Genomic DNA, 65,588 nt, shown 5'->3' with positions numbered 1-65,588 from the left:
CGGTTATAACGAACTCAAAGGGACTAATAGTTTATAACTACTACTACGTTATAACCGTAATTCGTTATAAGCATATATACAACATAACTACAGCAAATAGTCGGGACTAAAAAGTAAGTTCGTTATATCCGTCAGTTCGTTATAAGCGTGTTCGTTATAACCGTAGTTTACTGTACCACCTTTTAACAGTAGAAAGGTCACGTGCGGGGTAGTAGCTCCGAGCAGTTGTTCAATTACCATGTTAATATTCTACTGATATTCTAAGGTGATAAAAGTCTAAGGCCTGCTTCACATGAATAATAATTCCACGTTCAACTGACGATCTATACAAAGAGGTATTTGATAAGGAATCTCATGTCACACATGGTATCATTAAGGCCACTTTGCTATTGATGGGGAGACACTGAGGACTGGCGATGTTCCACTGGACTTCGAGGAGAACGCGGTTTACATGTTACGGATAACCTCCACAGACAGTGGCAGCCCTACCCTGAATGTACAGGTGAGTGGAGCTAATGCCAGTGTTCTTCACAGAGACGCAGCTGTTACGTGTCGATTCCCAAATTGAAACAATATGTTAACCCAGAAATCTGTACGTTAAAAAACCTAGCGTGAAACCAACGAAAATCCAACAAGTGCAATACAATCAACAAATGTATTACAAAATTCACTATGTTTACAAATCAATACAAATTACTGCACAGCAATTACAATGGCAGTAAATAATAGTGTGGTTGAACAATATCCAATGACAGTATATAATATGAGGGCAGTGGTCAGTATCAAATACACAAATACAGTGGTGATAGCAAAAGTCAGTGATAATAATATATATGCACCCAGCGGCGACAGCGCTCAAGTTTTCGAGATGGGCTGGGCTGGGCAGGGAATCACGGATGATGTGCGATGCTCACATGAAAGCTGGTTCCCATGTGGTGAAATACGTGAGAGATGCGTAAACACGTTCTTGTCTCTTTATAAAATCTAAGCAGATATTGGAAAGTTCCACATTTTTCTATAACATATTACCACTGTCCGCGGTATACCGGACCGTTAGTTTACACACTACACCAGCATCTAAAAATAGTAACTTCCTGACGACTGATCACAATGCAATGAGCGTCTACCGAATCTCAACAGAAACAATGTGACACAGTTACAATCTGTAGTGGCAGATAAATCATGATGAGGAAACGAACATGAAAGAAAGTGAATGTTGTTTAACGCCGAAGTTCTCGACATTACATCGACATCACAGCGACTTGTCAATCCGGACCTGGCAAACTGTTGCTTGCCAGCCTGCTCAACGAATCATGTCACAGGGAACGATGCCATGTAATCAGCCAAATAGATCCAGATGAGAGGTTCAAGTTATTTAAGGCACGTAAACACACACACACACAAACACACACACGCACGCACGCACGCACGCACGCACGCACACACACACACACACTCGAACGGCTACCTTATTGCAAATATCGCCGAGACTGGGTAAAGGAAGGGACAGGATAAGGACCTTTAGGGGCCCACTTAAAATGTCAAATTTTAAAGTTGAACGCTTTGAAGTATTGGTTTGAACATTATCAGGCATGGTGGACAGCTTGCCTCTTTTCTATCTAACACCTACAAGTCTTGGACTTCTGAAATAGTCAAATGCACAAATATTATTATTCTTAACATGAATAAAATGGGAAGAAAAAATTTGACTTGCCTTTGCGTGTGTTTGTTACGCACATATTTTCGCAAACACCTGGTATCATCCATACATGCGCTTATGATGTAGTTATAATCGTACACTGGACTCGGCCTTTAGTAGTGATTTCTTATGATGATGGACATGGTCCGGTCGCTTGTACTTCCAGATGGTTGGCATGTTTTTTATGTTTTTCTCCTTGGAACATCCACTTAGGTCAAAGACATGCTCGTTTTCAAATATTAGATAAACGCTTCATGTCAAAATCAAGCCTTGTGACACATTTTTTCCTGTTTAAAACTTTCATAACAAATTCTAAACGTTCAGCTCAATTCCTAAATTATGCAGATCCTCTGTTGTCCTCACAACTAGCATAACTCTGCTTTTAACACACTCTTAAAACACTTATAACACACTGATATCGCTGTGTTTGTTCATGTAAATTGCAGGTCGACTTTAATATTACAATAATAGACGTGAACGAAGCACCAACAGACATCATCACTCGGCCAATCTCGGCCGTTCCCGAGGACTCGAAAGTAGGATTGGTCGTCACTGATATCCACGTTGAGGATCAGGAAACTGACCAATCATATTCATGTTCCGTCACGAACGCAGACACCTCCTTCAACATACAGACTAGCAACAATGGCACCATGACCCTGGTCCTGAATGATGAACTGGACCATGAGGCCACGCCCACTATTGCCATTGCCATATCCTGTATGGATGGACCATTTGAAGTAACCAAGGCACGTGTATACTTTAGTGATTGGACGGACTTTTTGTTTTATCTGTACAAGCAGTGATGCTGCTATATGAAGGAGCCTACACTATCAAAATTTAATCCTAACAGGAGACCGCTGGTTGTAATATTAGATACATGATATGTTAAAAGTTACACAATCGGTTACGGTTACAAATTGTATATGCAAATACCCCGAAACGCCCAACTATCACCAATGATATTTAAACAATCACTGTTATCTAAATATCATATTCCCTTTGTAAATTTCTGAATTGAAACAATCATTGAATATATAATGACAATCCAAAATTGCATATTTTCTAAACCAAAATTCGTTTGATCCTTTTTGTTGGACTGCATTTGTTGCACGGTAAAAGCGATGCTTACACATTTTTGAAGCTAAGCATGCCAATGTATTATAAGGTCTGTCTGGCCATGACCGACAAACTCTAAACCGTAGTTGTTGTGTTTGTAGGATTTGACTATAGTTGTGTCTGACGTGAACGAGCCCCCGACAGAGATCCAGCTGGATGCTCCCATGTTGTTGCCTGCCCTGGGTCAGCCGGGGTACATCATTGGTCAACTGTCCGCTGTGGACGCCGATGTCCACCAGTCCCATACCTTCACCGTGAGGGGGGCCAACTCCGACATCGTGCAGGTCAGAGTTGTATTATATAGACAGCTTGTATTTCATTCAGTATGTGTCACAAAATGATTTAGAGGTGTTTGACATAATAACTGCAGCATTACATATGGTGCAGGAGAACAGGAACGTTGTCAAGACAATGTTTCTTTTATAATGATGGAACTGTTTTCCAGAATTTCAAAAATTATATTCTTTTCTTTTACATCCTTTTCTTTCCTTTCTAAAAAAGCTTTATTGTACAAGTTAATAGTAGATCCAATAAAGTTTAAACATTGATTCTGGGCAATAGTTGTTGAGCCTCGTGAAGATTCAGGTCTACAGCAACCCATGCTTGTCGTAAGAGGCGATTAAAGGGTTCTCCTGACCGGGATCTCTAACATGTCATCGTATCCCAAGTGTCTAGATCGATGCACATGATGTCAATCACTGGATTGTCTGGTTCAGACTCCACTATTTACAGACCGCCGTCATATAGCTGGAATATTGCTGGCTATGGCGTTAATAAACTAGTGGTTGAAACGTGTCCAGTGAATGTCAAGAACGTTACCAATAACCCTGCATGTTCATACAGGTGAAGGAGAAGAATAGGCTCACTTTGATCAAGGCTATACCGATGGAGAAACTTATAGACCAGGCGACTCCAGAGTTGGTGCTGACCATCGAAGTAGTGGACAATGGGCAACCAAGCTTGGCGCTGGAACAACTGCTAAAGTTCCTTATCACAGACATTGACTTAGATGCCCTCAAACTGCCGGCCATCACCATCGACAACAAGAGGGTCCCAGAAGAAGCGGAGGAGGGGAAAGTGATAGGAGCTATGTATAATCTCAATAGGACAGTTGGGGACAATGTTGTGTTTGAGATTCTTGAAGACGCCAATCAGTTGTTTCAGGTGAAAAATAACTCGTATCTGGTTCTGCAAGGTACTCTGGTTGGAATTACTGCCCCTTCGGTCAAGGTCACTGTTCAGGCGCGAAATACTAAAACCCAGCAGACGACATCTCGCACTATCACTATTTTCATCATTAAGTCCATCAAATGTAAAAGGAATGAACAAAACTGTCACATGGACGCAAAATGTGTTATTCTTAACGCGACGTATGAATATTGTAAGTGTAGTTTTGGTTTTGTTGGGGATGGATACAAGTGCAAGGATTTCGACGACTGTTCCAATTCTACAATCCCGTGTAAAAATGGCGCCACGTGTATTGACGCATTGGGTAGTTATTCGTGCAAATGCGCCCCTGGATATGCAGGTAAATATTGTGAAATTAATCAAAACGAGAAGACCCCATGCTATGACAATAAGTGTATGAACGATGCCGTGTGTGTGGTTGATAAATCTGACACAAAGACGTACAGGTGTATATGTGATGCTGGCTGGGCCGGGCAATTTTGTGACAAGTCTATAGACGACTGTGAAAAATCTTCCTGTTACGGTGGTGGAAAGTGCGTCGACAAACACCTAACCTACATTTGTGAATGCGGTCCGGATAGGTTTGGGGTCCGATGTGATTATCTCAAATCCTCATGTGCTGATTTACCCTGTAAAGCAGCAGATACAACCTGTGTCCCAAACTTTGAAAGAGAGGGACATGAGTGCGTGGATGACACAGCCGTCGTTACACTGCAGATCAGCTACATCACATCAAGGTTGGACGAACTGAAAGCAAGACTCGTGGACCTTATACAAACATATGGCAGATTTCCTAGCCAGGCTATACACGCTAAAAGCGCTGGTCGAAGGAAAAAACGATCTGACGACACAACTTCAAATGTCCATGCGTATATTACTGAAGTAACGGAACCCAGCCCTGGGATGTATAATGCAGACCTCATGGTGCAGGACTCCCGAAATGTTGTATACGACAGGACCATTGTCTTGATCTCTCTCAAGGATACATGTGATGCCATTCGTAAGTATGGGTTGGATACAACTATTTCGTCAAAAATATATAATGAACTTAGAAGACACAAGTGAGGGAGTGGGTATTGCTTTACGACGCTTTTAACAATACTCCAGCAATATCACAGCGGGGTACACCAGAAATGGGCTTCAGATATTGTATCCATGCGGGGAATCGAACCCGGGCCTTCGGCGTGACGAGCGAACACTTTAACCTCTTGGCTACCCCGAGAAGACACAATAATTTGTATAATGTATTGAATAACTTTGAATATGCCGTTTGGACGTTTGGCATCGGTTTGTTTACCCAACTTACCCTGCTATGAGTGACATGCTATTTTCCACCTGCAATATGTAAGCTGTATGACAACATTCTGTAAATACATTGTATTAGGCAAACGGGTGGTTGGCATCATGAACAACGACTTGGGTACGATGACAGACAATCAGCCAGATCCAACTCTGTCCTGGGGATTCCCACGTGGTGTCTTTCACAGGGGCAGGCCTATTGTGTAATAGGCGATATCCGATATTTCGCTTCACTCAACTGTCTCACGGTATAGTTAAAGGCTTGTAATACTTTTTTTATTTTTTGTGATGATGAGATTGTCCCATCAGTCCATGTCCTCTCCCTGCAGGCTCTGAAGGTCAGACCGAGGCTATGTTCTGTCCAGCTGTAGATGAGGCTGTGAGAAATGCGTTCAAGGAGAAGGGCAGACAACAGGCTGAGGATGAAGGGATGCCTATAGGGGTGGTAGCGGGGGCTGGAGGTAGGTCTACACTGGGCGGTACAGTGTGGATGTGTGGTGTGGCGTCATGTGAACATGTGTGGTAAAGGAAATAACTCACATATTTGTGTGTGTAAAAACCTAAAACCAGATACACAAGCATGAGAAAAAGTGATGATGTCTACTAGCCACAAAAAGAAACATCGAGGTAACTGATAAAATATCAAAGGGCATGGTAACATGTATCGATAAAGTCCATGACATCGTTATGTCGGAATCGGTCTTATGGCGGGGCATCGTGGTCGAATCCCTTGCAGGCGCTTCGGGACTCTGTTTGGGAGGACTCTGCGATTTCCTGAGACTGTCTAAGCAGTGGTCACGGTGGTCTGGTGCCTGTAACTGAGATGGGTGAAACGGATCCACCAGTCCTGTGTGGATCCTGAACCTGGATGGTTTGGGACGTCATTGGCGTTTTGGACTCGTCTCATCAGCTGTGAAATGGTGTTTGTGTGGTGATGGAAGGAGAGACCACCTTGTGTTGCGACATTCCACCACGCATCTTTCCAATCACCTGATGACGTTCAGCAGTTGTAAATCGTGGCATGACGTGTTTTACCTGAGACGTTTCATTTGCTGAATGACAGAATGTCCAAATGATGGCCTTTCTATCCGACATATATTTTACATTGTTTGCCCAGTTTCGTTTGGTGGCTAGTATATACCCACTTCATCTATTTGAGTCCGTTCTGAAGACAAGCTGGAGTGATGGCGACCTCTTGTTTCACCGTTGTCCATTGTATAACATATATAACAATGACTGACATTGTGGAAACAATTTTAATCCGTCTTTTCAGGTGGGGCTGTCGTGTTAATCATTGTCATCGTTGGTGTCATCTGCTTTCGGAAGCATAGAGGCAACAGAGTTACCAACTCTGAAACTCCTCTTCAGGTACCAGGTTCTTATTTGCTTATATATAAAACAATATTTACATTATATCATGATATGAGGTATACACATACCATATTTAATATACGTGCAAATACACATACAAAAGAACGTAACGAATTGAGTTATTAATAATAAACGTGAACCATGTTTCTCTTTGTCAAAACAAGTATACGATATATTCTTATCAACGCTAATGTAGGGCAGGACTCCTCGCGAACTCCTAGTGTTATTACTGAATTTTAGTGATCCATACATGCAGTTTTAACACCATTTTTGCTTTTTATGCCCAAAGGAATCTGTTTCGGCTTATAATCGAAACTGGTTCTTCTCTGGTGTTGGCGTCCTATAATTCAGACCCGTGAAGATCCGGGGTAGAATAGGTCTTCAGCAACCCATGCTTGCCATAAGAGGCGACTTTGCTTGTCGTGAGAGGCGACTAACGGGATCGGTTAGCCAGGATTGCTGACTTGGTTGATGCATGTCATCGTATCCCAATTGCGTAGATCGATGCTCATGGTGTCAATCACTGGATTGTCTGGTCCAGAGTCGAGTATTTACAGACCGCCGTCATGTAGCTGAAATATTGCTGAGTGCGGCGTTAAACAACAAACAAACAAACAAACCCTATAATTCATGTAGGGAAATACCAACTCTGATCCTTCTTTCAGCCAAACGAGAACAAAGAAGACCCAAGGTCAGGAAATACAAACAATTCACCTTCGCCTCCTCCTCCACCACCACCACCCCCACCTCCTAAACCGCCGGGCCTGATGAAGCCAGGAGCTACATGATAACATTGTATACATACGTTACGCAGAGGTGATGTTCAATCTATGGTCAGCCTGTTCGGGACTCAACTCTTCTAGTGTGAGCAGGTATCCTCAAGGGTAACTGTAAACGTGTTCATAGCTCATGGCTAAACCGTCCATGGTTTTCTTCTAGTTTGATTGATGTTATACTGCGTTGAACTTAGACCCTCATATCTTTACTAAAGTTTTCAATAATCTATCAATTTTAAATTTCAAATTCAAAAATTGTCTAGCAAATTTGTCTTCACTAAATCTAATCTTGTGTATCCGATTATTTCCCTTAAAGATCCGAATGCACACATTAAGACCTAACTGTCCAGGTCTATTTTGTCAAGTTGTTTGTTGTGTAGGTACTTAGATGATTGGCCATCTGTAATTTCAGGTTAACAGGTGTTGATAACTGTACTTTCTATAACTCAGAATCTGAACCTTGGCTGCAAAGACACATGTTTATATATATATTGCATAAAACAAATGTCCATGGCTTAATTCCTTTACTATAATTGTAAGGGTTTTATAAAGATTGACAAGCACGCTGCACTGAAAATACCATTTTCAAATTCAACAAACTATTAATGTTGTGTGATTCAATGTATAACCTTGTGTGGTACCTGTCTCTACCACAATACAGCATCATATCTGTCCTACACGTTTGTACAACGTTGTTGGAATGAATGTAAAAATGGAAAATTAAACACAAGGACCATATCATCATAATTTTCAGTTGTCAACAAATTTATATGATCAATTAATTTTGACTGTGTATATTCAACGTACCTGGCTTTGAACAACGATATTGTACATGCTATTTATTTATAAGTAGAGATAATTTATGGATAACGACTTCTTTCTTTACTGTTGTTATCCATAAATTATCTCTGCTTTGTCATCGGTCATCTTCTAAGTAATGCCTATCAAGCAATTAATATGTATCTTCTTAGGACAGCTTCGAAAATTCATAAGTTCATAAATGATTCATGACGATATGTGTGATGAAAAATATTCAGTGCCATGCACAGAACAAATAACACTGTGTGTTATGCTTGCTTTGGGTATTCACAATGGATGCATATTTTGATATAATACATGTGTTTTTCATATTTAGTGTCGACATGTTTATTTTTTAAAGCAACGTAGCATGGATTAAAATACGCAGTTTTTCTTAATGTTTGACATGATTTTATGTTTATTGCATAGATAATTGGTTTGACTTCGATTAAACCTTTTGATTATAAAATGAACTTCCATACCATTTAGAATATCCGCACAGTTTTATCTGCTGTTCCTTGTACAGTCAAACATAATACCCATGGCCGAAAAACCATTTTAAAACCAATACCACTAGTCGCCGTCACGTTAACTGTTAACATAGGACGCCCAAATGTATGCAGTTGGACGCCTTGGACGCGAAACTACTGATCAAACACATATTGCTTAACGCCATAATAGGACACATACTGCAAAAACCCTGAGACTGCATAAAGTATAACCCTCATTTACTCAGTGGATCATTGGTGTGTAATGTATTTGTAATATTAATAGTAAATAGAATGAATATCAATAGTACATGTAAATGTTTGTCTGTATCCGTACAAAAGTTGTGATGCTTGTTATGTAAAGCACTTGCGCATGTTCGAGATAGTTAAGCTCAGTTCCACGGATAACGGGAGTTACGACAAGAGTGAATATGTTTTTACGCCGCAATATTCCAGCAACGGCGGGAGACACCAGAAATGGGCTTCACACACATGTACCCATGTGGGAATCGACCCCGGGTCTTCGGCGTGACGAGCGAACTCTTTTACCACTGGGCTACCCTACGGTCCCAGTTCCGACAAGGCATCATATATACTCCTATATGTTTGTTCATTGAGATATTGTTTTCATTTTTCCATTTATTTAATACAACAACGAGATCTCAAATACAAAGTAGCATGCGTAGGTGTGGAACGTCTTATTATTCCTGAAGTGTTCATTCTTTTAAGGGGCGGTCGGGTAGCCTAGTGGTTAAAGCGTTCGCTCGTCACGCCGAAGACCCGGGTTCGATTCCCGACATGGGTACAATGTGTAAAGCCCATTTCTGGTGTCCCCCGCCGTGATATTGCTGGAATATTGCTAAAAGCGGCGTAGAACCATACTCACTCACTCATTCTTTTAAAATGATGTCCATTTAGTAGGTGACAAAGGCATGTCATGATTCCAATAATGTGACTTCTTGTTCAATGTTTCACGTGTCTCCATTATATGTGAGAAGCACTTTACTTCTTAACGTCGTGTAAATGATCTGACAATCTGAATCTTGGTTATCTTTGTCATTGAAATATTTCTTTCCTTACATTGTTAATTATCCACTACAATTATTCTTCCTTGGTTGTACGTAAATGTCAGTACCATCACTAAATATTTGTTCTGTTGTATTTTACTTGACACTCCCCGAGAACAACGGCTAACAGTGCAGTTAGTTACTGTGAAAATAGCTGACAGTGCAGTTAGTTACTGTGAAAATGGCTAACAGTGCAGTTAGTTACTGTGAAATAGCTGAAAGTGCAGTTAGTTACTGTGAAAATGGCTAACAGTGCAGTTAGTTACTGTGAAAATAGCTAACAGTGCAGTTAGTAACTTTGAAAATAGCTGACAGTGCAGTTAGTTACTGTTAAAATGGCTAACAGTGCAGTTAGTTACTGTGAAAATAGCTGACAGTGCAGTTAGTTACTGTGAAAGTGGCTAACAGTGCTCTTAGTTACTGTGAAAATAGCTGACAGTGCAGTTTGTTACTGTGAAAATAGCTGACAGTGCAGTTTGTTACTGTGAAAATGGCTAACAGTGCAGTTTGTTACTGTGAAAATAGCTGACAGTGCAGTTTGTTACTGTGAAAATGGCTGACAGTGCAGTTGGTTACTGTGAAAATGGCTAACAGTGCAGTTAGTTACTGTGAAAATAGCTGACAGTGCAGTTTGTTTCTGTGAAAATGGCTGACAGTGCAGTTGGTTACTGTGAAAATGGCTAACAGTGCAGTTGGTTACTGCGAAAATGGCTGACAGTGCAGTTAGTTACTGTGAAAATAGCTGACAGTGCAGTTAGTTACTGTGAAAATGGTTAACAGTGCTCTTAGTTACTGTGAAAATAGCTGACAGTGCAGTTTGTTACTGTGAAAATAGCTGACAGTGCAGTTTGTTACTGTGAAAATGGCTGACAGTGCAGTTAGTTACTGTGAAAATAGCTGACAGTGCAGTTAGTAACTGTGAAAATGGCTAACAGTGCTCTTAGTTACTGTGAAAATAGCTGACAGTGCAGTTAGTTACTGTGAAAATGGCTGACAGTGCAGTTTGTTACTGTGAAAATGGCTAACAGTGCAGTTAGTTACTGTGAAAATGGCTAACAGTGCTCTTAGTTACTGTGAAAATAGCTGACAGTGCAATTACTGTGAAAATGGCTGACAGTGCAGTTAGTTACTGTGAAAATAGCTGACAGTGCACTCTGTTACTGTGAAATCATCTTATCGCGAACACCTGCTATCATCACTATTTGATAGTGATTCATTAACAAATGCTCATGATATAGTCGGAATCGTACAATCGACTCTGCTTTTAGCAGATATATCTATTGAATATGGAAAGGGTTTTGTCGCATTCATTTATTGTGACAATAGCTGACAATGCAGTTAGTTACTGTGAATAACTGTTTAACGGACCCTGTGGAGACCTTTGCTTGTTGTAACAGGGGACTGGGTTGGATAGACACGGCAGGTCAGGCTAGGTTGATGGCGTGTCATCGCAACCCCACGCCCTGGGACGTTGCTCATTATATACAACTGGCTTGTCGATTCTTTACAGGACGCATTGATATCGCGGAAATATCCATATAGAACATCAAACAAACAACACAAAAATTGTCCAGCAGCCGATATCTTCGCACAGTGCAGGATGCTACCAATTTGCCATTTTTCACAGATGATCTGTTGCGCGGGTGGAAAACCCTCTACCTGATTAATAGGATTAATCGTATGGATGTGTAAAATCAGTCAATGCATTTTGCAAACACCAAACTATTTCAGCAAGTTTACAATTCTTTTTCCGTCAGATTGGCTGAAAGTTATTAATATGTTCAAAAATATCACAAAAGACTAATACATTATTATGATAGGATTAGGAGCATATATATATATATATATATATATATATATGAAATTGAGCATAAACATGTTTTGAATTCGTTATCGGGATATCATAAATGGAGAAATAATTATTAAACGAATGAAGTAAGTGAAAATTTGAACATTGTGAACATTGACTGTAACATATATGGATAAGAAAATGGAAGATGATACACAAAGTAGCACGCGCAGTTAAGCTACTCGAAACACCAGGATTCAACATGAGTTACTTATTTCCTCTATGGCTATTTGTATTAAGGCCTTCTTATCAACTTTGCCAGCGTTGTTGCAGGGAAAGGCCTGCAGAAAAATGAAATATTTTGGGGCGGTCGAAACGTCACTGGAAGCAGATTGTCGGAAGAGGCCATCACAGAGGGTACGGACGTCCTGGACGTGAACGTCTGGACGACTTGGGATAACACACGCACATATCTCGTTTACGTAGACGTCATCGGGCACGGGCACGACCGTGACGTCATGTATGAGTGGTGACTTCAGCATCTGTGTCTCCAGCCAGGACGGGTAAACCTTATTTATCCCTTTCATGATTAAATCTGACTTTCGACCTTGAACAAAAACATACCCATCAGCATTCTTGAACCCAATGTCATCCATCATGAACCACCCGTCATGCGTGAAAGCCTTTCGATTGGTTTCTGGGTCGTTGTAGTATTCGGTGAAGCATCCATTAGATTTTACAATCAACTGACCACGTGTTCCGCTTTCAACTGGCAGAAGATCGTCGTCGACAACAAGCAGTTGACAGCCTGGATAAACTTTCCCAACGTTGAAGTCCATCAGTTGTTCTGGTGCGGTGTAGCGTTGGTGACAACAGATACCAGCTTCCGAAGAGCCATAGCCAACACCGAGTTCCCGGCATAGCTTTCCTATGGCAGGTGCTATGTTGGTTTTGACGCATTGTCCTGCTATCAATATGATGTCCATGATCCAGTTGGTGTTTGAATACAGGTCATTTCTCGCTAAGAGTGACAAGACAAATGGTGGAGTAGCGAACATGGTATTGATCTTCTCACGACATATAAGATTCCAAATAAATCCTATGTTGTCATTCGGCATTTGGAACCTGTCATCTAGTAGGAACTGTGTTACTGGCCCTTCCAGACAGAAGAAAGGAAATCCTCCAGACCACCCTAAAGGTCTGTCTCGGTATATGGTCTTTTCCAAATTAAGATTATGCATGTCAACATACGTCTGACTGAATCTGAAGAGTCGTTCGTGTGTTGTTGGCACCAGCTTTGAATACCCAGTTGAGCCCGATGTATGTAAGATTGTGGCCAGGTCTGTCGGCTCGAGTGGAATGTCGATTGGGTGCGGGTCATCTTGTTTTCTAAGAGAGTCAAGAAATTCGTTATCTGCATGTATGAATATTACTGTCCTGAGATCAGGTAAAACTTCTGATTGGATTCCATTGCTTGAACACAAGTGAACCTTCTCCCGAACAACTTGCCAGACACCGGACACCGGATTAACCACGAGGACCTTGCTGCCGCTCTTCTGTAGATTGTGAAGGATGTCACTCCCGTCAGACAGCACTGTGGTCCCTGGGATGGTGATGGCTCCTGCAGTCATCACGCCAAAATCACAGACAACCCTCTCCGGACAGTTGGGTAGCGTGGAGCAGACAACATCACCTTTCTTGACGCCCAGTTTCTGCAGGCGACTGGCAAACTTACCCGCGAGTGTCGTCACGTCATTGAATGTCATCACTGTTCTCTGCCTCAGGGGATGTTCAAAGACAAATGCAGGCATATTTGGATATTTCTGTGTCCAGAATTTCAGACGTGCGGGTACGGTTAACACATTCATGTTTGGAACCTGGGAATGAACAATATGAACATTTAACAAGTATACACCCTTTTCCCCCTAGACTCCTGCATGGTTCATATATTTCACACGTTGTTATTTAGTGGCATATAAAGACCGCCTCCATGGTCTAGTGGTAGAGCGTCCGCCCGGAGAGCGGAAGGTCCGGGGTTCGATCCCCGGCCGCGTCATACCAAAAGACGTTAAAAGATGGTACTTGCTGTTACCCTGTCTGGCGCTCGGCATAAAGGGGCTAAACAAGGACTAGTCGGCTCGGAGTCAGTATACTGTGTCTGAGTGGGGTATTCATGTTAAACTGAGGCATGGTATCTCAGTGAGCTAGCACTATAAATCGGCATTAGTCCGGACTAGTACAAGCAGCCACACACACACACACGTGCATGCACGTCGCTATATAAGTGCAATAATATTGGAAGCGACGTTAAACCCTATTTCACCTCAACTCACCTGTAGCGGCATATACAAAATGCGTTATTCTTCGACATCGATGGAGTTGTGAAAACGCAATACCTACCTCTGAAGTAGCGTTGACTTGTCCCGATAACGAGAACATGTACTATATTCACTAGCACGAATTCGGTTAACTAGTATAACGCTGACGGCGTACAGATAAACTATGTTTTGTCACACACATACCTGCACACCGGTGGTCCTCTAACCTGTAGAAAGAAGCCATTTGTCATGAGGTCACAAAATGGTCTATTAAAAAACCAGATTAATTTTCTGACTCATATACATTTTTCGCGATGTTTCACTCACTCCAGTTCGGACCTAAAGATATAATTGCAGCAATAACCTACACATTTAATCACAGACCACCCGCATCCTTCGTATATGTTGTATCGCTTTCATGGCCGGTAGATTAGCCAATACTCTTTATTTGTTCGGCTCCCTGTATACGTGTATACTTTTTTTAAATTAAAATATCTTAGTTTCATATGAATTCAATTATGGACTTAAATACGCAAAGATAATACTATTTTAGATAAACTTTTCGTGTTTGAAATACCTACAATTTATAAAATGATCAAAGGACGTTCAACTCATTCGAAGCCATGAGAAGCGTCATTTTGTGTAAGTCATTTAAGTGGCGGTAGACATGTTGTAGATATATTTATAGTAATAAATTTGTGTCAGTAGCAGATAACGATTGAACTACAATGGAAACATGCAAGTGCTGTCGTCAGATTTGAACATCAGTCGACGATAAGTACAGCCTTTCAGCGTGGTATTTGTACAATAGGGGTGTGTTGGGTTTAAGGCCGCTTTTAACAGTATTCCAGTTATATCACGGCGTGTCAGCTTAATGTGGGAGGAAAGCCCGAAGTGATGCAGGGCACTTATTTTACAGTAATTAGAGCGCCCTTGTTGTGTACGTGGCAGGCTTGGTCGTTCGAGAAAATTCTAGATCGGACAGGTTCCAGAAAGCTGGCGGAACCTTTACAAGAGCAATTCGGGGTTTTTTCAGCCTGATTTGTTTCTTCTCAACTTCCCAAGTGAGGTTTGGATAGTTACCTATTTGAAAGCACCATATCCCCACTAATTTCCATTACTATTCTGGATTCAAGAACCGAGACAGGCCTTTATGAAGAAATTCAATAGTGGCAATATTCTGAACATTCTTGATTGCACTAACATTAATTCTAGGGTCGATTACTTATACTGTCGCCACTGATTTAACACAGTGCATTGACCTTCTTAATTATAAACCTGAAACTGTGTGTTGAAATTATATATAATGTTTTTAATATTCATTCATTCCGTGTGGTCGTCATCCAGTTTCGACGGGGACATGTATGATCGTGCTATGTTTAACATTGCTTTGTCTAGCGATATTTTGCTGATATTTTTATGGCACGCTACTATATGTGTTGGGGTACACGTATGAGAATTAGCATGTGAGTGTCATAGTAGTAAACTTTATGAATACTTTTACTGAAAATATCCCCACAAGCAAAACAAAAGGTTAAGAGTGTTTTCATTCTAACACCCTTGCAGGTGGTAATTCGATGACATTTTGGGGAATGCATTCATATATTTGTTCGATCAGACATATATTTGAAAGCAGATATCCTCTTACAAATGTATCGGCAATGTATTTCTGAACACATCACTTTTGAAAGCTTTACTGAGGCCTCGAACGTTGTAAACCTGATCAAATAACTTTCCAGCAAGACGGAAGACGCTCTTTGAAATCTTGATACCAAAGGCTGGTCCTGCTGGAATATTGCTCCACATAAAGGGAAAGTTGACTATCGGGGAAAGTTGAAGGCATCCCTCTTGGCATACAGTCTTGATATTTTTTGTCACTTTGAATCGTAGATATAATATGAAACTCAAGGCGGATTCAGTGGTGTCTGTTATTTCTCCTTCAGGTGGGTACATCAGTGGAAGAGAATGGCTATTTAACCATTATTGAACGATATCAGATAATCGATATACCTGTAGCTGAAGTTCAACTTCTGGCCCAGATTTCCGTGTATTGATTTGGCCAAATCCGAGCAGAAATTCTTACTCGTTTGCAAAAAGAAACAGATCGGCAAGGACGGGAGCACAATTGGTACCCACGGGGATGCCAACTTGCTCAAAGGTACAATTCCCAAATATCAAATAGATGTTATCCACGAGGAAGTCTTGTATTTCACACATTGTTTTCTCGGTTAACATTTCTTGATTTGAGACAAATTGTTCTCAGCCTCTGGAGATAGATATGCAACAATATCTGTGGTCAACATGTTTGGGAACAAATGCCCAATGGATCAAGGAATGATTTTTTTTCCATTAGTTTGTCCCAGGGATTATGGTGTACAAATTAAAAATTCAGATGGTTTGACATAACTGGACTTGGCTCTATTCTGAGTTTGCAAAAAATGACGCAAAGTCTTTGCGTTTTTTACAGAATCCAAATGTTATGAATTCAATTTGTCTCAAATAATATCTGTAAATATATAGAAAGTCCTTCTTTGATGGTATTAAGGAGTATGGTTCATTTTTGAAACAGGTATTTGGTGGTGCATTTGCTGGACCCAGCAATCTCTATCTCTTTGTACGGAGTTTTAAGGAGCTTTGGAATCCAGTTCCAAAGAGGAATGGACATGTCTTCAGGTTTTAGAGTCAACCAAAAGTTGATGGCACTGATGCGTTTTTTGTAGATTAGTTTCTCAGTAAACATACTGGCCTTATATGTCATAACTTGAAAGGTCACGTCTCTATCCTGAACCAGTGAGTTAACCTATCTTTCCCCAGAACATCCAATAATAAGCACGTACAAAGGATGCAGAGGTATAAAAATTACAGATGACCCTTAGGACCATTAGCACGTGTCTTTGTGACGTTTTGTAACCGGCGCATGTGCGACCCGAGGTATCTTCCTCAAAACAACATCCACCTTGTTCGTGGAAGTTAGGATATAGTGTCACGTATGTTAGATAAGCCGGAATTACCAAAGAGTTCCTAAATTTTTAACAATAACAATATTTTTTCTAATACCAACAAGACTGGCAAATGTAAACACTTTTGAAATAATTTGTTTCGAAACTGCTGAATGAAACCGTTTTGTTTGTTGTTTAACGCCATGATATTCTAGCTCTATGGCGATGGCCTGTAAATAATCAAGTCTTGGCCATTTAATCCAGTGATGATGTTAAAAGCAACCATATATCCCCCCCCCCCTTTTTCTAACCCAGATCTTCTCAAGGGTTTACTGTAAATGTTTCTTTATGACTCTGAACAGAGATTGTGTTTACCATAACAAGAAAGTCATATCAAACTGACAGACTGCATGTATTTGATATTAAAAATGCATTCTTGTGCCGATTGTAAGTGCATGTCCTTGGGGTGAAGGTTCTTATGCGAGCCATATAAGTATTTCAATACAATACTCTAGATCAATTAGCCAAGTTGTTATACCTACTTGACATGTCCAGAGGTGTTCATTATGTAAAAGTGATGGCCAAATGATTTGCACCCCTTGGGCATGCCCCCAACCTATTTGTGTGGGTCCAAATTCCAGAATCGTGCTGACACTGTTTCTTGATGTATCAGCACCATACCTGTTCTCGTGGGTTTAATCAAAGTGGTGACTATATCTAAGACCAAATTGGGCCCCTCATCAATTTCACATGCCCTGATATAACTGAATTACGTACAGTCTGAAGCAGTGTTAGTCCAAACCTACTCACTCTAATAGTGACTGAGTGAATGCTATTTTCAGTCCAAATAATCAACATTCAGACATATTGCAGCTGCCTGTTATCATGTCTGGGTAAGGAAAACAAATTGTTAACAGCATGAGCAACAATCCATCCTGTTTGGGCATTATGACACTCAGCTTGATCACACATTGTCAGCTCTTATGACAAAAAATGAAACACAGAGAATATACTTGATACAAATGCATGACATACACTTCAAGATGCTTTCAAAATACCTGTTTGTCTACCTCACTTCATATAGTCAAAACAAATTCATGTAATAAAGGTTTAAACAAAATGACATTGCATAGTTAGTTGAAGGAAAATAAACAGTGAATGTAACTTACACTGGGACAGATAGGGTCATCAATGGAACAAAGAGAGTAATGGGTCCAGGCTAACATCATTAGATCCTGCATAACCATGACAACAAGTTGAGTCCTGTGTATAGTTTCTTTAATCAGAAGTGCATTCATAAAAATCATAATGCATTTTCAACAGCTTATCACAGAGTTCTAGTAATCATCAGGCCATTAGATTCTGGTGACATGAATGACAAATCAAATCACTAACACTGAACAAAGGTAAAATAAAATCCTCAAAATAGTTATCACAGATTGATTGCAGCAAGCTTATTTTTTGCAAGATAAAATTAATATCAAATAAACAAGTCTTCCTCAGTTCATTGATGGATGGAGAGATGCCTGGATATTTTCCACAAGCTTGGACGTTTGGTTTTCTGCAATGAGATAAAATATTAGTTAAGACAATGATAAAAGTGCAAATAATGATATCCGATGGAATGTGCTGTATCCATGTTGATTTCAACATAAATAAGAACTTTCTACCATACTGATGTCATCAGGACACTCATGTACAGTGGTGTAATGATTGGTCAAACTATCCATGCATTGCAGTTGTTCAAGGCCTGTTTACAATAGATCAGTGACAAGGTAAACTAGGAACGTGTGCAGGAACTTGCAAAAACAAAAGAAGCCCCTTCACTACCTCTGGTGGGACTTTGGCTTGAAGCTGCTGTAGGCCAAGTACAGGCTGAACCAGACCTACCTCTGGCGGGACTTTAGCTTGAAGCTGCTGTAGGCTGAGTAGAGGCTGAACCAGACCTACCTCTGGTGGGACTTTAGCTTGAAGCTGCTGGGGGCCAAGTACAGGCTGAACCAGACCTACCTCTGGTGGGACTTTAGCTTGAAGCTGCTGTAGGCTGAGTAGAGGCTGAACCAGACCTACCTCTGGTGGGACTTTAGCTTAAAGCTGCTGTAGGCCGAGTAGAGGCTGAACCAGACCTACCTCTGGTGGGACTTTAGCTTGAAGCTGCTGTAGGCCGAGTAGAGGCTGAACCAGACCTACCTCTGGTGGGGACTTTAGCTTAAAGCTGCTGTAGGCCGAGCAGAGGCTGAACCAGACCTACCTCTGGTGGGACTTTAGCTTGAAGCTGCTGTAGGCCAAGTACAGGCTGAACCAGACCTACCTCTGGTGGGGACTTTAGCTTGAAGCTGCTGTAGGCCGAGTAGAGGCTGAACCAGACCTACCTCTGGTGGGACTTTAGCTTGAAGCTGCTGTAGGCTGAGTAGAGGCATGACAGACGGTCGACCATGTGCACACTGGAACGGAAGGTCACACTGCGACAGCGACTCCAGGAGTTCTCTACACTGGGACAAAGTCAAGCTGTCTCCAAACTTGATAGCCCCTAGAACAGTATTTGAGAACAAATTTACAACTTCTGTAATAACATTGATTGAAAATATTTAAATAGATATCTCTGCCATGAGGAAAAAGAACAGAGTTATGCAAAACATATTTTCCAAACCTAGATGACTTGGAGAATACTAGGCACAGGAAGTTTTCAGAAGCCAGACATTTATCTCACAATCAAAAGTTCAATCATTATGTACGACCAACAGTGTTCTTACCATGACAGGCCTGAGAGCACAGCACCTTGTGAATGGCTTGTGGCAGTCGACTCCGAGCTCCTCTCATCATCTTCAGCACCTTCCAAGGAGAAGCATGAGTGAGTTAATGTTGTTCAAGCTGTTGTCAGCAACATTCAAGTCAAATCATAGCAGCCTGTAAATACTTGAGTCTGGACAAGCCAAAGCCTGTGACTGATAGCATGAGCAATGATCAAAACCGTAACACAGTATCAGCCAGACAGCCACCTGATCCTCCTCTTAGTGTATCCCCTTGGTGAAACCCATGCACATGGATATGGTGCTGATAAACCCAGGAGTTTAGTTTGTGCAAATGTGAACCCACCATCGGCATATCCTGGCACAACTAAGGGAAGCAACATACCCCAAAAATATATATAGTTCTCTGAACACATCACTGGAAATTGTCAAAAGTACAATCCTACAACGGAACAATTAATTACAATCAGCAAAATTACGGAACAATAACAAAACATGTTCATACCTCCAGATGGTCTTTGATAAGGCTCTGGAATAGGAAAAGGAGACAGTGTACAAATATTTATCAGATACATTTTGTAGGTCTTTACATACATTTTGTGGATTGTCCCAAAACTAAATTTCTAAATTACATTTATGACTTTCTGTGAATTCAAACTACTAAAAATGACATGAAACGGAAACTATAAAAGTAAAGATGGTGCCAACTTGATGGTACTATGGCTATCAGAGAGTTGTCTCCCTTTTCCTATGTGCACAAACAAAACCTGTTGCTAAAATAGCTCTATGTTATTCGACACAAGAATAGGCTTCACACATTATAACTATTTACAGAGTTGAACCTTGGTCTCCAGCATGACAAGAACATGCTTTAACCACAAGGCTAATACAAATCAGTATTTGATATGTAAAGACTATATCTAAAACATAAAGGGACCTAACATACTTTAGAACACAGTGTACAAGGATAATATATATGGGTGAAACTTCATGTATTTAATCGAAAAAGAAATCTTCAAATTTGGAGCAAACTAACCTCTACAATGTCCATGACAACCGATTCTCTCCCTCTGCGAACTTCATTTGCCTCTCTCTCAACCAGACATGCAGGGATGGAGTGGATGTTGAGCGAATCCCGGGACGAGCCGTTGATGGTAAAAGTTACACCTGGAAAATACAGTTAGATAAAACGTTCATTGATGCAACAAATGACATTACAATTTCACCACTCTGATTCTGGTCAGGTGTTAATAGTCTTACTTGTGTACAGTTCAACCCCACACTCAAGAATAGCCCAGGTATATGATTTTTGTTTGTATGTTGTTTAACGCAGCACTCAGCAATATTCCAGCTGTATGATGGCTGTCTGTAAATAATTGAGTCTGGACCACACGACCCAGTGATTGACATCACGAGGATGGATCCATGCAATTGGGACACGATGACATGCATCAACCAAGTCAGCGAGGCTGCCAGGTATATGATGGCTGCCTGTTAATAATTGAGTCTGGACCACACGACCCAGTGATTGACATCACGAGGATGGATCCATGCAATTGGGACACGATGACATGCATCAACCAAGTCAGCGAGGCTGCCAGGGATATGATGGCTGCCTGTTAATAATTGAGTCAGACAACCAGTGATCGATATTATGATCATCTTTGTTGTTATCCCATGCCATTGGAATGATGACACACAATCTACTAAGTCACAGAGCCCAACCACCCAATCCAATCAATGCCTCATACAACAGTGAGTGAGTTGGGTTTAACGCCGCTTTTAACATTATACAGTTATATCACGGCGTGTCAGCTTAATGAGGGAGGAAAGCCCGAAGTGATGCAGGTCTCACACGTTTACCACTTTGGTGAAACCCACGAGCACAGGTATGGTGCTGACAAACCTAGACACGTACATCATTGGGCGAACCGGGATTCGAACCCACAATCAAAGGTTTCTGGCGTGTCCAACTCTGAACAGCGAATCACGGCGCCTTAGACAACTGGGCCACCCGTGCCCCACCTCATACAACAAGAACAGGTTGCTGAAAATGTCTTCTACCCTAGAATCCCAACAGGTAAAACAAATGTGAAATTCAATTAGGGAATAGTTAAGATCAGTCTGTTTTGTTCCGTCGTACTGCATGTTCTATTTCAAATATTCGGCATAGTTTCCCTGAGTTACTTCTAGATACTTCTTGGTAGCAAATAACAGATCCGTGCAAGAATGTACCTATCCTCTTGAATTCATCCCTGAAAGATTTGATCAGACGAACATTCTCCTCTGTGAAGGTCAAGGTCCTAGGAGGCGACACCTGGCTGGGTTTGATTGAGCAGTCAGTCACGTCAGCACTGTTCACATAGATATCTGCAAAATGTCTCATGTATTACTATGAGGTGCACCAACACTGTTACAAAATAGCTTCATTTCTTTAATAAGATATTCACTGGAACCTTGGTGGTCCAGACTATTACCATTAGGAATGGCAAAAACTATACAAAAATACAAAAATATTCCATACCTTTTTTTTTGTTTATCTGTATGATTTCGTTGGAAACCGTCCAGATTAACAAGGTTTCAATGTACATTATTTAGTAACACACAATTCTATAGACAAGCTGTCTTCAATAAAATCATACATGGTCCATTTGGATGATTAGTTTTTATCTGATAACCACATTTGTTGGTTGATATCTGATGATAACAAAGTGTATTGGTAAAACATTCCTCCCACTGGCAGATGTTCAAAGGGAGGTAACTCCTGCCTCACCTTCTGTCAGCTGTTCAAGACGTACTCTCTCATGAGCTGCATGTTGGTCGAACAACACGATCAGATCTGGAGCTGAAATCAATTGCAAAAAATAACCTTAGACACTGATACACACATCTGGATGACAATTAATCAGAAGCTAATGTGAATTACTTTCTATATATTCCAATTACAGCACACACTTAAAGCATATTAGGCCCGCCTCCGTGGTCTAGCATTCGCCCGTGGTACTTGTTGTTACCCTGTCTGGCACTCAGCATTAATGGGCTAAAACAAGGACTGGTTGGATTGGATTGAATGGGGTATTCATGTTTAACTGCAGCATGGTATCTCAATGGGCTTGCACTATAAATCGGCATCAATCCGAACTAGTACAAGCAGCCACACACACAGGTGGATGCTCGTCGCCATATAAGTGCAATCTTGAACACGACATTAAACCCCATTTCACCTCACCTCAAGCATACTAACCATCTATGGTGTGTTATGCGTGAAGTGAGAGTGAGTATTGTTTTACGCGGCTTTAAACAATATTTAAGTAATATCATGGCGGGGGACACCAGAGATGGGCTTCACACAATGTTACGCTGTTGGGAATCGAACCCTGGTCTTCGGCAGGACGAGCGAACACTTCAACCACTACGCTACCCCACCACCCCATATCAACAGGAAACACATGACACAAGACAAACCTTTTGAAGTATTCTGTTCTTCAGTCTTGAGGACACAGGCAATGAACTTGTTGTCGACTTGACCCAGGACCTGAAACACATCAGAGTAAACTAACGTCATGAAAATGTCTGGGTTTTTTTAAAAATAAACTAGAATGTGTTTTTACTCCTAAAAACAGATGTCTCCCCTCTCCTTTTTTATTGGTTACATGAGTTCAAATTGTTACTCAAGGCTGTTTCACACAGGGAGCTTTAGTGGAGGGAAAGCTGTAGATCCCTTGCCTTGGGAAGGCGGTAATTGACAAGCACGGCTTGGGAGGGCTGTAGATTCCAGCCATGTAGTTGCAACACTCATGCTGGCGTTTATTTATATTGAACGACAAGTTCACTTTCTCAACTTTAAAGCATGTTAACTATCTTATAGCCAGTATATATAAGAATATGTGTATATTTCATATAAATCTAAAATGTTTTTGTATGAGTGTTAATGGAAGGAAACTGACCATATACCACAGATGAGTTTTGACAGTAGAGTTAGTTTCAGGTGTTGTGTTATATTTGTTCTTACCATAATGTCAAACAGGTTATCCGGGGCATTCTACTTTATCTATGAAACAATAATTTTGTGACCTCCACCAAGGAATCTCCTACATCCAATATCTGCTAAATCCTGTTTTTACTGTGGGGGACACTTCATACACAATTATATCTTTCATGGATAACAACTATAGCATGTGTACAGAGCTCCAGATAACTTTTTGAGTAATTGAGTTTTTTACTCTTAGGTTTCTATTTTAATTGGGTTATTACATTTTTCAATGGGGAAACAATATTTTTTCACTCATCTATTCATCACTCTATTGGATATTTCCCAAAATAAGTGAACATTTTAAGATTTAAAAAAATGAAATAATGTTTTAGATGAATATAACTGTTCTAAATATATAGGCTTGACTTGGAAAGTAAATTCGCTCGTATTTGTGTTTGGGAAACTAGCTCCTTTGTATGCATGCTGAAAAAGCTTCATTGGGTATTTACACAAGCTATTTTTATACATTTGAGTTTTTCATTTAATGCATGCGTTTCTGTACGCAAGTTCATTGAAAGGAATTGGGTCGTGAACATTTGGGTGTGGGGTGGTGGTGTGGGTGTGTGTGTGTGTGTGGTGTGTGTGTGTGTGTGTGTGTGTGTGTGTGTGTGTGTGTGTGTGTGTATTTTACGCAAATACGCTGCTTGTCTGTAGCTCTGGAGCAGTACTGTACCTGGAAGCTCTTCAGCATGGTCTTGGTGAACTTGGTAGGGTAGAGAGACTTGAAGGACCTAGTTCCTGCTCTACTCATATGAGCCACCTCAGCTGTTAAACACGACTGTAACACAAACGGTGACTGTTACGTTTGTTTATTGTGTAGCATGTTTAACAATGTGCCTAGCGATATTCCAGCTGTATGATTGCAATCGATATTATGAGCAACGACCCAACCCGTCGGCTACGATGACACAATCAACAATGTCACCGAGTCTTACCACCTGATCCATTATATTGCCTCTTATGACCAGGGCCCTATTCCACAACGCGATCTTAGCGCTATGATGATCGTAACTCCCATACTTTAACATTGGCTTACGACACTCGTAGCACTACGACTGCTTTGTGGAAAGGGGCCCAGGTGGCTAGAGACCTATTCTAACCCGGAATCCTAACAAGGCACACACAATGAATCACTGAATATAGGCCTAATTATTCTCTGTACTTATAATCTCCTGACAGTCATGCTGACAGCGTTAGAAATAGGCACCAGTCCCGTAGTCCTTGCCAAACTGCCCAATAGGTAAAGTATCACAATGACTTGCATAGATTTACCATCTTTTAGGGTTTTGCTATATGTTATCATTATAAGGACTAGTGGTAGAAAAATGTTAGTTTCTACCGCTGGTTGACATGTGGTGCAAGGTCATGTACAAGCCATTTTGGACACTTAAACCCACCAACACCTGCAGTAATTAAGGTGGCATGAAAACGACTATCATACCATGATACGATATAATACTGTTAATCAATAACACTTGTGTAAATGAAACATTGCCACAGCACTTGACTTTCAGTGAGCGTGGTAAAGGGAGCTAAAAGTCTGTACATTTACTAAACAATGCCAAAAACCCATAAACTTGCGTACTTCTTCTTCAGACATGTCAGATGATGGCAAGTGGTGTTACAAACACTTCATACTATAAACGTGACAATAAGTGAGTCAGTGTGTGTCTCAATAACTAAACTTTTGTGTAATTTACCCATCCTAACATACACATAGTTATGCAGGGATGTGGGCAGGATGGGCATGGCTAATATTCTGAAGAACAAGTCACACTTTATGGCCCCTGTACACAATTGAAGAGTACAAGGTTGTCTCACCTGCTGTGGAACTTCCATCACAGGGTTATTCCAGGAAGAAAACAGATCTTCCAGTGAATGCTGCTCATCTGAAAGAAAAACAATTTACATGAACAAACACTTGATACATAATAAGGCATGACAGGAGTTCATGTCAGGTGAACTTTCACTGACCAATCAAATTGAAGGGTGAGTGGGTTCTTGACCCAATCAGATGTCAGCTGTCTAAACTGATTTGGCTTCATTTCCATACCACCTCTATTTCTGAATTTCTGTCTAAAGAAAAGACATTCAGCATCAGGACAAATGAGATATTCATATGACCCTGTTGGTTCGCGAGATATTTAGTGTTCTTTACAACACCAGCTTGCCCTAACAGCAAGTAGAAGACTCTTACTCAAGCCTTGTGACCATACCTTGTCTGGCAGTAACAGAGGGACGTCAAGTCTTCTAACATGACTAACACCAAAACTACACTGCTGATATGACAGCTCAGGTTTAATCTTGTTGAGTGAGTGAGTGAGTGAGTTGTATTAACGCCGCTTTTAACAGTATTCCAGTTATATCACGGCGTGTCAGCTTAATGTGGGAGGAAAGCCCGAAGTGATGCAGGTCTCAGACGTTAACCACTTCGGTGAAACCCAAGAGCACGGGTATGGTGCTGACAAACCTAGAAACATAATTTGGGCGAACTGGGATTCGAACCCACAATCAAAGGTTTCTGGCGTGGCCAAGGGACGCAACTCTGCACAGCGAATCGCGGCGCCTTAGACGACTGGGCCACCCGTGCCCCCTAATCTTGTTGAGGAATATGTTACTGTCTTACCTTGTTGAGCCTTGTCCTTTCCAGTTGATGGGGGTTTTCGCCACTTGACCTGATCATCACTGGTTTCTGCCACCAGATGGCAGTCCAACAAGTTCTGCAGTTTCTGTTTGCCAGATGGAGACAGGGGTACGGGGTCATCTCTCACAATCAAGGTTCCTGTTCCTGGAAATGAAAAAAATTGTATATATGTAATAACAGAGGATTCAAGTCTTAAATGGCATTTAGAAGTGATACACATAAGGAAGTGAATATGTGGATGTCAACTTCCTTATTATGAGGAACACAACGTTTCGGAGTATTAACTTTTATACTAATAATACAGCAGTTTACAGAGATTTCCAGAAGTTTTCATAATACAGACATCCATAAATTCTCTTGCTTATTAGAGGACTGACTGATGGAGTGTGTCATTAAGTCTGATGGCTTTCTTGGCATTAATGGGTGTACAAACCAGGGGTCCGGAAAATTTAAAATCCCAATCGGACATTTGCATTTAGGCCACGCCCCCATCAAATAGCGTATTTTAGTACGACTTTTCACACACATTACAAGTTTACGTATTCATAATATGATGAATTATGAATTGTTTCAATTTAAATTGTTTAATTCACCGGACAATTAATAACAAATAATATCATTTTATATTTACATGGAAAACATACGTTTGTTTCTGTTATAATAACGATCTATTAACGTAGTGAACGGTCTAATTAATTTTCATGAGTTATATTCATGAGTCTGCTCAAGTGTACGCGTTGTAACATTTGGATCGAGACTATTATCCCATATTTGGTTATCACGTGACCTCACGGGAAAAGTTTTTTTTTAAACTAAAGATTTTTTTAAAAACAAGACAGATAATTTAATCACAAATACTAAAATATCGTTGATAGCAATAGTTATTTGAATACTTTTTTCATCTGTACTTAATTATTGACCATAAAAAAATTGGATATCGATCGTCCGAGAAAGCAAAATGGCGGTCAATCAAGATTCAATATACGACTAGCTACTGAAAAAAATAAAATCTGCAAATCCTCATTGTATGACAACCAAGTGAAAGCCGTTAGCCACGACTTACAAAATGATCGTCCAGACTTTGAGGGTTTGGCAGATCCGCTCGACTGATCTGCATCGGTCGACTGGCTGTCGTCACGCTTTCGCTTCTTGTCTGAGGTTACGTATCGTAGCAGTGTGAGGATAATGAGGTACATCGATAATGCAAGGTATTAATGTACAGTTGTAAACACCTTTCACTCAAATTAACAAGATTTTCTCAGTAATTAATCCTCAATTAATCAGTGTCAACTCAGTTTATTGCCTATTACAGTGATTGACCGATTGGACTATCATGCAGGTACGATGTATTTACAGCAATCAAAACAAACAAAGCTTGTCAGTGTAGTTAATCTTCATTGTGTTGCAACTGCAGACAGAAACTGCTCAGTCCTAACTGTTGATCATGTCCGGTCAAAATTTAAGAATGTCCGGACAATACTTTTTAAAATGTCCGGTAAGCAATATTTTAAAACGGACATTTGAGATTCCCAATCGGACATGTCCGGCGCATATGACGGTTTCCGGACCCCTGGTACAAACCCATGCACAGAGCTACAGAAGCTCACCTTAAACCTATTCAGTAAGTGAGTAAGGTTTTACGCCGCTTTTAGCAATATTCCATCACTATCATGGCAGGGGACACCAGAAATGGGCTTCACACATTGTACCATGTGGGGAATATAACCTGGGTCTTTGGCATGATGAACAAATGCTTTAACCACAAGGCTACCCGACCGCCCCTAAACCTATTCAGTGACATAAAACTGGAGTGGTAAGAATGTGCTATTTGTGTTACAACCATAGTACCTAACACTTGGAAATGATGCTGTGAGTATTCACTGATAGTTTTCAATTTATCTGAACATATTGTGAGACTATTTGATGTTTTGGCCATTAGAACATGTTACAAACTGGCAAAGTCAGTATGATTATTACCCTTGTGACTATCTGCTTTTCTTTGCTTCAATACACCAGTAATACTTCTGTATCATTTACATAATTAACATAGATATTTGAATAAATCCAAAGTAGAGTATTAACTAAAGCAACAGCACTTAGGAAGGGTATGTTCATACAAAGCAGAAATAATTCCAGCATTTATATGAATGTTATCATGCACCTTGGGAAACTTATAATCAGTACTGCTTAACTGCAGCCTCCAAGCATACCAAAAATCATAATTTGAATGCCAACATATGACAGTTCTCATAAGTGAAGTAAGACACATGTTCTTACATTTCAGCATTAAAAACTATGCAGAATACTCATCACATAATATTCTGTCAGGTGAGTTTATCCGTTAGATGATGTGTCTTTCCATCAGTAGGTTTCACTCCACTGCAATAATTGCATGATGTGGTGTCATCAGGCATAGTGATCAAGCCATCAAATGACTAATCACAAGCTGTTGTACGAATGCCAAGCAGCATAGATCTGTAGATACAGTTTGTGTCTACAATATCATTGTGCATGGTCTATGCTAGATAAATCTGTTCACTGTGACAAATTAATTCCTACACCTGGTGATAGTTGTCACATCTGCTGAGCCAGCTGTAGCCAGTCTTGTCCACTAGTAAATGACACCACAATAAACATGATAAGTCCATGGCTGTTAACATTATCGTCTTCATCTATTCACACCCTGAATTCTCCATGTTTGCTCTAACTATTCGCTCAAGCATGTAGGATTACAAAATCAGGGTGAATTCAGAAAACATTGTTCAGATTCGCTGAAGCATTTATTGAGGAGTATGAGACATAGACTGGCAAGCCTCCAGAGTATCAAATATCAAATGGTTGGCTGCAAACAATAAACAGTGTGTGTGCTGTAACTGATATGAAAATTGCTATGGAGCTGCCAAGATTCCGCCACGTGTCTGCCCACCCAATATATTAACACACCGTCATCAGCCTGACATGGTATCAATGGTATAATATTGCTGACCTTAAAATTGGAGATCATGTGCATCAACAACTCTATTTACAAATATTATATGCTCATATCATGCACATACAATCTTTAGTGCACATATCAATATCAAATGAAATATTCATTCGAGAGTACAGATTACAGCTTATAAATAGCTCAGTAAGCATGGTTAGGGGACCAGTCATTACCCATAATAGAAGAAGTCCTGACATCTTTATCCATACACGTCGTATGTGTACTTCATAACTGTTAAGTTTGATACACTACTGTATGTAGTTTTGTGGTTCTGACTCTCCATATCATGTATATTATGTATAAATGTTTGGCAATGTTTCTAATTCCTTCCCTACAGCATATTCCCATAAAAATGAAACAGCACATTTTTTATAATTTTTATTTCTGTTAGAATATAATCAGATCAAGTTTTTACAGCAAAATGATCATCTTATTTTGCTGATGACCCTTCCCAGAAATGTTTATGTTTTCTCAGACCCAGTTACATGCACTATTCAATTTCTCCACCCTCTGCTGTCTTTACCCCATCCTCGTACAAGTCAGATAATGACTGGTCCCTAAAAGGGGAATACCCTTACCGCTGCCTGCCATCTTTGCATCTCCCGCTCGATAAAGGGAAGATATAATCATCTGAATGGGCATAAAGCACTCCACACGGAAGCTAAATGTATCTAAAAGTAGGGTACATTACAAACGGAAAGGTGTGGGGCGTCCATCACACTCACTCTGTGTTTGTGTGAGTCTAACTAGACCCCAGACAGATAGTCCCTTGCAAGATGCCAAGTCATCGAAGTCTCATGTCTATGGTTCAAATGGCTCTTTTCCAAGCACGGAAAATATAACACTTGCTCCACAATTACCAAAGGATCGTAAGTGGCACGTTCAATTTATTTGCTCAGTGAGTGATTTGCATGTTGTGGAATATGCAACCAAATACCTATCTCATAGTGGTTACAGTTGTGTGGAGCTTGATAGCTATGCTCTAGCAGGGAAAACAGAGCTCGAACTTATTGATGAATTTACATCAAAGTCCTTATGGAATATTGTCATTGCATCTAGGAGCATGATTGAAGACAATCTGGGACTCCAGATAGATTTAGCTGTTGATCTTGCGAGACATCTTGGCAGGAGAAATGTCATTGTTATTCACACTGAGGATAACATGGATGATGCTATCCCAGCTATACTTCTCCCATTCAAGAAAGTAAAGAGGCATAAAAGGGACTGGCTGGCTCATCTTGCCTCCATCTTAAGAATTCCTCCCGAAGCATTCCTGCAGGCAGAGGAGAGTCTCGGAGGTGAGAACCACTTTGATGTTGAGCATGACAGAAAGAGAATACTGAGAATTGAGGACAATCGTTCCTATTCAGATGATCACCTGCGTGCTAAGCGTCTACAACTCCTCCAGAAAACACCTTTTAATGGAGACAGAGCTGGAGCTCAACTTCAGAGTGAAATGAGAAAACGTATCAAGTATCCCATGAAAAAGGAGATAACCATGGCAACAGGAGGTCTTACCCCTTCACACAGTTAAAAGTAAAGCACCCATAAAACATGGTTATACACACCTTGACCTGACCATGGCAGCAGCTAGTGGAGAAGAAATATACCAAGGTCAACCTAAGGTTGTAATGATTTGACGATGCTCTGCTGCACAGCACACTTTGCTAGTTACATCATGTACATGATACAATAGTTTTTCAGTCTATTTTTGTATTAGCATGATTAGTGATATCAAGGACATCCATGAGACTTTGATGACAATTGTTATTTAATTCTTTCATATTTTTATTAACACCCACCTAGAATCAGTACAGAGATAGTAACCTAGTTGGAGCAACCCAAATATGTATTTGGGCATTATTCGAGCATCTTTTATTCTGAGTGTATGGGTTTGTCTGAGTAGACTGGTATGCATTGTAAAAACTGCTCCTACCCATGCTTACCATGCCAACTTGACCAGAAGAAGTGTTATTAGACTCGGGCTGTAACTCGTGGCTACTGGCTAAAGTCACACTGGTATCCTACCTGACAAAGTATTGTGATTCACTTACAGTGTGATGCATAAAGCAAATCCCAGCATACTGACAAACAGCACTATCATCATGATTCAACAAATACAGGACATTCCATCTGGATTTTGGGACAAGTCCTTGTTGATGTGTCTACTGTGTATGTATGTTACTGTACATGGTGTAGTTACAAATATGCTAAGGAAAAATCAAAAGAATAGACATGTTGTAGTGTATATGAACTCTTGTGTAAACTAGTCTTCCAACATGTCTTCTACCTCCTTCAATGCTTGTCATCATTGTGATATTCCAGTTGTCCAAAAATGTACCGAGAGTTTATTACTGAAGTCATAAAACATGTTCATGATGTACAATGACCGTAAAAATTAAGGCAATACTCTTAACGAAAATATGTTTACGAAATTCAACTCTCATAAACGAAAAGTTAAATATACTATCTGAAAACAGCAGTTTTTTTGTTTTCTGACAACTTAAAACTGAACTGTTCACCATAAACATAATACAGGACAGGGTGAACATAATACCACACAGTGTGAACCTAAGATTACACTTTTGTGTTTTACTTGCTTTACAGTTGCGACAACTGTTAAAAATGGGGAGGAAATAACATTCTGAAATTGTCTCTCTTTTATATGGAACCGGTAAACTGATCATGCTGATAGGGTATTGCACCAGTGTTTGAAATATACAAAATTACCAGGCTGCCATCAGGACCCACTGGTTTTAGAAGCTGCAGGCCCTGACTAAACTCTTCAGGCCCTCATTAAAACAATTGCAGCTAACTGTGACAAATAAATTGACAAGTAATTTTACTGCAGGCCTTGTTGACTCATAAAATATATTCTAAACAAGGACCCACTATAAATAATTTTGACATTAATAAACAAACAAACAAGATTTTTGTGTAGAAACACAAAGAAGCTCAACAGGTATTTTCCTGTAAAAAATCTGCAAAGCATTTAAAAGGAAAGGTGTGGCCTAATCAGCTGCAGAACTGAACAGACTGGCTTCCAAAACGCTGCATAAATGGCTAAATATACTCTTTTTTAAAATCTGAAATGGGTTTTTTAATAATGTTTTTTGCTTATTTTGTTCCCACCTACTTGTCTACCCACCTACTTGCCTACCAACCAGGATCTTTCACAAAACAGTCTTTAAACCAGAACCACAAAATGTCTGACCAAAGTACATCAATGTATCAAGTCTGTGTCAAACTAATGATGGGCTGTGACCATGGTAACAATGGCAGTATCAGTCACACATATCCCAAAGGATACTTTTTTTTATTGTTCCTTCTTTTGGGCTTCAACTGCATGATTCATAAAAGATGTGATAAAGCTGTTACATAGATACTCCCCATCACCATCCCCCACATCACTACTTACTGCTGATTATGTGTGGTTGATATGGAATCAACAGTATCTTGTGTGCATGGTTACCGACATATATCTTTGGCCAAATTAGTGAGTGGGTTCGGTCTGATGCTGCTTTGATGGGTATTTAGGCAATGTCATGGCAGGTCATAGATGATAAAACTTTAATGACAAACCAAGGATGATAATCAGAGGGAATCTTTCTTGGAGTGGGATTTTTACGACCGCTACAGCATACTGGCAAGGCTAAGGAACACAACTCCTGTCAGCATTGTTGTGCTATCATAGTTTCAGGGTTCATTCTAGAATAGGGGCGGTCGGGTAGCCTAGTGGTTAAAGTGTTCGCTCGTCACGCCGAAGACGCCGTGATATTGCTGGAATATTGCTAAAAGCGGCGTAAAACCATACTCACTCACTCACTCATTCTAGAAATGTTTTGACAGGGGCCCTTTATGTGAAAATTTCAAATATTCCAAAGGTACGCCCATTCAGCACAATGTTAAAATGCCCCACTGTATTTGAAAATATGGATCTTTTTTTTAAATTTAGGGGCTAAAAGCACAAGGCCCCACCCTAGAATTAGAACTAGCCCTGTATTTTGCCCTCTAGTCGTAGAGAATTAGTCATTGTCATCATCATCTCTCTCTGTGTCTCTGTCTCTGTCTCGCTCTGTGTCTCTCTCTCTCTCTATTATACCTAACTAGCAAGTCTAAGGAACGCAACTCCTGCCAGCATTGTTGTGCTATCATAGTTTGCACTCTAGTCGTTGAGAATTAGTCATTGTCATCATCATCTCTCTCTGTGTCTCTCTCTGTCTCTGTCTGTGTGTGTGTCTGTGTGTGTGTCTCTCTCTCTGTGTCTCTCTCTCTGTGTCTCTCTCTCTCTCTATAATACATAACTAGCAAGTCTAAGGAACGCAACTCCTGCCAGCATTGTTGTGCTATCATAGTTTGCACTCTAGTCGTTGAGAATTAGTCGTTGAGAATTAGTCATTGTCATCATCATCTCTCTCTGTGTCTCTCTCTCTGTGTCTCTCTCTCTCTCTATTATACCTAACTAGCAAGTCTAAGGAACGCAGCTCCTGCCAGCATTGTTGTGCTATCATAGTTTGCACCCAAATCAAATTTGATATAATAAAATAAGACGGTAAATTAACCATGTTTATAGCTGAAATCCTTTGAAATTATATTATTTGAGATGAAGCAAATCTTTATGTATGCATGATAACATTGCTGACAGTGACAGTCTGGAAAAGGGAGGTTTCCACATTAACAGGGTGAGGACTAAACCTGCTGAAGAGGTTTCACTGTATTAGAAATGATTTAATTTTTTGTTCATATATTAGGAAGAAAACAATGCATGAAATGCATACTGACATCATGTTGTGTTTATGGCACCTATGCATTATTCATAATCTATCATGTCCATGATATCTGAGTATTACTTGTTTTTTATGCTTTACTTGTAATTGTATTCATTTGGTGAGAGAGGTGTTTTTGAACCCACCCAGTCATGTTATTGAAGTTGCTTTATCCATGTTAATGCAAATTAATACTATTGCATTGGTAGTACACAGTAGTATACAAATCAGATTATATATGAAAATTGTACAGCTTGAACTGTTTATCTATATACCGTATTCCATGTAATAAGCCGCCCGCTCTGATAAGCGCCACTGCGATAGTTGCTAATATATTGGTTAGTGAACAATCCCAATTAGCACCCCTTCCGATTGATCAATGTACACAAGACTTATTTATTCGTGCATAATACACACTCGTGGGTTATATGCACCCTTAATTATGGGCCATTTAATTCTGGATTTCCGATTCTTCAACTGTTTTTTTCACCAAAATAATATTCTAATAAGAGCCCCCAATTTCTAAATTTGAGAGCACCCTGCTGATTTTCATCCCTTGTTCACCCAATACAAACATTGATGGATTTCACTTGCAATATTACTCATATGAGTAGAATTATCATGTGTAATAACATTCCGATATTTGCATATGTGCATTTTAGCGATTCTTTATGCTGATTGCTCAATTGGAGCCATCACAGTGATTCATTGAGAAAATTTGATATGACATCATACATTATTCATGACATCACAAATGGATCTGAACAATAGGCTTCCTTCAGTAAAGTTTCTCTGTAGGGTTGACATTTTGTACGTGTTCCTGCATTTTCTCTTTTAAAATGTCACTGAGTAATATAAAGAACGACTTACTCGAAACTCGGAACGACAGATTTTTTGTCCCTTGTGAATGAATGCCCCCGCCTTACTAACATCATTCATTCACTCGGGACAGATAATACGTAAGTCCATGTAGTTTGTTGGTTGTCATGGTTATTCTCTAATTATCAGCCAAGTCAAAACCAATGGTAAATAGTGGTCAGTCATGGGCGGATACAGCTTTTTTGAAAAGGGGGGTTGCACAATTAAGATCTATTTATTGTCTTTGGTGGTAATTTATACAGAAATAAAGGTTTTTTTCGAAATAAAAACGGGGGGTGCGCACCCCCGCAACCCCCCTCTGTATCCGCCCATGTCAGTATCTGAATGAAGCAATAAACATGACAACATCAACATCATCATCATCATCATGATGCACCCAGCCGCTATTCAATAAGGGGGTGTCACGACACGCCTTGTTCAGATATCAATACATATCACGAGAAATGATCATGATACAACATGTATACTTAATTTGTGCTGTTTATCAATGTTTATGCAAGAAATACTCAAGATTTCAGGTTTCATGTGGCCCAGCAAACAAGAGGTTGCTGTTAACCAGTTTGTGTCTAACTCACAGTTATGCAATCCGATGTCACGTCTTGTTTCATGACAGGCGGTAAGAAACACCAACAGGAGTAGTTATGAAGACGAGTTATTGGGGAAATGATCAATATTTCTTTTTGGAAATCAATACAGAACCAAACCATGAATTGATACATCAGTAGGCATATCATGTATCGTACTGTGCGGTGTAAATTAGTGAATTGTGACACCCCTTTTAGTCAATCAGCATAATAATTTATCAATTATTAATTATTTTTTATGGCATTTCAGTTTACCACCTGTTACCACAACCAGCACAATCTGGTCAATTATTTGTGATTTCTGTCTGATGAAGTCAGTTCTGGGAGTTGGTAATTTATGGTATTGTTTTTGCATTTCATCAATGTTTCCTGTAAATCTTCATGAGCATGATATTAATGCAAGAAACATGAGTGTCCTTTGCTCACAGAACAAAGTGACATGTTTTGAAGTCCTTATATACTACTCAAAAGAAGTTAAAGAACACTCCTTTCTTTCATAGCCTGGCATGTCAAATATATATGCTAGAATTATGAAAGGATAGGGTCTTCTTTAACTTCTTTTGAGTAGTATATAAGTATATACAGGAAAAGCCTGCACATAGGCACGCATGCATGCAACCACGCATCACAATTGCACATTAATTTAATGACTTATGTTACTTCATGGTAACTAAAACAGTTTTTCACATGAAGTATTAATAAACTGAGTGCTGCTTTATCAGAAGTTACAACTTGAACATTAATATATGTCAAACAACCTGCTACAATTTCTACATTTGTAGTTTATAGCTAAAAGATGAAAATATGGTTGCATTTTTCTTTGTGTAACACAAGAAAGTGCTCGGTCAACCTGGTCAATGTTGCTTGTTCTGACCAGCTGGTAATCATAATTTGAGAAATAAAAGATTGTGATACCACATGTTGCAATGTTACTTGTTTCCTTTATTTATGGAGACTGGCTCTGTGGTCAAGTTGATCGAGAGTCAGCCCCTTAGAGGTGATTTGATCCCTAGCTGCATCATACCAAGAGACATTAAAAGAAGGTACTTGTAGTTACTCTGGTTGGTGCTCGACATTAAGCAGTGTTAAAAATTGGCACTAGGTCTGTAGTCCTTGCCAAACTGTCAAAAGTTAACGTACCATACGGACTAGTAGAAATTTGCCATTTTTTTTAGGGTTTTGCTTTATGTTATCATCATAAGGACCAGTGGACTAAAAATGTTAATTTCTACCACTGATCAAGGGTATAAAACAACGACTGGGTATCCATCTTACCGGGACCGCACATTTAAAAGCCCCTCGTTATTTAACCCATTGGCTTAAAAATGAAAAAAATAATACCATTTTAAGCACATTGGCTTAAATTTAATTGAACAAGAGTAAAATATCATAAATTCTAAAAATCCCTTAATAGCGAAAGGCAACAGTTGACAACCTGATCTTTGTGTGTCCAAAGTTTTATGAAAAAATACTTATTAGTTTCAGAGATATGGTCTGGACAAACACACCACTATGAACAGAGTCAAAGTCAAACTTGTTGCCATGGAAACAGGAAAAAATAAATTTTATTAAAATTTTATTATAATTCCAAAATAGCAAAAGGCACCAATAGCACATTTCTATACATGCTATATGGCCAATTTGCACCAACATTGCACCTTAAGGGCTGTTAGAGGTTTCCACATTAACAAAAAAACCTAATGCTGGTGATATTCTGGATACAGAGAGTGAGAATATAAATGCATATGACAGACACGCATAACTGCTATATTCTTTTGTTGTTACTTTTTGTAGCTGTCGTGCCAATTTTGAGAGAGAGAGAGAGAGAGAGAGAGAGAGAGAGAGAGAGATTAGGACAATGAATAAGAGTCATCAGGAGATGACATATCCCCCTGTTCTGGAGTTTGGCAACTTGTACCCCATTTTGGCTCATTGCCATTGAATATGTTCAGTTCAGTGAAGCAAAAAATACGCTGTTCAGTATTTTTCAACAACCCAAATCATCAAAATGCACCAGTTCACCACTAGAGTGATCTGTTTCATCTACATATATTCAACAGTTTTGGAGTTCGGTTCAGGAATGGAACACTGCCCTCATTTTCAGTAAAGTCCAACTTGTCATCTTGAAAAAAAATAAAAATATGTTTCAACAAGAAATATTGTTGAGCGGTTTAGGAGTTCTGTTGAGTTCTGTTGCGGAAACAAAAATGGACGGACAGACAGACGGACATGCTGATCGCTATATCATGTTTTGAAACAACAAATTTACCATCTATTATAAACATAACCATGATTACACATGCTGATCATTGAGCACATAGAGTGCGACACATATGACATGCTTGACTGCATTACCATGTCACACCCTGACATCAGGTCACCCCACAACTATACATATTTCAATACAATTCATGCATGAAAAAACACATTCCATGAAAAAAGCTCAGTTCCTGTATGCCAGTACTACTGCCAGTACCACCACACAACATGTAATAAAAGAAATATCAGTACCAAGGCTTGGAGAGTTCAATGTCATTTCAAACAAAATTAATGGCGTATACATGATGTGTTGCTTAAAATAACTCTAAATCAATACATCAGCTGTTCGCCACCATAAGCTGGCCGGCGTCCTGACACCAGTCAGACATATTGGCCAAGGCCATTCTTTTACCGGGCAAAAGTTTTGAGGGATGAAATGAATTAGAGATTCCTGCACTATTTCAAGGCAAGCACGGAACATGTAGAAAACATGAAAAGGCAAGATTTGTTCAGAAGCTGACATTAACAAAGCTTGACTAGATAACACATGCCCGGATAACAGACTCACGTAATTGAAAACCAACAAGGCGTGTAATATATTCAAAGATGCCTTTCATGCAGCTACCCTACGGGAAGGACTACCATGTCCACTTCATCTGTGAGGACAAAGATCTGGACTACATCCAGCCAGCAGTAAACCACCTACGCCATCAAGGGTATCAGTGTATTGATTTGTCAGAAGCTCCACATGGTGGCAAAACGGATGTCTACTACTTTGATCGATTCACAAGCAAGTCCATGTGGAATGTGCTTGTTGTGTCGTCAGTGACTACGGACAAGCTAATGTTTCAGCAGCATGTGGCCATCGACACTGCACGGTGGAACAGAACAGCAAATATTGTTGTTTTACACAGTCAGAAAAATTTGGAAAACTTCCTGTCACCATTACTTTGTTCATTTCAACAAGTATTCCATGATGAAAACTGGATTTCTAATCTCACAAGCGTCATTTCTAAAAGTCCAGCTCATTTCAAGCATCTTGAGAAAAGGTGTTTCGATGAGAGACACAAGGGAATTGTCGATTATCTGAATGTAAATCACGGTGAAGGTTTGGACCGGTTGTGGAAATCAGATGAAATTGAACGTGTCAGGCGTTTTGAAAAAAAGCGTCGCCCAATTTTAACGTCTATTCAGATCTTGTATCAAAAGAGGAAAAGTATCAAGTGGCCAAGACTATAGGAATGTTCCAACATGGTGGTGTATCCCTGGCTTGTGGTGCTTACAATAGTAACCATTGTAACATCCCAATACCATCATACATTTCTTCAGAGTATTTTCCTCCAGAGTATGAAGCTGGATTTGATCACAAAATCATCACCTGTATTGTTTGAGTGAGACATTTGGCCTTTTGAACCGTGTGAGCACAAGTAAGAGTGAACAGTTACCACTGGACCATTCATTTGTAAACTGAATTATAATACCTGGGATCAGGATTTTGAAGAAGTAAATATTCTTTGAGATGAGCCAAGCTAATGTGCTGGAATCCTCTCTGGAGCCATTAGTGATATTTTGGAGCTTCTAATTACATGGCAAATTCTGGGAAAACCTTAACTGACATTAATCATGTTCAAGTGAAACAATTCGTGGTATTACTCCACGCCAGCATGGTCAGGTTTACCACCAATGTACCATGCATGTATTCCGGGGCAGTAAACGTCACCAGTACCTAGTACTTGTCAGGGTGACTAAAATGAGTGATCCAGATCAAACATTGTTGTGTAACAACCCTGCACATCAAACATGTCAGTAGCATATGTTTGAGTTGACATGTAATACAAAGGGTTAGAAATTAATTTATATTTTCACTTGTCCGCAAAAATGATTTGCTACAGACTTGCCATCTACATGATAGTAAAAGGTGTAGTCCAAAAGGAAATGTCACTCATCCTTCCTGAATGTTGCTAGTCTGAATTCATTTTTCATGCATAGAACATGTAGAAAGTTGCAATATCCATGAATGGTACAGTGTTTTGAGAAAACATATGTAAATATATTTTATTCTTAAAATGTCTTGTTTATTTGTAAGCACTATGTGCCATTCATGCTCAAAAAAGACCAAAATACTTAAAAAGAATATTACCGAAGAAGATGTCTACACACAGACGAATTCAAGGACAGCATTCTGCAAAAGCAGCGGAATCACAATTTGTTGAATGATGACAACAGTCTTCAGCTATGACATTTTTGCAAGTGTGACGTCATTCCAACCTCACGTCACAATTAAATTCGAATGACGTAAACAATGCCGTCTGGATGACGAAAACGATACACTGTTGTCTCTTGACGTCATCATGGTGATATGACCATATTTAAGATACATATGGTTTTTATTAATCTCGATATGTTTGCCTTCGCAGGTAAGAAAAGGCCTTATGGGTTGGGGAAGGTTGTTGCTTCTGAATTGTAGAGATGATCCAAAACCTGCGATACCAGTATTTATCATTGTTTATTTATGCAAATATGATATTTCACAATTTTCATCTATATCATCATGATCATTCATATCATATTTCTATTATGTATATTTCAATATTAATTATTTATTAATAAATTAAGTTTTGTTGTTTACTTTGCATGTTATTAGATATCATTTATCATCATAGTGTCTTTGCTGGCTTTACTGACTTATTTTATTGGTCTGTGGATGTGATAATACTTTATATAACCATGATTACAGGGTTCATTATGTTAATAGTTATTTTGCTATTGACTGGTTTCGACCCATTTTAATCAAAAGAAGAAAGTTACTTTTAAATAATTCTGAGAAACATAAACATGATAAACAGTGATAAAGATACTGCATTTTTCACAACACAGTGTGTACCAAGAAGAATAGAATAGAATATTTAACAGTGGTTGTCAAAATAAAATATATATCTCATCTGCTGACATGCTTATAATCTGTACGGCTTATTGTTGAGTTTCGGCACCCTATATACCATGATATAGCTTGTTGTAACCAAGTCTGCTCACATGAATGCAAACTAGCTTGTAGTTGCAGTGTAATGCTTAGTCATCACTGTGCCAGATGTGTGATGTAACATGTAAGAGGTGAATAACTTGGGATACTGCTGATTGTGGAGGAAAAAAAAGTTCAAACATTGTCACTGACAGTTAAGGGGAGATAACTTGGTGCAAGAGTTCTCTGCAGTCAGTTAACAGCTGTTTGAGAACAGTGCATCGTTGTGATGTCAAGCCTGGACAACATGGACAAGGCAATCAAAAGGGTTTCCACTAGTTTTCTACAGTTGTACACCAACCATGCTAACACTAAGCATAGGAGTGACTTCAACCAAAATAAATAAGATAAGGTTGTCATAAAAAACATTGGAATTGAAAACCTCAGTTCATCAAAAACAGGAAGAGAATGAAGTAAAATAAAACAGCTCATTCTTATCTGATTTACTGTCTTGTTCTTGTCATTGAGTCTCAGGAAACTTAACTGGTGCACATGGCATATGAAGTCGAGTATGAAAGCTGTGATGACTGTTATCACTGATCTTGGATTGTTTGTTTGTTGTTTTATGCCGCACTCAGCAATATTCCAGCTATATGACGGCGGTCTGTAAATAATAGACTGGACCAGACAATACAGTGATTGACATCATGAGCATCGATCCACGTAATTGGGATACGATGACATGCATCAATCAAGTCAGCGAGCCTGACCACCCGATCCCATTAGTAGCCTCATATGACAAGCATAGTCGCTTTTTACGGCAAGCATGGGTTGCTGAAGACCTATTCTGGCCCAAATCTTCACGGGTCCACTGATCTTGGAGCATTTATCACCTTCCAATCATAAAGTATAAGAGTGAGTGAGGAGGGTTTAACGCCGCTTTTAACACGTTTAACATTATGCCATTATGTCAGCTTAATGTGGTAGGAAAGCTTGAAGTGATCCAGGTCTTAGACGTTTACCCCTTTGGTGAAACACATGAGCATCGGTATGGAGCTGACAAACCAAGAAACATAATCAGGGTGAACTGGGATTTGAACCCATATTCATAGGTTACTGGCGTTCCCAAGGGACGCAACTCTGCACAGCGCATGGCGGCACCTTAGACGACTGGGTCACCCGTGTCCTCGTAAAGTATAATACAAAGAGCAGAAGACATGATATATGGATGTTCTCTACCACAGACAGACCGGCTGGCTAGCCAGTGGAAGTAGGTTAACAATATCTGATGCGTCAGTGAGCACAATTCCTTTAAACCTGGTTAATATTAAAGGTGACAGAAACCACAAGCACTGATACACAATCCAAATCTTGTAAACATGGTTCTTCCTGATGCAACTTGACCACATTCCCAAGTACAAGCAGAACATACTTTTTATATATTAAGGAACTAATAGTTTGGAAAATTGGAAAGCCCATGAAGAGGTGAGGTGAGGTGAAATTGGGTTTAACGTCGCAAACAATTAGCAGTTATTAGTCACTTGGCCTCCTGACAATGTTGACATAATACTTTTGAGATGTACTAGTGAACACAATATCTCACCTTCATCAATATCGCCATCACTTTCGTATCCACACTGTTTCCACTGGTCCTCGAACATTGTGTTCCCGGTAAGACTATTCACATAGATCTTCTTACCTGACAAGTGAAAGTAGCAGGTAAGGGTGCACGGTATTACCAGTTGTTCGGTAAATTGAGGTTCATTCTTGCTGTCATGCATATCACAATTCCATTCTTTAATGCTTGGTACATCGGTTGATTTCGAATAGAGATTATTATGTTACATGCTTGACAAATATCTTCGAATTGTTTCCGCAGAGACCATTTACTGGTATATGGTCTCTGGTTTCTGTAATTCCAAAATACAAGTGTGCGAAGATAAAGGTTAATTTTCAGCATTCGTACACTTCCGTCTTCACTAACTGGGGCCCCTAGATAGCAGCGTGGTGAGTTGTTCAAACGTAAAAGGCAAAGCCAAAGTGTGAAACAATTCAGTCTTCGGATGACAAAATGAATGAACCAAATATTGCAGTTTGTCGCAAAAGCGCTGCTGAATTTAAAATTTAGAATCATACAATATATTGTGATACATATCACAAAACGGCCTTGAACATATAGTAGTATGTATTAGTGGTGTAACGATACGGCGATACAGTATTGTATCCCGATGCACAGCCCACGATACGATGCATCGATTTGGAAAGCATGTATCGCGATACATACGATATTTACATAACACAGTTTTACTTACAGTATTTTCTTGAGTTTAGTCGCACTTTTTTTCCAAAAAACACAGCTGTGTAGAAGGGGGTGCGCATTATACACGAATTAATGAGTTTTGAGTTTTTCCCTCATGGAAAGACATTACCGTGAGCACGTAACACCGGAAATACCATGTCAACAAATCCATACTTAAGTTCGCAAATTATTCATGTAATTACACTGTCTGGCTATAAAAAGTGTTCTTTGTATATCTGGACTTATGTTTGTAACTTATTTCATTAATTTTATTCAAAATTCCTTTTAATATTGTTTTAATTAATTTCGGAGAAATCGTGTGTGAAGCGATCGGGAGATCGCACAACTCACCGTTATTAACAGCAACCACGGTCAGATTACCGCTATTGACGCCTTGAAAAGAACTTTAGTTGACAGAGAATGGATACATATATCATAAATTCCATACTTTGATTCGTTAAAAGTCATATTTGTTTTTGTTGGACGATTCTATGTCAACACGTAATTCTCGCGATCACGTGCACGGGAGCATCGACGGTGACTGGTCAGACTGGTTCCATGTAAAAAATAATACCCGGCAATAGCGATCAGCTGCTTCGCTTTGGGTTATTATTATTTTAAATATGTTTAACAAAAGCTGCATCTAAATTAACAAGATATTGGAATATATTATTCCCGATAAAAAAATAGTTATAGATACAACTTTTGCCGATCCTTGCATTAAAATCCTGTAAAGTTATATCATTGGGTGTGTCTTGACCGAATCATCGGTAGATTCCAAGAAAACGTGTGTACAGCTAATTGCTGTGTCCGGCTTAGTTTACGAGAAAATACACAAGGTAATCTTAATCCCTGGATATAAAACAATGCCTAGCTGAATAAAAAATACAATTTAAACGGTACATCAACATGTCTGGTGATTTTTTATCTCAAATTTTGAATTTGTACTGACGAAGTTACTCATCACCCGTTTGTTTGCCGGACTTCGCTGAAGGGGTACGGTGTAATTTTTTTCTGCGCATAATATTCAAATTTCTTTTTTCGCAAAATATTGAACCCGCTAGAGGGATGTGCGCATTATACATGGGTGCGCACTATACTTTTAAACATGAAATACGTTTAACCGTTTCAAAGCCAGTTTCTTGTTTCAGTAAAGCATACTGTATTGCTGACAATTTGCTATAACAGTAAACACCTTATATCTTCTTCAACTGTACTTGTCACATCTTTTAGAGAGCAGAAAGACATCAACTTGGATAAGCAGCTTGTACCAGTAAACACTGTATCGCGATACGTATCGTATCGCTACCCCTGTATCGCGATACGTATCGTATCGCGACCCTCCCGTATCGTTACACCTCTAGTATGTATACTGGATGACGTTTCACATTATGGGATGGGGTTTTCTGACAGTCACATCTTCATGATAATGATGATCATGTGATAACATAAGCAATGGCCTACTCACTTTTTTTGCTTTGGAGCAGAATTCACATTACCATGATCACTGATGATAACTATGACAAAAGCAATATCTTTTACTTTTACCTGTCTTAGGTCAAGTTTCACAAGTATAGCAGGTGAACAATAAGTTGTGCCATGCATAGTCAACAAAGTGAGTGAGTCAGTGAGTTTGGCTTTACGCCGCTTTTAGCAATATTCCAGCAATATCACGGCAGGGGACACCAGAAATGGGCTTCACACATTGTACCCATGTCAGGATTCGAACCCGGTCTTCGGCGTGACAAGCGAACGCTTTAACCACTAAGCTACCCGCCCGCCCCTAGTCAACAAAGGTCAAACCTAGTACTATCATGATAATTACAGATTAAACAGTAGCATGCTGTAGTGATAACATGAGAAATAAGCCTGATATGGACTTATGACCACAATTAAAAAATAATTTCAACATTTTACCTGTCTTGGGATCTTTCATATTGGACCATGTTGGTTTTCGCACTGTCTGGATGTGCATCCCGGAAGAGCTACATGATGGCTGATCATCGGTATCTCCAGACATGGAACAACTAGATCCAAGGTCCCTACTTCCAATGGTCACATCAGACACTGGTCCACAACTGGAATCACAGTTTTGTTCCCTATCACACTGACTTGACGAACAAGCCCCTTCATGAATGCCACCCAGAGTTATCTCCCTTGACTCCACAAAATCATCTGACATTTCATTATCAAACTCCTTTGCAAGACTTTTGTCTATTTCATTCAAATTGTTCAAGATGTCTTCCCCAGGAGTCACATCAATATTTGAATTATTCACATTTGACTGGCTTTGTTGACAGGGGCTTTTTGGCTTTTTGTCTGGCCCAACAGTTTCATTGACATCATCACTATAAGCTCTGCCGTAAATCTGAATTTCATTATCCTGCGAGTCCCCAAGCAGTAACTTTCTTAATGGGAAAGAATCATCTGTATTGGTTAACTGGGTTGAATCTGCTTGAAGGGGGCTGCGCTGACCACATGTTAAGGAGTTAAAATCTGGACAATCCTCAAATGTAGAATGCGGCAGGGAGAGCGAAGGTGACTCTGTTGCAAAATCGTCTTCCTTCTTCCTATAGAGATATGATGGCTTTGTACTAGTGATTGTACATGTACCAGCAAGAGTCAATTCACTTTCAGAATCTCCACTTTTCTTCTCCTTATTCCAGCATGAAGTACCAAACGGAAGGACAAGAGAAAGGGATGAATCAGGCAAGTCTGGGTCAGTAACTTCATCCTCTTCTTCACCAGTTACAGAACCATCATCCGTCAAACCAGACAGCATTTCATGCACATTTTCCGTTTTGTCAGATGGGCTAGAGGGTGATCCTGTCATGGGTGTAATTCTATCAACATTGGGTGAGAATCCCCCACTTTGACAGTCCTCATCATTTGCTTTCACATCTAGTGTAAAGCCTTGTGAAGACAGACCAGTTGGCTGAAAGCTCTGCGTGCAATACGACGGAGGGGATCCACCTTCCTGATCAGACACCTCAGGTGAACAAATGTCCACATGTGGCAGAATGACCGAGTCTACACTCTCTGTCTCTGATACATCTAAATAGTCTGGCATAGCACTGTCGTCAACTCGGTCACACACTCTGTCGGAGTAGGACGTGAATGGCAGTAATGTCCTACCAGCTCTCCCTCTCTCGCATGCTACATTCTGGTGTAAATCAGAACTCTCAAATGATTTTTCACCACTTGATGTGACAAGGTTACTTCCGTTAGCATCAACATCAGCATGAAATGTTGGAAGATCCAACTGTTCAGGAATTGCTGTATCAACCAGGGCTTCGACTTTGTTTTCAGTTTTGTCTGAGATGATGTTCTCACTGTTTTTGAAAACCGATGCAGGTGTTTCAACGAAAGATGAAGATGACAGGAACTCTTTATTGCTGGAGGTTTTCACACTAGAATCATCAACACAGCTCCTTTTGGCTAACTTTGATAGCTTTGCTGAAGTTGATAACGCAAAAGGATTAAATCTTTTCCTGGCTGAATACTCTGACCTGGATGTGAGATATTCGATATCAGCAACAGTGGGCACTACTGGGTTCCTTTCATTAACAAACTGTTCTGCAGCTGACTTTGACACTGATGGTAGTGGTTTGTGTTGAATGGCAGATGTTGATAGCACTGGTTTGTCTTGAGGGGCAGAAATTGATAACTCTGATGATGATGAACGTACATCAGTTACAAATGCATGTTTATCAGCTATCTGTTCTGCATAATAAAGGGCAGGACAGGTTTCATGTGAAGGCAAGATGATTGTCCTGTGGGACTTTCTAAGCTGAGTGAAGCTGCTAGGAACATTATCATGACATACTTTAGTCATAGCAGATATTGCTGATACAATGCTAGTTTCAGGTCCTCCTGTTTCTCCAGAACCTTCCCCAACAGAAGGTTCTGAAGGCTTTGATGCTTGATCACTCAAAGCTCCAGTTGTATTCTTAAACTTTTGTAACTTGGCACTGATGATTTTCTTTCCTGCAGCAGACTTTGCATTTAGAACAAGTCTTTCACTGATCTTCTGAGCTGCAGATTTCTGAGCATGTCCTTCATCAGACCTGGTTTCATGGACCCTACTGAGAGAAGGAATTCCAAGTCTCTTGCACATCTTCTCAGCAGCTGATGACTTGGATTTCGGTGAGATGAAACGAAGGTTCTGAAGCTTGTGTATTCCAGAAGTGGAAGCACTAGGAGGGGAGTCTGGGAGACATATAAGAGCTTTCCTGTGGGTTTCTACATTAGACCAGCCTAACACTTGATCTTGAACAGAGGTCTTAGACTTCATCTTTGTCAGCGAGGCTCTTAAAGTACTGGGTAATGGATCTTCACTGTCATCCCATGGATTTGAGGCTGTGGTGTTCTCAGGCAAGGACTCAGGTAGCTGCATTGATTCCTCAAAAATGTCTTCGTCCTCTGCTTCATTCCCATCAACACATTGGCTTCCTGTGACTGTCCCGGTCAGCAAATCGACGGGTTTAGTCTCGGGTTTAGCATCATAGATTGACTCAGAAGAATGCAGAGTTAATTTTTTTTCAGGTGGCTTCTGAAGTTTTCCAGGAACTGGTATTTGAGCTGGTGTTTGAGCAGATTTTTCTGTACAAATGTCATTTTTGTCAGAGGTATCCCTGTCACTACTGTTTTGAGCATGTAACAGAGGAGTCCCCGTTATCACATTGACTTCAGTTACTAATTCTAAAGTATTTTCAGAATTCAAGTCACCATCCTTTTGGTTTTTCAAACTCTCCTCTTGAAAAAACTGATTCTTTCGAATTGCCATAACATCCCGATGTCTCCTCACTCTCTTAGAGAAGAGGCAGTTAGATGTATTGAGTGTAGAAATATTCTCTGTGTAGTCTTTAACTGTGGCTTCAGGATCTGATGCATCAGTGGTTTGATTTATCCCTAACTCTGTTTCTTGGGGATCTGCACCTCCCTGCTGTGCCCTGTCCCTGCTGTCTGGGACCTTCAGAGCCTCAGTTTGACAGCTCTCATCTGGTAATGTGACGGGAGAAACTACAGACAGGTCCGACACGGAAACCAGATTCTCTTTCTTCAGGAACTCCATAACCATTCCGTCTATACCATCGGTCAAAACTGTCCAATCTTTGAACTCTACTAATGTCTTTGCTGGGTCAAAGGTGATATCATATGCATCAAGTGGACACTTCACATTGATAACAAACATGGCATACTTATCTCCTTGTTTCAGTGGACTTGAAGTCTGGGGACCAGCTGTTTGTGTTGTACCCGAACTGTCCTCATTGTTGGATCCTTTTCTCTTTAATACAAGAGACCTTCGTAATACATGGTTCAAAATTTTGTGTACTTTCGTCTTCAGAACCAATCTACCGTTCACATAGACAAACTGCAGGCTCTTACTGCTGTGACCTTCTTTCCCAATAAACCCTTCCACATCAAAACAGTCCTTCTGGAGTGATACCTCTCTCAAACATTTCGACTTCCCAGTACCAAACAGATGCATGAAGGCTTTCAGCATGCTGCTACTTTTCTGTGTCTGTAAAAGTATGTTCCCGGTAATATCATTTCTGAGACTGAAGCTTACAGATGGGTGGATCAAAGCTATTCCTTCGACTCTGTAGCGAATCCTCTCCAGTTCCAAAGCTTCATTCATGTTTTTCTTCCTCACCGGGAGACTATAGAACAAGTCATGGGCTGTCACGGTGGTACCAATGGACGGTCGAGGAATAACAGACTCTGACACAGCCTGTGCAACGCCTTTCTGGAACATCTTACAGTACGTCTGATGGGACCTACTGGTCCGACTGTTGATCTCCAGTACAGCGGCTGTGTCTCGGATGCTTGCAATAGCCTCACCTCGGTAGCCAAAATACTGAAGGTTGTTCAAGTCTTCAAGCTCATGACACTTGCTGGTGGAGTACCTAAAATGAATAAGGCCACATTAACTAAGTATTAGATATGCATTACTTCTGGACTTTGATTTCAACTAATGTCTCACATACTTATCTCAAACTTGCCAAAATATTTCTGATGAAATAGATGTCCTTGTCAACATTGTTCCTGATTATTGCCGTAATCATTTTATAAAATCTAAATTAAGGCTGCATTTTATCATTGGTTATTTTTGCCTCTTGAGTATATGTAAAATCCCATATACGTTGGCAGGAACGCCAGATATCTGGATCATGATGATGTCATAAAGTTTGATGAGTCATCATTTAATTATGGCACAATTGACTTTCCCAAAAAATACAAATCTTTGCAAATGGTAATGACAAATTTCACAAGCCGAAAATGTTTGTACAACTTTTGGTTAAGGTGTAAAAGACTATATATGGTCAAAGTGTCAGTAGAAACCAAAAAATAATCCATCAAACCGTACCTTTCACCAACTTTCTCCAGCTGGTCTCTGCTAATGCCTTGACCATTGTCCACTGCCTGTATCTTGAAGCATGGTAGGTCCACCCTGACTGCTATGCATGAGGCACCAGCATCTAAAGCATTCATGACAAGCTCCTCTACACATTGTGTGAGGCTTGTAATGGCTACACCAGAACGCAGATGGGACTGTACCTCATCAGACAGCTGACGGATCATCTCAGTGAGTCAAGAGTGTCAAATTGGCATGTCATTGCCCTTTGAAGTCAGACCAACATCTTCCTGGGTTCTATACTGAAAGAAATACCACACAAACCTGAAATTAATTATTGTAAGACCTACATGCGAATGTGTCTTTTAGTGTTGCCTTTTTTCATTGATTTAGCAAAAATGTGGCTCAAACTTTAATGAAGAGGTTGAAAATGTGTCTTTAATAATCTTTCAATTTCTAAATTTGTAAATTTTACATTAAATAGTATATTTATATACTTTTCCTTTCTCACACTAAACAAAGTTTTCAGCTTATGAAAACATTTCACACAAACACATCCCAGCATAACCATGGTCACCATCTAACAAATGGGTCACGTACTACAACCCTGTGCATGTGACTGAGCACGACCTGATCACCTGACTGCCCCTGCCACAGCATTCTCTTTCTTAGAAAATTAATGACAGGCTAGAGGAGCTGTCATTCCAGGATGGTCGGGTGGGCATATAACGTATGAGATAGGATAAGTATATAAATACGATTTATTGTTAAATTTACAAAGTTTTAAACTTTTCCTATCTCACACTTTGAATTTATCCCACTGGACGGTGGGGCACATATACCCTAGCCTAAGTGGACTACAACCATGAGACGTACACGAGGAAGCTGGTGCTAAACAGGGATACACACAATAAGCTATAACACTGTCAAATGTAGTAAAGTGTGGATGATATATAATCCTTGATGGTACTTGGTACAATGAGGCCTTATAATAGATTCTGCGAAACCTGTCCTGGGCCACAATGAATTATTAAAGTTTCAAAACCCAAGGCAGATCAAGTGTTATTTGTTATTTAGTTCAACACACCTGTGTACATGGGTGTTGCAGGCTAAAACTGGACTTCGCAAAACGGCACAGGTTTCATCATGTTCATGGTAATGGCTATTGAAGGTCAAGCGAAAATATTAATAAAAACAATTAAATGATTAATGTGGTCGTGTTTATGCTTTATTCATCTTCAAAGATGTAGGGCCAAACTTCTAGATGTTCTCTACTGCCTGTTCCTTACCTAAATCTCCACTGTAACAATACAGCTAAATCACAATAACTCGCAGCTCTACTTGTAACAACACTATCAATTATTACCATCTTATAAATTACCAAGTATAATTACACCATTTAGTTATAATATTAATAACAATATTTTCCTCCAACAGCATAACAGATGCTGGACTTGTCATTGTCTTATTTCCCATGCTGCAGCACCAGAAGGTTTCGGCATCTCAAGTTTTGTATAAGGTTTTTCAAAGGTACTTAAACTTCAAAGTCTGTGATGTTTTCACAATAGGTCTAGTGGTGACTCCCAATCACATCTGTGAGTAAACTGGAGTAGAGACTAATTTCTAAAGGAAACTAATGTAATGTATAAGCCGATTAACATTTCACAATTACTTGTGTTTGCATGTGAACCTGTGAGTATAATTTCATTTATTGCTTGCTCTTAAACCCAAAAGGAAAAAATTAAAGCGCCGTTTTCACCTCATAATAGAAGCTCTTTTGGCTTTGGGCAAAGTTTCGCCAATTGGTGACGTTTTCACTCGAACATTTGGTTGACCGATGACATTACACTCAAATGATGGGATTCATATATTGCATGTAGCATGTTGTTAGTAGGACTATGTAGAACTATATGTTGTATTTCATCAAGTAAGGAAGCAAGGCAAGACAAAAAGCAACATACTTTGTCTGTTGGCACACTGTAGAAAAAATAAAGATCTGAGGTTGTGTGTTTGATAATGAGGCAGGCAAGTATGAAAGTCTGATTATCCTTGCATACTGTGTTTAAAAACCCCTAAGAAGTATTTCTCATGATGTGTCTAATAACAATCGCGGTACACTAAAATTAAGTCTTACCTTTATTTCTGTTAACAATTTCATAGTCAAATGACCATATCTTGTCAATTTAATTGTCATCGGATTTCGAGGCCCTACAGGAGTCAAGTTAAAATAGATGCACAACATGATCTGTCACATGACATTACAGACAGGAAGTTTACAAACAGCAGCTGATATACAATCGGTGCATACGATTGTCCTGATGCAAAATTATCATGAGATCAACTTTGATTAAAATGTGCATTAGTGAAAAAGTAAGTCTTGAGGTATGTTTTAATTGCTTATTGAATATCTTAACTCCTGTAGCTTAATTCGTAACATAACTTCAGCAACAAGTGGTGAACACTTTGATGTGTTCAGTGAGCTTTGAAATGTGTTCAGTGAGCTTTGAAGCCTCTACCTTGATACGAATTGTTTAGGGGCTCGAAAAGAGGTGAGGCTCGAAAACATGTAATGATGTTAATTGTTATGAATCCGATGGCTTCATTCGGGTGCAGGCTAAAACGGCACCTTAGCAAAACGTCACCGATTTCTCTGGTGAAAACGGCACCGCATTTGGCGAAAACGGCTACTATGTGTCGGGCGAAAACGGCACCTCTATTTTTAATAATGATAAGAATGATTTTTGTGGTAATATATATGGTTTATTTACATGGTCACAGTTATCACAGCATGTTGTTGTTTTCTGACATTCTTCTCTCATGCAACACATCGAAAGGCCATTGTGAATAATTGTGATCTGACAGCACCATGTTAGGCCTCTCAAATACAGTTTCAGTTTAAATTGAGTAAAGGTACTTAACACTTCAAAGCATATAGTGTTTTCACATTAAGTTAACTGCGCCTCCCAATCAGTCGGCGAGTAAATTGGAATAGGGGTCTTATTTCTTACTTGTTTTATTTCACAATTTCACAATTATTTGTGTTTGTATAGACGACGTGAGTTTAATTTCTATTATTTTTCTTCAAAACAAACATGTAATGTTTTCACAATAAGTTGTGTTGTGTATAAGCTAAGTTGGATTATAATTGGAGTAGAGGCTTATTTCTAATGTAAACTTGTTTTATCATCTCACAATTATATTTGTGTTTGCAAGTTACAATATAAGTTTAATAGCACTTTTTTGACCAAGGTAAAACAAAAATAAGGTGCCGTTTTCGCCAGGCAATAGTAGCCGTTTTCGCCAGGCAATAGTAGCCGTTTTCGCTTGAGTCGAGGTGCCGTTTTCGCCAATCGGTGCCGTTTTGCTGAAGTGCCGTTTTCGCTATAACCCCTTCATTCAAAGGTTCCAGATGTTGACAATTTGCATTAAAACACATATTTATCGGCAATTGGTTTGGCAGCTACAAAAGACATTGATTGAATGTCTCGTGATGAAAAAATTCAAACTATCACACAATAAACATGACATGGTTGAACTAACTTTTGGATTCAGCGAATCAATCAACTGAAACGTGTGAAAAGAAACTCTTACCCAAACTAAATTGGTTGCATACGCACCACTGGCACTGAATGCCACATTCTTTTCTTACGAAGTCTTACACACAACTAACATAGTAAAGGAGGGTGGGGAATATCAAAGGACTGAAGTAGAAGCGCAAAACAAGAGTTGCAGTCAAACAAGTCTTGTCGAAATGACGATCGGTTGTGTCAGTAAACAAACTGCCCTTTTTCTGTATGAGTATGAAAACCGGAAAATGATTTCGACAAAGCGTAAAATGTACCTTAGGTTCGTTACATGTTCACAGAACGTAATTCCATAAAGGAAATATGAGAGTGACACATTGCCTCGAGTTTGAGCAAACCGGATGTTTATGTGTTTGCGTTGTAAATCTCGTGTTTGGCAGTCTCGCGGGATGTTGTTTTATCTAAAACTCGGATTCGTCCAGCCGGAATTGAGGATTTTACCCGCAATCATATGGTAAATGGCGATACACTAAGACCACCTGGTCAGCAGAAGTAAGATGTTTGGTTATGTATTTGGCTCATTTGCAGCCTGTAAGCACGGGAAGCTTTGCACTTAATACATAAAAATTGTTAAGATGTAATATAAGTATTCCTTGGTAGCCTCAAACTAGGGCTGGGACGGTTTACTCGGGTACCCGGATCGGGTAGGTACTGAGTAGGACCCGGGTACCCGCAGGACTACGTGGTTAGTCACGTGATATATTGTTTGATGACAAAAAAAATTTAGAACTCTATTTTTACACTACAAGTCACTAATGTTCGCATTTCTTTCCGACTATGCACCCATTCTTTCCGATTTTTCATATGGTTGAATAAAGATACAAGAAAACATTGATGCAGAGCATCAAAGTTCCCCGCCATATGTGATGCCTCACAAACGCATAATTATGATGTTACTGAAAGGCATGAAGGAGCATAATTATGTTAACCACAACGCTGTTGTGGAAAAAAATATTATTTATTTTGAGTATTGGGCAATACAGTTGATACATTTGTATAGGGTAGGTCTATTTAAAATTAGTTTCTGGTTTAACGCCGCACTCAGCAGTATTCCAGCCATATGACGGCGTGAGTCTGGACCAGATAATCCAGTGATTGACACCAAGAGCATCGAACTACGCAATTGGAATATGATGTTATGCATCGACCAAATCGGCGAGCCTGACTACCCAATCCTGTTCGTCGCCTCTTACGGCAAGCATGGGTTGCTGAAGACCTATTCTAACCTGGGTCTTTATTTAAAAAAGTAGATCGAAGGAAATGGAAGCAATTTCTGGCACAAATGTAAACATGTGGAAATAGTATCAAAACTGCCAACAACATTGGCAGATGAACCTACTCAAATAATAGATCACATTCTTTTTACACTTGGCATTTGTTTATAATAATGTAAATGAAAATACTAAGGGCTCCATATGGCAAAAAAGTCATACTAGTTAAGGTCTTTTTGTCACAACCACAGATGCACATACTCAAAATATTATCACGTAGTTGGAGAACATTTCAATACCGGGACTAATCAATAACGGAGATTCCTCGTCTCTTGTTTTACGTTTTTTGGTCAGTTTCTTTTTTGTATTTCTTTCAAAGTATAGTAATTGTAATCATGATGAGTTGAGTTACTTGGTCTTTTTCTATGTACTGTTTTTTTATCCAGTGTCCGTAACTGATGTGGAATGTGGTTTACTTGTAACAATTACTGGTTTGAGTTCATATGATGATGATTGATTAGGTTGTCGTTTTACGCCGCACTCAGCAATATTCCAGCTATATAACGGCGTTCTGTAAATAATCGAGTCTGGACCTGACAATCCAGTGATTAATATCATGAGCATCGATCCACGCAATTGGGATCGATGCCATGCATCAACCAAAGCCTGACCACCCGATCCCATTGGTCGCCTCTTACGAGAAGCATAGTCGCCTGATATACTGTTAAGATGTAACATAACAATTCATCCATACTACTAAACAGAAGTAAAACTGCTTGTCCATTCGGATCAGTCTGACCCAAACCATTCCGCTGATGAGAGTCAAATAATGCATACGAATCAAAATCCGTAAAAATTGCAATAAAGACATCATTATAAGTTACCAAAAGTGACTGGGATATCAATATTGCTTGTTGAAATGATTCTATAAAATTTGTTTTCCCTGCTTCAATATTTGGAGCACATGTGACGGGGCCATAAAACTGATTAAGACCTAAATACCCCTCATAGCCTTCGGTGTTAACACAAAATATATGATAGCGACCAGAGCTACGGCTGTACATTGAATTCCATTAAACGAATAAAAAATACTTCAGCCTTGATGCAAATTCGCCGACAGACTACTCCGATTTTGCTTTGACTTTGCTACCAAACGTTTCACATGTGGCTATGTGCGGTGCACTGATTAACGCCGCACACGGGGGACTGGGTTAATTCAAAATACGGAATATAACTATTCCAAATATTTCCAGTGAACATGAGCATCCAAGCAATCAAAAGTGTGGTATGTAGAATGTGGAATTCAGCCATATTACATTTAAATTGAAATGTCGTCGTTGTTCACGAATAAGCATATTCAGAATATATTTTATATTATGCTGTTATTTACGATCTCCGGAGCACAGTTCTTCTTTTGTATGCGCCGTGAAAATCAGAAAATTAGTCCTTGAGGAAAAAAGGACATCGGATTACACATGAATGGTTTAACAATGTCAGCTAATGACCAGAAACGGTCAGATGCATCAATTAACTACATAAAGACGATTTTGAAGTATCTCTTATTGCTTGAAAAGAATAGCATCAACATTCCACGCACATGATTTGTATGTTTTGTTTCCGTAAATGCGTGGCTTGAAATTTCAAATAAACCAACATGTCGACATACATGCCACAAAATTAACGTTTCCCGTATATATGGGGAAGTATAACTTATTTCAACTTCAGTGTTTTAATGACCAGATTGTTTAATCCATGTATCTAAATATGTTCTGTCAGGGCTATTCTGAAAATGTTCCCAATCGGACATTTTGAGACATCTCCTGAGACCTACAGTGGGTACTCGGGTACGGTCGGGTACGGTCGGGTAATAGGGGGGTGGGTACAGGGGTAGTAAATTTGGACTCCCTTTCAGCGAACCCCTTGCGTGCCATAGCGTTAATTCACAGCAAAAAAAATGCAGTTTCCGGTATCCGGATACCTGCCGGATACCACCGGACACTTACCCAAAACGCGTCCGGGTATCCGGTGGCAGATACCTTGCCGGATACCAGATCCGTGGTATCCGGCATGGACACCTCACCTGAAAGTATGCCACCTGGAATCCGGGTATCCGGCACCGGATACCTCACCGGATACCTCAATCTGGGTGTCCAAGGATCCGCACCGGATACCAAGAATCCGGCACCGGATACCTCATTCTGAGTTTCCAAAAACATGTCACAATTTGGGGGTGCATTTTGTTCAATTAAGTGTGAAACACCTAAATATATATTGGAAACTAACCATGAAAATTGAACATTGCTGAAGGTATCCGGATGCAATTTTTCGAGATGTCTTATTTCTGGTAAATAATGTTAGCCTGGGCATATCAGATAGCTGTAGTAATATTCTGTGTCATTTTAGTTGTAAATATCCCCTTAAAGTTGAGATCTATGGGCATGTACTTTTGGAGAAGACAATTTTTTTCAATTTCATCTATAATTCTTTTTAGATGTTAAGCTGTTTAATGAACAAACATCAGTTCTAATACATGTATGATGATATCCTTAAATTTCATGTTCAGACTTCCAGATTATTCTGAGTGAAAGTATAAACTCTTCGGCTGTGTGCTCACTTGGGCCTTTGGTCCTAGTGAGATGATAATATGAATATTTGTAAAGGTACAAATACTTGTTATGAGCATACCAGCTTCATTTAAGTTTGAAACACAATATGCCTCACTCTGAGGGTGACATGTACCAGATTTCATCACACTACAGAGAGCTGTTCCTCAGTTACTGTGAACATTTTTACTGAAAGACATTGAAAGCTAAATTGACCTTCAATATCAGTTGCGACTATTTCAAAAACAATTGTAAAGTGCTTCATTCAGTGTAATATTGACAAACATATGACAATGATATACAACTATGTGTATAAGAGTTATTTAGACTTCTGCGGGAAAAGGCACATTAGAGAACAAGAGTCATCAGAAAGATGACATATCCCCCCGGCAGCTGTCTGTAAAGTAACCACTAGTGCATTTCTGTATGTAATGAGTCAACAGTTGAATGTTCTTTAAGAAGCATACATTTTTTACCCACAAAAGATCCACCATGGTCACATCCATATGAATGCCAAGTTTCGATCAAATACATTGAATGTTTTTCTAATTCTGCCCCAGAAATGAACCTCATCCCCAATTGAGTCTATGTCCAACTTGATTCCATTAAAAAAAATAAATAAATAAAAATTAGAAAAATCCCAAAATTTGAAAGGCACCACTTCAGTATGTGCATGATAGCTTTGCCAAGTTTAGATCAAATACACTGAATAGTTTTCGAATTCTGCCCCGGAAACGAACCCCATCCCCAATTGAGTCTATGTCCAACTTCATTCCATAAAAATTTTAAAAAATAAAAATTAGAAAAATCCCAAAATATCAAAAGGCACCACTTCAGTATGTGCCTGATAAGAGTTGCCAAGTTTTGATCAAATACACTGAATGGTTTTCGAATTCTGCCCCGGAAACGAACCCCATCCCCAATTGAGTCTATGTCGAACTTCATTCCATAAAAATTTTAAAAAATAAAAATTAGAAAAATCCCAAAATATCAAAAGGCACCACTTCAGTATGTGCCTGATAAGAGTTGCCAAGTTTCGATCAAATACACTGAATGGTTTTCGAATTCTGCCCCGGAAACGAACCCCATCCCCAATTGAGTCTATGTCCAACTTCATTCCATAAAAAATTTAAAAAATAAAAATTAGAAAAATCCCAAAATATCAAAAAGCACCACTGCAGTATGTGCCTGATAAGAGTTGCCAAGTTTCGATCAAATACACTGAATGGTTTGGGAATCCTGCCCCGGAAAAGGAAATGATTACGGACGGACAGACGGACAGACAGGCTGATCACTATATCCCCCGTATTATATGCCGGGGGATAAAAAGTAAGTGTATGACCTGTTGCCAACTTCTATCCCTGCCCTAAGGAAGAGTTTGGCCATTAACAATTTTTTTGTCTGGCTGTGACATTGACCTTTGACATAGCAGATCAATGTGTTATTCCAAAGATGTCCAAGCAATGCATGGTTTTATACGATAACTGTGGCTATCAAACTGAGGCAAAATATTGGAAAATCCCCATTTACACAGCTGGCTAAAGAAACAAACAACAAACAAATTATCAATTTCTTTTATTTATATGCATATATCACACATTGAACAGTGTTCATATAATGGTTCCTGATGCAGTATGCACTTTCCTCCTATTCTTCAATACTCATAACAGAGCGGGATAACTGTTCGCTTGAAAGCATCAGCAGACCATGCTCACCAGTTCAGAGTTACTTGCCCTCAAACATCCTTTTCCTTCTATATTGCCATGGAAAAACAGGAACCAGGATGAGGGGAGGCCAGATGGGCTCTATCCCTGTTGCATTGTGTTAGTAGAATTGTGAACATTCTATTTGGTGTTTGGGTCCACATTTATAGACAAGTAGTCGCAAACATCATTCCTTTCAAGTGATTACCACATGGCCAAAGACAATAATTTCTTCAACGTCCTTGAAGGATCCCACTCCGACTTGGCATTGGTTGGTCTTCTCACATTTGCCTGACCACCCTTTGTGAGTGTGTCCCAGTGTCAATTGGCATATAACTTCTCGGTAGGCTCCCATTGAAATAACAGGACTCTCCTCATCGCTGTCTGCCAATCACTTCGGATATCTGGAAGGGTCCTTCCAGACTGTCAACCTGTCATCCGGGTATCTCAAGCTGGACTTCAGTTTCTGCAAAATTATGTATAAAGATTGTAGCAAAAGAAAAGAATTGTTGCAACATGTACTTACAGATAAAAGGCAGCAAATTCACTTAATTTATCATCTTTGAGTTTTGTTATATACCAAACATTTGAGATATATATTGTTCCATGCTGATGAGTTGAAACAATCATTAACTGACATCTCTTAAAAATGTTCCTAGCAACCTATGCTTGCCATACAAGCCAAAGTAATAGATGAGGTAGCAAGTGGGCTCATTGAAAGCTCGTAATCGTACCCAATAACATGGGATGTTGTCCATAACAGTCATCATCGGTGCGTCTGGATCGAGCTCATAACATTAATCTCTGGTTTGTCTAGTTGAGATTTGAGATTTGATTAATTTATAATCCTTGTCATTTAGCCGAACTATTGCTGGATGTGGTGTTAAATGAGTGAATTGGGTTTAACGCCTCTTTGAACAGTATTCCAGTTATATCACGGCATGTAAGCTTGATGTGGGAAGAAAGCCCGAAGTGATGCAGGTCTTACATGTTTACCACTTTGATGAAACCCACAAGCAAGTGTATGATGCTACCCTTGATTCAAACCCATGACCATCGGTTTCTGTCAAGCCCAAGAGATGCAACTATGCACAGCAAGTTGTAGTGCCTTTGATAATTAGGCCATCCATGCCAACAGGTGATAAAGAACAAGCAAACTGAAGAAATATTTGCAGAATAGCTACATGAACATGATGAACCAAACAGAATAATTTCAAATATTTACCACTCACTGCTACTCTTCTCTTGTTCCTCATTGCTTCCCTTTTTCCATTGATGCTGTGCAGATGACTGACTCATTCATTCATCCAGACATTCTGCAAACATAAGTAGCATTCACATTAGAGAAATGTCCAAACTGTACATGCTGTACATTGAATTCAATTGAAAAGGCCCCAGTTGAGTTTCCAACTTAGAACTGTCCTTATTAAAATATTTCATCCCAAACATTCAGAGATAAAACATAACCCCATATTTAACAACTGTCAAACAATTATTTGACAACAAAGCCAGGGTCATTCAACATACACTTTACATAAGGAATCACTTGTTGCAGAAAGATCCTCGCCAAGGTCAGAGTCATTCCATGAAATATTGAATGATTAAGTTATGAAGCTTATACAAAACAAGGACATAACAGTGTAATTATAACAATATCCTAAGCGTAAAAAAAATAAAGTCTTTGGTGGCCATTATTGTAAATTATAATCTGTATTAGCATCCCACGAAAGTTAAGAGTTAATAATCGTTCCTAGATCTTGGTACTTTTCTTCATTATCTATAAAAAAGCGGATCTAATTTGGATCATCTTGTTTTGACCACAAATCCATTACGCCTCTTATGCTAACAAACAGTTGACCATAATACTAAAAAAAGGACCCTTGGCGTTTACGGTAAAGTATGTAGAGCAGGAAAATATCTACATCAATCCGTTCCATAAGATCTCTGCACAGAAATCATAAGGCCTCGAAGCCCTGCTACGTACCTGGCAATGCCAATCGCCTTTCCAAATACTGTTGACTTCCGCGTTGTGGATGGCTGAGAGGAACTTCGGCCGGCATTTCCGTGGTGGAGGTGAATGAGAACAATGTATCGATACACGAGGTAAGCTTATCGTAATCAAGAATCACAGTGTATATCGATACACGAGGTTTGTTTACATCCATGTTCTAAAATGGCGCCCTGGACCGTAGGGGAATATGGGTAAAATGGCTTGTTCCGGGTTAACACTAAGCTGGGCCCCGTCTCTAATATCACATTATTGTTTGGCGCAAGTTGACGACGCGCATAGGGAGCCGGGAACCAGGTTAACACGACAAAAGCTGGTTCCCGGCTCTCTATGCGCGTCGTCAACTTGCGCCAAGTTATATTAGAGACGAGGCCCAGCTTATACACTAAACACGATCAGTCATTTCGTCAAAACTGGCCAAATATTGAGATTGCAGCTGAGGTCATGCTGGCAGCTGAAGTGACACATTAAGGTAAGGAATATGTGAATATTACAATGATCACGTATTAAAGTAATTTACCACATGTAAGCCTGTCACATGTGACACATTAACTTTTATAGCCAACATGTAAGTAAATGTATAATTATATTTTTATATGACAAGTAGCCTGTCTATCATATGTTAGTATTTGCTTATGTATATAATGTAGAAATATGTTTACTTTAACTGGATAATTTGTATGCTAATGTGACTCACTGTCTTATTTCATATACTCCCTGTACTCTGTGAGAATGATTAATAGCCTCAACATATTTTTCCAGATGTGAAGAATCAAGAACAGCTTTAATAACAGGGAAGTTTTGCATCAGAGATCATCGTGAAGTGGAAGAAAAGACATTTTAAGGGTATGAACATTTTCACTTGAACTAGTTGAACAATAACCATGATGACAACTTTATCATGGGGGAATTTTTGGTGGTGGGGTAGCCTAGCGGTTGAAGCGTTCACTCTTCGTGCTGAAGACCCAGGTTTGATTCCTGCCACATAGCTGCGATATTGCTGAGTGTGGCGTTAAACATCAAACAAAGCTAACAGCCGCATACTTACTCACGTGGGGATTCCAGGTTGAAGTTAGTCCCCATCAACATGATCAACCTATGCTAGTTGTGAGAGATAACTTAATGGATCGGGTGATCAGGCTCCCTGACTTGGTTGATCCATGTCATTGTATCCCAATTGTGTGGATCGATGCTCATGATGTCAATCACTGGATAGACTGGTCCAGACTTGATTATTTACAGACCGCCGTCATATTGCTGGAATATGGCTGAGTGCAGAGTTAAACAACAAACACCAACATGATTCTACAACCTGCTCTTGTGGATACCATTTTGAAGATCCTACACATAACTTCTTTTGGGTCTTAACTATTGCAATATGTTCTACTACATGTGTTTTAAACATATATTTTTTTTATAGTGAACTGGATTTGCAAACAAGCCGATGGCTTATCTAAATGATGCTGAAATACAAAATAAGTATTAATAAAATACTAATTCTATACTATTGCAAACTATCAGTTGAGCAATAATGTAATCATCTGATTATAAGTAGATAATGAAGGAGAAGTCCATATTGATTAAATCTACCAGATTCTGAGATAAATGCACGTATTGATTGATTTATTTCAATGTTTTCCTGTACATAATTTTCAACAATTCCATATAAAGCTTTCTTATATCATATCCATACTGTATAATAATACCTATTATTTCTAATAATAGCATAATTTGGACACACAAATAAGTAATGAATGGTATTTTTATAACAGGTCCCGCACATGCGGGATAGGTCATTTGACATGAATCAGTTTTATGTGAATTTAAATCACTACAAGCTGATCTGAGTCATGAAAGGATATGCCTTCGATTCTGTGAAAATGGAAATGCTAAAACATCTCCCAATATTAACCATGCTATTACAGAATCTGTTCACTTGTTTTTGTATGTAAAATATTTTTGAACGATTACATCCATCTAATGATTGTTTGTATGTGTGATATGCCAGTAGAGGTATATGTGTACAAGCATGTGCATACACATGAAAAAAAAATGTTTGTTTGGCTAGGTACCAGTATATGAATAGGTTGTTTAGTGCGACTTGTATATTAGCATCATCATAGTTTCAACAGACAGTTTATGTATATCAAATGTTAAATGTCTTTGTAGGGAGAATTGCATATCAAAACTGTCATTATTGTATTACTTATGAGTAGAACTTTTTAAGTATCTGGCATGATACATTTCCTTGGTCCACAGAAACATGTTACCAGTAAACTGACTTGATAAGTAGCATAGCAGTCAGTGTGGTTGGAAACTAATTAAGCCGTCACTACTCAATTAAGTAATTAACAGACAATTGCAAGTGATAATACCCACCTGACACTAATTGCCCTGTTAATCCCTAATCCACCATGAGTTGACATTGAGCTCATCTTGCTAATGAGCTGTTGTGAGCGTAACGAGATGATAAACATCAAAGGTGGGGCAGGCTTTGATCAAGTGTTCTGTAGAAGAGATTATGCCACTTGTTTAATGTTTATTTAGGATTAGCTACATCCCTTGATGCGACCAAGACCATACTTGAGGTTATCAGACAGTTTGTCTGGATACAGCCTGATGTCTCAACTGTACTTATTGGATTCTGCCTTGTAGCAAACTATGTGTGTGACAAGGACTTTGACCACTCTGTGCAGATGCATAACAATGCATAATGAACTTGGGGTATGATTCAATTATGTCACACAAGTCAAAGATAGGTTCCACTGTATTTAGAAACAGACGATAGATGCAATACTGTGTAACTTTATAACAATCAAATGATTTACAATTACCCTTGAAAAGTTCCAAAACCAAATAGAACTACTTAAATTATGATTACACTTGACCAATATATTTGGCAGTTTTTGCCGTTATTGTTAATCTGAATTAAAGATAGGATAAATGATAAAAATATGATAATGCATATCACACACAAGTGTCTATTATACGCAAATAAATAAGTCTTGTATACATTGATTAATTGGAAAGGGTCCTAATTGGGATTGTTCACTAGCCAATATATTAGCAAATATTCCCATGGGCGCTTATTAGAGCGAGGCGCTTATTACGTCAAATACTTTAGTTCTGTTTTTATGTATAAGAACCTATTTTATGCAATTTGCATTGCCTTGTTTACCTTTCCTTATGTTTTGATGTAATGCAAACATTTGAGAAAAATTCAGGTGAGCCTGCCTTATGGCACTACAGGAATTGTTTTCAGAAGATCAATTACAATTTTGTATTTTCTGTACAATTTACTGTTTGCTATGGCTTTTTTACATTGGTTAACATGGTTTGGTTAACAGTTGCTTGATAAATTGTCATTACCTTACTCATTGAGAAACCAAATTTTTACCCTTTGTCAATATATGTGTGTTTCTTATATTTTTAATAACAAGCTTTTAAAGATGTTATAAATTGTTTCAGGCACCTGGATTTCACAATGACACCAGATCAGACAAGTCATACAAAGGACTCTCCGGATGATGAATAATCCTCCCCAGAACAACTAACAGGTTCACCTCAGAAAGTGATGATTCTGAATGAATAATGCCACATCAGTGTGATTCTGTAGGTTGTTTTATTACGACATTAATCAAGTCTAAAGGAATCAATACCACAGCAGTGAGACTGTTTATGTGGTGTACACTGACACTGACTATACAAATCTGAATGACTTTTGTGGTTTACTGCACAAACATAATTGACTTTAGATATTCTTCTACCTTGAAATTCTTCTGAGATTTGACTAATTTGTTTATTTAGAAAATGGCATTGAAGCATCTGTTTCTGTTTTTTAATGTTCTTGCAAACACCTCTGGTTACTGAACCAATGAAATGTCATAAAATCAATAAATATGATTTTTTATCTTAACAATTTTTTTGTTTTGCTTCTTTAAAGAAATATGATATTGATCATTCATAACATAGGTGCTAACATATATCAAATATACTAATGCCCTGAATGTTTTCCTACAATTAATACAGCTCACTGAACGAAGTTTTTAGTTCCATGTCAGTAGAAAAGTTACATTGATATTTTTATGTACCAGTACTTTATTAGGTGTTTTCTGTGGATGCCATTAGTCTTATGCACCCATTTGGGTTAATGATATTCTGTTTCGAACTTCAATGAAACTCGTCTGTCAAGATGTAACAAGTATTGATACAGTTCCAAAATAAACTTTTAATCTCTCCAGGAACAAAGGCCCAAGTGAGCACATAGCCAATGACTTTCATTTTTTTGTCAGAGTGAGTATGGTGTTATGCCACTTTATGAGCAAAATTCCAACAATATCATGATGGGTGACACCAAGCAATGTACCGATGTGGTGAATCGAATGCTTCAACCACTAGGCTAAAACAAACTGGGAATATGAAGATGATATGTAAGGATACCATCATACCAGGACTGAATGCTTTTCATTTAATACGCTGAACATCTAAATTGAAATATATATGAACTTGAAAAATGTTTTCACCAAAAGTACATGCCCATAGATCTCAACTTCAAGGGGATATTTACAACTAAAATAGCACAGAATATTACTACAGCTATCTGCTATGCCCAGGCTAACATTATTTACTAGGAGAAAGACATCTCGAAAATTTGCATCCGGATACCTGCCGGATACCAGCCGGATACCTTCAGCAATGTTCAATTTTCATGGTTAGTTTCCAATATATTTTTAGGTGTTTCACACTTAATTGAACAAAATGCACCCCCCAAATTGTGACATGTTTTTTGAAACTCAGAATGGGGTATCCGGTGCCGGATCCCTGGACACCCAGATTGAGGTATCCGGTGAGGTATCCGGTGCCGGATACCCGGATTCCAGGTGACATACTTTCCGGTGAGGTGTCCATGCCGGATACCACAGATCTGGTATCCGGCAAGGTATCTGCCACCGGATACCCGGACGCGTTTTGGGTAAGTGTCCGGTGGTATCCGGCAGGTATCCGGATACCGGAAACTGCATTTTTTTTGCTGTGATAAGAGACGCCAGAGAGCTTGCTGGTTTATGTGATATAGGTAATGTGACGTTCCTCCTTATCTCCACTGAGCGAGA

At 39.3% G+C, this 65,588-nt stretch overlaps 2 protein-coding genes and 1 long non-coding RNA gene across 7 annotated transcripts; 1 reads left to right on the top strand and 2 right to left on the bottom strand.

Moving 5' to 3' along the window:
- Positions 1-11,369: 11,369 nt before the first annotated feature.
- LOC124146473 (long-chain-fatty-acid--CoA ligase FadD13-like) lies at positions 11,370-14,047 on the bottom strand. Of its 2 annotated transcripts, none has more exons than XM_046516791.2 (2): positions 13,995-14,047; positions 11,370-13,471 (listed from the first exon to the last, which is right to left on the bottom strand). In XM_046516791.2, the coding sequence occupies exons 1-2, from the start codon at positions 14,031-14,033 to the stop codon at positions 11,852-11,854; spliced, it is 1,659 nt and encodes a 552-aa protein (XP_046372747.2). In that variant the 5' UTR covers positions 14,034-14,047; the 3' UTR covers positions 11,370-11,851. The 2 variants fall into 2 exon arrangements, with proteins under 2 accessions (XP_046372747.2, XP_046372739.2); XM_046516783.2 differs by having other exon boundaries at positions 13,928-14,005.
- A 4,065-nt stretch (positions 14,048-18,112) lies between these two features.
- On the bottom strand, positions 18,113-53,338 carry LOC124144631 (DNA mismatch repair protein Mlh3-like). Of its 4 annotated transcripts, none has more exons than XM_046514140.2 (15): positions 53,210-53,338; positions 49,381-49,670; positions 44,928-48,919; positions 42,315-42,410; positions 26,261-26,422; positions 25,456-25,523; positions 24,308-24,412; positions 23,067-23,136; positions 22,375-22,446; positions 21,837-21,971; positions 20,638-20,768; positions 20,107-20,130; positions 19,605-19,683; positions 19,224-19,381; positions 18,113-18,412 (listed from the first exon to the last, which is right to left on the bottom strand). In XM_046514140.2, the coding sequence occupies exons 2-15, from the start codon at positions 49,593-49,595 to the stop codon at positions 18,356-18,358; spliced, it is 5,364 nt and encodes a 1,787-aa protein (XP_046370096.2). In that variant the 5' UTR covers positions 49,596-49,670; positions 53,210-53,338; the 3' UTR covers positions 18,113-18,355. The 4 variants fall into 4 exon arrangements, with proteins under 4 accessions (XP_046370096.2, XP_046370107.2, XP_046370087.2 ...); XM_046514151.2 differs by having other exon boundaries at positions 49,381-49,665; positions 53,210-53,324; XM_046514131.2 differs by lacking the exon at positions 53,210-53,338 and adding an exon at positions 50,456-50,530.
- On the top strand, positions 33,159-36,412 carry LOC124144638. The gene is made up of 2 exons (XR_006862446.2): positions 33,159-35,942; positions 36,059-36,412. It is a non-coding gene; the product is annotated as an uncharacterized LOC124144638 (long non-coding RNA).
- Positions 53,339-65,588: the final 12,250 nt, after the last annotated feature.

The sequence above is a fragment of the Haliotis rufescens genome, unplaced genomic scaffold, assembly GCF_023055435.1.
Source record: "Haliotis rufescens isolate VD_foot unplaced genomic scaffold, xgHalRufe1.0.p SCAF_3, whole genome shotgun sequence".
Classification (NCBI taxonomy): Eukaryota; Metazoa; Mollusca; class Gastropoda; order Lepetellida; family Haliotidae; genus Haliotis; species Haliotis rufescens.
This window is presented reverse-complemented; position numbering and strand designations above follow the sequence as displayed.

Bases quoted from the DNA above. Each gene is read 5' to 3' on its own strand.
- LOC124146473 (XM_046516791.2), bottom strand. From the start codon at position 14,033: ATGTTCTCGTTATCGGGACAAGTCAACGCTACTTCAGAG. The intron at 13,472-13,994 runs GTAGGTATTGCG...GTTCATTCCCAG, and splicing joins AAGTCAACGCTACTTCAGAG to GTTCCAAACATGAATGTGTT.
- LOC124144631 (XM_046514140.2), bottom strand. From the start codon at position 49,595: ATGATCCGTCAGCTGTCTGATGAGGTACAGTCCCATCTGCGTTCTGGT. The intron at 26,423-42,314 runs GTGAGATATTGT...TTTCATTTCCAG, and splicing joins TGATGGCGATATTGATGAAG to GAACAGGAACCTTGATTGTG. The intron at 20,131-20,637 runs GTTAGTTTGCTC...TTCCTATTCCAG, and splicing joins TTGTCATGGACATTGTAGAG to AGCCTTATCAAAGACCATCT.